The sequence below is a fragment of the Neophocaena asiaeorientalis genome, unplaced genomic scaffold (assembly GCF_003031525.2).
Source record: "Neophocaena asiaeorientalis asiaeorientalis breed wild unplaced genomic scaffold, Neophocaena_asiaeorientalis_V1.1 scaffold220, whole genome shotgun sequence".
Classification (NCBI taxonomy): Eukaryota; Metazoa; Chordata; class Mammalia; order Artiodactyla; family Phocoenidae; genus Neophocaena; species Neophocaena asiaeorientalis.
The window spans coordinates 561484-633572 of record NW_020174042.1 but is presented as its reverse complement, the minus strand read 5'-3'; positions in this window follow the sequence as shown (position 1 = coordinate 633572).

Here is a 72089-nt window from a genome sequence, read left to right as displayed (position 1 = left end):
AAACAGGATAGAAAGCCCCGAGATAAACCCATGCACATATGGTCACCTTTTCTTTGATAAAGGAGGCAAAAGTATACAGTGGATAAAAGACAGTCTCTTCAATATGTGGTGCTGGGAAAAGTGGACAGCTACATGTAAAAGAATGAAATGAGAACACTCCCTAACACCATACACAGATCTTTTTTGACTCACCTCCTAGAGAAATGGAAATAAAATGAAAAATAAACAAATGGGACCTAATGAAACTTAAAAGCTTTTGTGCAGTAAAGGAAGCCATAAATAAGACGAATAGACAATCTGCAGAATGGGAGAAAATATTTGCAAATAAAGCAACCAACAAAGGTTTACTCTCCAAAATTTACAAGCAGCTCATGCAGCTCAATATCAAAAAACAAACAACCCAATCAAGAAATGGGCAATAGACCTAAATAGACCTTTCTCCAAAGAAGACATACAGATGGCCAAGATGCACATGAAAAGCTGCTCAACATCACTAATAATTAGAGAAATGCAAGTCAAAAGTACAATGAAGTATCACCTCATACCAGTTAGAATGGGCATCATCAGAAAATCTACAAACAACAAATGCTGGAGAGGGTGTGCAGAAAAGGGAACCTTCTTGCACTGTTGGTGGGAATGTAAATTGGTACAGCCACTATGGAGAACAGTATGGAGGTTCCTTAAAAAACTAAAAATAGAACTACCATATGACCCAGAATCCCACTACTGTGCGTATACCCAGAGAAAACCAAAATTCAAAAAGACACCTGCACCCCAATGTTCATTGCAGCACTATTTACAATAGCCAGGTCATGGAAGCAATGTAAATGCCCATTGGCAGACAGATCGATAAAGAAGATGTGGTACATATATACAATGGAATGTTACTCAGTCATAAAAAGGAATGAAATTGGGTCGTTGGTAGAGACATGCATGGGTCTAGAGACTGTCATACAGAGTGAAGTAAGTCAGAAAGAGAAAAAAAAACCCAAATATCGTATATTAACGCATATATGTGGAACCTAGAATATGGTACAGATGACCTTTTTTCCAGGGCAGAAATAGAGACACACATGTAGAGATCAAACATATGGACACCAGGGGGGAAAGTGGCGGGGGGGGGGGGGGGTGATGAATTGGGAGATTGGGATTGACATATATACACTAATATGTATAAAATGGATAACTACTAAGAGCCTGCTGTATAAAAAAATAGATAAAATAAAATTCAAAAATTCAAAAAAAAATTGCAGGCATAATAGTGTGTTCATAATATGCCTTTTTTCTTAATAAAGGCTTTTTTAAAAGCAATTTTAGATTCAAAGCAAAATTGAGAGTAAAGTACAGAGATTTCGCATATACTTCCTGTACCCACACATACATAGCCTACACCAATGTCTTTTTCTTGAGTTTAATAGTTCTTTATGGGACTTCCCTGGTGGTGCAGTGGTTAAGAAACCACCTGCCAGTGCAGAGGACATGGGTTCAGGCCCTGGTCTGGGAAGATCCCACATGCTGCGGAGCAACTAAGCCCATGTGCCACAACTACTCAGCCCGTGTGCCACAACTAATGAAACCCACACTTCTAGAGCCCGTGGTCCACAACAAGATAAGCCACTGCAGTGAGAAGTCCGCCTACTGCAACGAACAGTAGCTCCCGCTTGCCGCAGCTAGATAAAGCCCACATGCAGCAACGAAGACCCAGTGCAGACACAAATAAATTTTTTAAAAAGAGGAAAGAGTTCTTTGTACATTTTGGATAACAGTCCTTTATCGGGATGTGTCTTTGCAAACCTTTTTTTGCAGTCTGTGGCTTGTCTTCTCATTCTCTTGACATTGTCTTTCATAGAGCAGAAGTTTTTAATTTTAATTGAGTTCAGCTTATTCATTCTGTGTTTCATGTATTGTGTCTTTGGTGTTTTATTTAAATAGTCATCACCATATGCATGGTCATCTCTGTTTTCTGCTATGTTTCTATATTGTTTTCCTGTTTTCAGTTTCATTGCTTCTTTGTATAATTTTTAGTTCCTTCTGCTTCTTTTAGGCTTAAACTTCTTTTTCTTTTTCTTCTTTTTCTAGCTGAGTAAGATGAAATCTTAGATTATTGCTTTTAGATCACCCTTCTTTTCTTATATAGTCATTAAAAGATATAAACTTCTGTCATTGCACTGCTTCTACAGCATCTCACAAATTATAAGTTGTATTTTCATTTTAATTTGTTTTAAAATAATGTAAATTTATCTTGAATTTATTTATTAACCCAAATGTTATTTCGAAATCCTTTGTTTAATATCAAAATATTTAGGGATTTTCTGGCTATATTTCTGTTATTGAGTTTTAATTTAATTTCATTATGGTCTTAGAATAAACTTCATATGATTTCTTTGCTTTTCATTTTGTTAAGGTGTACTTATGGCCTAGAATATGGTCTATATTGGTAAATGTTCTTTGTGATCTGAAAATAGTGTATATTTTTACTGTTGTTGGATGAAGTATTCTATAAATGTTAATTAGATCAACTTGATTGATGGTGATGTTCAGGTAAAATCTGATATAATTGAAATAAGAAATAGATAATTCCACTTTTATAGTTGGAGGCTTTAACATGCCTTTTTGATAAATTGATGGTTGATCAAGCAGGCGGAAAATCAGTAAGGTATTTATGAAAATCAAGGAGGCTACTGTGGCTGGAGGAGAGTGAACATGTGGAGGCAATGTGCTCAGTATCAGCAGGGAGGGCAGACTGTGTGGGCTGTAAGTAAGATGTGAAGAAAGGGACCAATTTGGAGGAAAGATGATGAGTTCATTTATATAGAATGACAAGTGCAAACTGAATATTAGAGACTCAAGAGAAGATGTCAGATAGACATCTGGAATATTAACAACTACATTATACAGCCTCTAAGAAATACTGTGCCTCTATGAAATACTATTAAATAGTCATCCACGACTGAAATGATCATATCCTCCCACTAGTGGGAAATGCATTATGAATGGCTTGCAGAATTAAGGCCCACTTGGGTTTTTTTGGTCATCAGTTGAAAAGAGGTCCAATCAACATGATTTCGTCTTATTTCTACTTATCTTCAGCTGTTAAGGTAGTTGCAGAAGACGCTGGCAGCTGTTCTTAACAAGGTTGAATATGAAAAAGGAATAGTAGGACATGAAGGCTGAGCATTTATGAAAGAGTAATTTTAGTTTTGAACACTGGATTTTTTAAAACAGTTTCAGGAGGGAAGTAAAGGCAAGCAATGGAACTAGATATAGACTGTAAGTCTGAATGTAGATAAACTATTTCTGCTATAGCACTAGAGGAAGTAAGCTAGGAAGATAGGAGGTATTAGTAAAAGGATATGATGCATGAGTGAGTATATTGGCAAATTATTGGTTTTGCTAGTGATGAAAATGTGGGCTGTGACCACAGATGAGATTGGCTAATAAAGAAAGGGTGGAAGACAGAGTCATTGGAAGAAAAGAATTCAAAAAATTAGATTTTAGTATACTGGAAGAATCATCAAAGTGGATATTAAAATCATCAAAGATGAAGATAACAGTAGTGCTGGAGAGACTGACAGTGACTGAGGTGCTAAAATCTTCAAGGAATAAAATCAGGTGCTCTTGGAGTATGTAGAAGGCCAGAGCAGAGCGAAATAGCATCTGGTATAATCTGATGAAGTGCAAATCAAAGCTCAAGAATTTTAGGAAAGAGAAAGGCAAATGTTCTAGAAGTGTGAATGAAGGATAATCTGGAAATGTGAATGAGGGATAAGAAGGTCATTTGTCCTATCTTTAGGTCAAATGATACAAGAGGTATTAAAAAAACAGAAAAGAGTGAACAATCAACCAAATTCACAAGTGTCAGAACTGAACTCCCACTCAGATCTTCTCTCTTGAAATCATGTATTTTTTATAATTTTCCTTGGCGATGCAAAAGAAAATACTTGACTCATGGTCCAAACCTACCGTGTGCAAGGCTGAGAAATGTAATGTTCAAGTGGGACCAGGAAAAGGAAATGGAGCTGTGAGTGTCTCACGAGTCTGCCACAGAGAGATATAGCCTATTTACATTCTTATGAGAAAAAAAAAAAGTAGTTCTGGGATAGGAGGGTATAAAAAGGAAATTATGAAAATGCATACAAATATGTTGAGAAAGAAATAGGGAGAAATGTCTAAATATACCAATGAGCCAGACAGCAAGCTGTCGGATGAGTTCAAAAATAAAAACAGAACTCATGTCAAGAAAACCTTAGTGACTTTAGTTGCTTGAAAGAGCATTAGAGTTACATTATTAATGCAAAAGTAAGAAAACGCCATAGAAAACTTTAAAAGCAATAGAATATGCCATCATAGAAAACTTTCAAACGGATATATATAGTATCTAGAACAAAGATTGAAGAGTCTCCCACATGTGAGGTCACCCTAGAATGGTATTATTCAGACATTGAAAACACTTGGAAGGTTGTCATATTTCATGAGATACTGAGAAATCCTGAAACGTATTGAAATAAGGAAACTGAAAGGGAAAGCATTGTGTAGCAAATTACCTGCTTTGTCAAGACTTGGCAGTGGACTGGGGGCTGAATAGCCTTTTGGTGTGGAATGGGAAAAACAACTAGGAAAAGTGACAAATATAGTTGCAACGTTAGCTTTAGTTTCAATGTTTCGGGGGTCTCTTGAAAGTTAGGCAGTAAGGTACAAATGGTTACATCAAATAGGATTTGTCTTCAATAAGATTTATACAGGGAGATTGAACTTTGAGAATTCAGCCTAAATAAGTCATATCCTGATTATTTATTGCCTACTCAATTAATACTGGTCATATTTGGGATATTCTTGGGTAGATTTTAAATACATAAGACTCAAGATAATTTAGTCTAAGGTAATAATAGAAAGGTCCAGAAGACATTTCTAAGCAATACAACCACTAAAAGTGATTTTATTTTTAATTAAAAAAAATTTTTTTTAAGGTGTTGGGGGTAGGAGTTTATTAATTAATTTATTTATATTTGCTGTGTTGGGCCTTCATTTCTGTGTGAGGGCTTTCTCTAGCTGTGGCAAGCGGGGCCACTCTTCATCGCGGTGCGTGGGCCTCTCACTAATGCAGCCCCCCTTGCCACGGAGCACAGGCTCCAGACGCGCAGCCTCAGCAGCTGTGGCTCACGGGCCCAGCTGCTCCGCGGCATGTGGGATTCTCCCAGACCAGGGCTCGAACCCGTGTCCCCTGCATTAGCAGGCAGATTCTCAACCACTGTGCCACCAGGGAAGCCCCTAAAAGTGATTTTTTTTTGATATGTCTTTTCTAATCTGGAAAGATGTTGATACATTCTTAAGTAAAGTGACATTTACAAAAACATAGTATTCATTACAGTACAGAGTACTAGGCACTTGGTAAACAAAACAGAATCTCTCTGCTGTTATACTGTTTTTTTAAAATAGCTATACATTTTCATATGAAAGTTTCTAAAAGGGACTAGAAATAATCTCTACAGGGCAATAAGTTTAAAAATATTTTGAAGTTTCCATTTCCTTTTACCTCTCTGGATATTTTAATGTTTGTAAAATTAACATTTCTTTTAGAATGAAAATAATATGTAGAAAGGGCTTATAAAAGAAATGAAGAAAAGTCAAAGGGGAGGCTGTTCCAAAAGTGATAAATATGTTTATTTAGAACTTGTTTTTTGCCAACTGTTTTTACCACACACAAAGAGGGCAGGGAAGATAACACCATCTTCTTCCAGCCCATGGCCCAGAGTGACAAGGTAACGTGCCAAATTCTCACTACCCAGATCCCCAGAGTAGGTCCCAGTTGCTCTGATGCCTTGTTCAGAGAAATCCTTCAAATCTACAAAGAATATCAAATTAAATCATTCAGTGTTGCACGTTCAACTAGGACACTCAGGACAACAGATACCTGGCCTCACTCAGAGAGGGGAAGCATAGCAACTGAAGTGGAGGTATAATAATATAACCATGCTACTTAAATAATGTAACTATGGAGTCTTAACCTTTATTTTGACATTAACACATCATATGATTTAGTTTAAAACAATGCTGAAGGATCCTAAGCTTTTCAGTACCCATCTGTTTGATCTAAAAAAAAAAATTTTTTTGTAATCCATATAAAATCTACAAGAATAGTACAGCAAACACCCACTTATCTTTCACTCAGATTTAGCAGTTGTTTACATTTTACTATATATGTGTAAATGAATATATTTTTGAACAATTTTAAAAATATTTTCAAACCATTTGTAAGTAAGTTGGAGGCATCATGTTACTTTTGCCCTAAATACTGCAATGTGCGTCTTGTAATAAGGATATTTCTCTTTATAAGCACATAACTATAAGTCTTCCACATAGCCATCATCTCACCTTAGGAAAAATGATACTTTAAAAATATCATTTGCTATACAAACAATATTTAAATTTCACCTTTGTAAATGAAAAACTGGGTTTTAGAGGCTTCGTTTCAATTCATGATTCAATCAAATTTCACTTATTGTATTTGGATGCTTCATCTGTTCAGACTCTTTAATTTAGACCAGTCTCCGTGGCTTCTTTTTTAAATAAAATTTTTATTTTAAATCAATTTTAGATCTATAAAAAAAGTGAAGATAGAGAGTCCTTATATATGCTGCACCCTCTTTTCCCTATTATGGACTTCTATATAAGTGTGGTACATTTGTTACAGATGGTGAACTAATATTGATACATTATTATTAACTAAAGCCCATATTTATTCAGCTTTCCATAGATTGTTTTTTAATCTAAGGTCTTTTTTATGTTCCAGAATCCCATCCAGAATAAATTGTTATGTTTCCTTAGGCTTCTCTTGGCTGTGAAAGTTTCACAGGCTTCCCTTTTTTTTGCGGTATGCGGGCCTCTCACTGTTGTGGCCTCTCCCGTTGCGGAGCTCAGGCTCCAGATGCGCAGGCTCAGCGTCCATGGCTCATGGGCCCAGCCGCTCCGCAGCATGTGGGATCTTCCTGGACCGGGGCATGAACCTGTGTCCCCTGCATCGGCAGGCGGACTCTCAACCACTGCGCCACCAGGGAAGCCCCAAATTTCTTCTTCTAATAAGGTCCATGGTCAGATTGGACTAGGGCTCACCCTAACAGCATCATTTTAACTTAAATCACTTTTATTCAGAGACTTCATTTCTTTAAACCAGGTTTAGGTTCTTAGAGGACAGATGGTGCAGAGATTTCCCATATACCCCCAGCCACCACACACGAATAGTTTCCCTCGTTATGAACATCTCCCACTAGGGTGGTACATTTGTTACAACTGATGAACCTGCATTTACATATTAGAGTCACCCAAAGTCCATAGTTTACATTACAATTCACTCTTGATGGTCTAATTCTAAAGTTTATATAGAGAGGCAAAAGGCCCAGAATAGCCAACACAGAATTGAAGGTACAGAACAGAGTTGGAGGACTGAAACTACCCAACTTCAAAATTTACTATAAAGCTACTGTAATGAAGACACAGTGATATATAATATATTAAACATATACAATTAAATACATTGTTGCTGTTATTATTTTGCTGTTATCTGTTAGACCAATTATGAATAAGAAAATCAAAGTTTTTATTTTACCTTTTATTTTACCTTTACCTTTACTTATTCCTTATTTGACACATTTCCATACTTCATATAGATCTGAGTCTGAGCTATCTTCCTTCTCTCTAAAAGATTGTCTTTTAACCTTTTTTGCAAGGCAGGCTTACTAGCAGCAAACTCCTTCAATTTGGAGGTTTCTATTGCTATGTCTTCAACCTCAAGAGTTCTTTCCTCAGCTGTGTCTCGTCTACTAATAGGCCCATCACAATGTTTCTTCCAAATTCCTCTTTTCTGTAACAGTGCTTTTGATCTCTAGCGTTTCTTTCTGTTTCTTTTTTAGAATTTATAGCTCATCTGTTCTTGCATGCTATTTACTTTACCTACTAGAGCCCTTAGCATATTAATCACAGTTGTTTTAAATTCTGGTCTGATTATCCCAGTATCTGTTGTATCTGACTCTGGTACTGATGCTTGATCTGTGTATTCAAATTGTGTTTTTTGCCTTTTATTACGCTCTGTAACTTCTTCATGATAGCCAGACATGATCTATGAGTAAAAAGAACTGCTGTAAATAGGACTTTAGTAATGTGGTGTTGATGTTGGAGGGATGGGACACATTCTATGATTTGGTTTTAGTAAGCCTATGCCTCTGGATGGTGAATTTCACAAGTGTTCTTAGCTTTTTATTTCTCCCTCTTTAGTTAAAATGGGATGGCTATCATGGAGTTGAGTTGAGTCTTTCCCTTCTCTGAAGGGAGTTGAGTCTTTCCCTTCTCTGAAGTAGAAGGCTACAGCTGACTGGAGGTTGGGTATTTCCCTTACCCCAGATCATTTAGGTTCTGATAATATCCCAGAAGGTTAGGATCTTATTAACTAGTTTCTCCTGAAGGAATTCTTGTTAATAACTGAGTGTTCTGGTGTATTTCAAGGTTGTTAACATTTCCCCTCCTCTTGCCAGATGCATTAGGGGATTTTTCTCTGATTTTCACTGAGAGGACCTGGTTGAGCTCTTGGAGGCACCTCTCAGGAAATTGTGGGGGGCTTAATGACTGGGTTCCCCTGGACTACATAACTCTCAGAGGTGTCTACACTTAGCCTCCAGCAATTTGTCAACTACGGGTCAGGTTTTCCTAGCTGGCACTGGTTCCTGTGGCAGTTTCTACTCATGATTCTCGGCTCCGGTAAGCTATAACTCCTTGTTTTTACTCTCTGTCCTATTTTGGGGACAGCGATTTGCCCTGAATCTTCCTCTCTCTTACTGATCCAAGAAAAGGTGTTCAGCTTTTTACTTGTTATTAGGATGGAATGGAGACTTCCAAAGCTCCTTACTTGTGGACCTGGAAACACCTTAATTAATTTTTAGGGAATTCCTCATGAGCTTGTTTTCCTATGGGAACAGGCAGATTAGAAAGCATCATGGTTCTTATGTCTACCCATCCCATTTTTCTCATCCTGGCTCACAAGTAGCCCAGCCTGAGCTTCCCTCTGCTACTTTGACAGTGGATGACAATCCTCTCAACATTTTCTTTTTTTCATATCTTTCTATCCTTCTTACCTGAGATCAAGTGCCCTGTATTCAAATATATGGTGATCCCTTTCTCTATTTATAGAAGCAGACTTTAAAAAAAATTTTTTTTTTACACGGTGTATATCTAGAGCTTTTGTACTTTAAAATACTCAAAAACTATTTGGGGATTTTGTTATTTATTTTAATAAATAACAAAATATTCCTGAGTAAATATTCCTGAATAAAGAGGCTGGGTAGTGTAAAAAAGAAGTTCTTTTAAAATTTTAGTTGTCTTAGGATTTTGGATGATCAGGAATTTTGTGACAAATTTGAGCATTTGAGCATGTGACAGATTCTAAAACGGACTGAGGAGGTACTGAGTACACTTTCTGTGGAGGTATTCAAGCAGATATTTGACGTACAGCTAATGGACACATTGTAGAAGAAACTGGAACAGATGAGAATTAGAGTGTTTGTGTTCTAAGGTCTCTTCCTGCTCTATGTGTAAATTTATACATTGTTTTTTAGAACAGTAATAGTCATGAATTTCACTTGAGTTGACCTTCATATTTTCCAAATCCTCTTGTGACCCAAATAACTAGAGATCTGGTCAGGCAACATATTAGCACTTGCTACTGACTGACCAATAATACCAAATAAACCAAATCCTTGAGGTCACATCCCACAAACTCATTCTGAATATTTTAACTCATATTTACATGCAAGTATGATTTCTTGCTTTAAATTTGTAGGATTCTTTGTTGATACAGTTATAGAAGCTGTGGAGTAGGAAAATTGGTGGAAACTTTTGGGCACCTACCTTACTACAGAAGAGAGCAGAACTGAAAGATGAAGGAAAGGGCAAGCTGATTTATAAAGGGTTGAATTTGATTTGTGAGGGTGAGAATGAAATATTATTGTGGCATATGGGACATAAGAGTGATACAAATAGGAACAGTGTGTAAAAGGTTTGTGATTGGTGTGAGGTAATAGATTATTTTTGTGATATAAAATTGATGTGGGGGGGACCTTCAAGGTGGCAGAGGAGTAAGACGTGGCGGTCACCTTCCTCCCCACAAATACATCAAAAATGCATGTACATGTGGAACAACTTCTACAGAACACCTGCTAAATGCTGGGAGAAGACCTCAGACTTCCCAAAAGGCAAGAAAATCCCCATGTACCTGGATAGGCCAAAAGAAAAAAGAAAAAACAGCAACAAAAGAATAGGGATGGGACCTGCCCCTCTGGGAGGGAGCTGTGAAGGAGGAAAGGTTTCCACACACTAGGAAGCCCCTTCCCTGGTGGAGACAGGGGATGGGCAGGGGCAATGCTTCGGAGCCACGGAGGAGAGCACAGCAACAGGGGTGCAGAGGGCAAAGCGGAGAGCCTCCTGCACAGAGGATTGGTGCCGACCAGCACTCACCAGCCTGAGAGGCTTGTCTCCTCACCTGCTGGGGCGGGTGGGGGCTGGGAGCTGAGGCTCAGGCTTTGGTGGGATCCCAGGGAGAGGACTGGGGTTGGTTGTGTGAACACAGCCTGAAGGGGGCTAGTGCATCACAGCTAGCTGGGAGGGAGTCTGGGAAAACGTCTGGACCTGCCTAAGAGGCAGAGACCATTGTTTCAGGGTGAGCAAGGAGAGGGGATTTCTTCTCTGTCTGCCCACGGAAGGCAGAGCACTGCCTAAACGAGCTCCAGAGATGGGCATGAGCTGTGGCTATCAGCTCGGACACCTGAGATGGTCATGAACCACTAACACTGCTGCTGAAGCCACCAAGAATCCTGTGTGAAAGCACAGGTCGCTATCCACATACCCACAGGAGCCTGTGCAGCCCTCCACTGCCAGGGACCTGTGATCCAGGGACAACTTCCACTAACAGTGCTGCTGAAGCCACCAAGAATCCAGTGTGAAAGCACAGGTCGCTTTCCACATACCCACAGGAGCCTGTGCAGCCCTCCACTGCCAGGGACCTGTGATCCAGGGACAACTTCCCCAGGAGAACACACGGTGCTCCTCAGGCTGTTGCAACGTCATGCTGGCTTCTGCCACCTCAGGCTCATCCTGCATTCCAATTATAACTAGTGTACACCTCCCTCCCCTTGGCCTGAGTGAGCCAGAGCCCCCCTAATGAGCCACTGCTTTAACCCTGTCCTGTCTGGGTGTTATCAGGGAACAGATGCCTGAGGGCAACCTACATCCAGAGGTGGGGCCAAAATCAAAGCTGAACCCCAGGAGCTGTGCGAAGAAAGAAAAGAATGGGAAATTTATCCATGCATCCTCAGGAGCAGTGGATTAAATCCCCACAAGCAAGTTGATGGGCCCTGCATCTATGGAATACCTGAATAGACAACGAATCATCCCAAAATTGAAGTGGTGGACTTTGGGAGCAACTGTAGACTTGGGGTTTGCTGTCTGTGACTGACTTCTTTCTGACTTTTATGTTTACCTTAGTATAGTTTTTAGCACTTCTTGTCATTGGTAGATTTGTTTATTGGTTTGGTTGCTCTCTTTTTTTTAATTAATTTTTTATTTTATTACTTAAATAATTTTAAAAAATATTTATTTATTATTATTTTTCTTTCTTTTTTTCTCCCTTTTCTTCTGAGCTGTGTGGCTGACAGCATCTTGGTGCTCTGGCCTGGTGTCAGGCCTGAGCCTCTGAGGTGCGAGAGCTGAGTTCAGGACATTGGGCAACCAGCCCCGCATAATATCAGTCAGCAAGAGCTCTCCCAGAGATCTCTGTCTTAAAACTAATACCCAGCTCCACCCAATGGCCAGTAAGCTCCAGTGCTGGATGCCCCATGCCAAACAACTAGCAAGACAGGAACACAACCCCACCCATTAGCAGAGAGGCTGATGAAAATCATACTAAGTACACAGACACCCCAAAACACACCACTGGACATGGCCCTGCGCACCAGAAAGAAAAGATCCAGTCCCACCCTCCAGAATACAAGCACCAGACCCCTCCACCAGGAAGCCTATACAACCCACTGAACCAACCTTACCCACTGGGGGCAGACACCAAAAACAACGGGAACTAGAAACCTGCAGCATGTGAAACGAGACCCCAAACACAGTAAGTTGAGCAAAATGAGAAGACAGAGAAATATGCAGCAGCTGAAGGAGCAAGGTAAAAACCCACCAGAGCAAACAAATGTAGAGGAAATAGGCAGTCTTTTGGAAAAAGAACTCAGAATAATGATAGTAAAGATGATCCAAAATCTTGGACACAGAAGGGGGAAGATACAAGAAACGTTTAATAAGGACCTACAAGAAATAAAGAGCAAACAAACAATGATGAACAACAAAATAAATGAAATTAAAAATTCTCTAGAAGGAATCAATAGCAGAATAACTGAGGCAGAAGAACAGATAAGTGAGCTGGAAGATAAACTAGTGGAAATAACTACTGCAGAGCAGAATAAGGAAAAAAGAATGAAAATAATTGAAGACAGTCTCACAGATCTCTGGGACAACATTAAATGCACCAGCATTCGATTTATAGGGGGTCCCAGAAGAAGAAGAGAAAAAGAAAGGGTCTGAGAAAATCTTTGAAGAGATTATAGTTGAAAACTTCCCTAATGTGAGAAAGGAAATAATAAAGTCCAGGAAGCACAGAGAGTCCCATACAGGATAACTCCAAGGAGAAACAAGCCAAGACATACTAATCAAACTATCAAAAATTCAATACAAAGAAAAAATATTAAAAGCAGCAAGGGAAAGGCAGCAAATAACATACAAGGGAATCCCCATAAGGTTAACAACTGATCTTTCAGCAGAAACTCTGCAGGCCAGAACGGAGTGGCAGGAGGTATTTAAAGTGATGAAAGGGAAAAACCGACAACCAAAATTACCCAGCAAGGATCTCATTCAAATTCAATGGAGAAATTGAAACCTTTACAGACAAGCAAAAGCTAAGAGAATTCAGCACCACCAAACCAGCTTTACAACAAATGCTAACGGGACTTCTCTAGGCAGGAAACAAAAGAGAAGGAAAAGACCTACAATAACAAACCTAAAACAATTAAGAAAACGGTAATAGGAGCATACATATTGATAATTACCTTAACCGTGAATGGATTAAATGCTCCAACCAAAAGACATAGACTGGCTGAATGGATACAAAAACAAGACCTGTATATATGCTGTCTACAGGAGACCCACTTCAGACCTAGGGACACATCCAGACTGAAAGTGAGGGGATGGAAAAAGATATTCCATGCAAATGGATATCAAAAGAAAGCTGGAGTAGCAATTCTCTTACCAGAAAAAATAGACTTTAAAATAAAGACTATTACAAGAGACAAAGAAGAACACTACATACTGATCAAGGGATAAATCCAAGAAGAAGATACAGCAATTATAAATATTTATGCACACAACATAGGAGCACATAAGGCAAATGCTAACAGCCATAAAAGAGGAAATTGACAGTAAAATAATATAAGGGGACTTTAACACCCACTTTCATTAATGGACAGATCATCCAAAATGAAAATAATTAACGAAACACAAGCTTTAAATGATACATTAAACAAGATGGACGTAATTGATATTTATAGGACGTTCCATCCAAAAACAACAGAATACACTTTCTTCTCAAGTGCTCATGGAACATTCTCCAGGGTAGATCATATCCTGGGTCACACATCTAGCCTTGGTAAATTTAAGAAAATTGAAGTCGTATCAAGTACCTTTTCTGACCACAAGGCCATGAGACTAGATATCAATTAGAGGAAAATATCTGTAAGAAATACAAACACATGGAAGTGAAATAACACACTACTTAATAACCAAGAGATCACTGAAGAAATCAAAGAGGAGATCAAAAAATACCTAGAAACAAGTGACAATGAAAACACGATGACCCAAAGCATATGGGATGCAGCAAAAGCAGTTCTAAGAGGGAAGTTTATAGCAATACAATCCTACCTCAAGAAACAAGAAAAAATCTCAAATAAACAACCTAACCTTACACCTAAAGTAATTAGAGGAAGAAGAACAAAAAAACCCCCAAAGGTAGCAGAAGGAAAGTAATCATAAAGTCAGATCAGAAATGAATGGAAAAGAAATGAAGGAAACGATAGCAAAGATCGAATAAAACTAAAAGCTAGTCCTTTGAGAAGATAAACAAAATTGATAAACCATTAGCCAGACTCATCAAGAAAAAACGGGAGAGGACTCAACTCAGTAGAATTAGAAATGAAAAAGGAGAAGTAACAATTGACACTGCAGAAATACAGACGATCATGAGAGATTACTACAAGCAACTATATGCCAATAAAATGGACAACCTGGAAGAAATGAACAAATACTTAGAAAAGCACAACCTTCCGAGATTGAAACAGGAAGAAATAGTAAATATAAACAGACTAATCACAAGCACTGAAATTCAGACTGTGATTAAAAATGTTCCAACAAACAAAAACCCAGGACCAGATGGCTTCACAGACGAATTCTCTCAAATATTTAGAGAAGAGCTAACACCTATCCTTCTCAAACTCTTCCAAAATATAGCAGAGGGAGGAACACCTCCAAACTCATTCAACAAGGCCACCATCATCCTGATGTCAAAACAGACAAAGATGTCACAAAGAAAGAAAACTACAGGCCAGTATCACTGATGAACATAGATGCAAAAATCCTCAACAAAATACTAGCAAACAGAATTCAACAGCACATTAATAGGATCATACACCATGATCAAGTGGGATTTATCTCAGGTATGCAAGGATTCTAAAGTATATGCAAATCAATCTTAATACACCATATTAATAAATTAAAGATAAAAATCATATGATTATCTCAATAGATGAAGAAAAAACTTTTGCCAAAATTCAACACCCATTCATGATAAAAATTCTCCAGAAAGTAGGAATAGAGGGAACTTACCTCAACATAATATAGGCCATATATGACAAACCCACAGCCAACATCATTCTCAGTGGTGAAAAACTGAAACTATTTCCTCTAAGATCAGGAACAAGAGAAGGTTGCCCACTCTCACCACTATCATTCAACATAGTTTTGGAAGTTTTAGCCACAGCAATCAGAGAAGAAAGAGAAATAAAAGGAATCCAAATCAGAAAAGGAGAAGTAAAACTTTCACTGTTTGCAGAGGATTTCATCCTATACATAGAAAATCCTAAAGATGCTACCAGAAAGCTACTTGGGCTAATCAGTGAACTTGGTAAAGTATCAGGATACAAAGTTAATGCATATTTCTGTACACTAATGAGGAAAAATCTGAAAGAGAAATTAAGGAAATACTGCCATCTACCATTACAACAAAAAGGATAAAATACCTTGGAATAAACCTGTGTAAGAAGACAAAAGACCTGTATGCAGAAAAGTATAAGACACTGATGAAGAAATTAAAGATGATACAGATGGAGAGATGTACCATGTTCTCAACATTATGAAAATGACTATACTACCCAAAGAAATCTGCAGGTTCAATGCAATCCGTATCAAACTACCAATGGCATTTTTCACAGAACTAGAACAAAAAATTTCACAATTTGTATGGAAACACAAAAGACCCCGAAAAGCCAAAGCAATCTTGAGAAAGAAAAACGGAGCTGGAGGAATCAGGCTCCCTGACTGCAGAGTATAATACAAAGCTACAGTAATCAAGACAGTATGGTACTGGCACAAAAATAGAAATATAGATCAGTGGAACCAGATAGAAAGCCCAGAGATAAACCCACGCACATATGGTCACCTTATCTTTGATAAGGGAGGCAGGAGTATACAATGGAGAATAGACAGCCTCTTCAATAAGTGGTGCTGGGAAAACTGGACAGCTACATGTAAAAGAATGCAGTTAGAACACTCCCTAACACCATACACAAAAATAAACTCACAGTGGATCAAAGACCTAAATGTTAGGCCCGACACTATAAAACTCTTAGGGGAAACATAGGAAGAACTCTCTTTGACATAAATCACAGCAAGATCCTTTTTGACCCACCTCCTAGAGAAATGAAAGTAAAAACGCAAGTAAACAAATGGGACCTAATGAAACTTAAAAGATTTTGCACAGCAAAGGAAACAAGAAAAAAGATGAGAATACAACTCTCAGATTGGGAGAAAATATTTGCCAACAAAGCAGCTGACAAAGGACCAATCTCCAAAATATGCAAGCAGCTCATGCAGCTTAATATCAAAAAAACAAATTCAGAAATGGGCAGAAGATCTAAATAGACATTTCTCCAAAGAAGATATACAGATTTCCAACAAACACATGAAAGGATGCTCAACATCACTAATCATTAGAGAAATGCAAATCAAATGTCCAGTGAGGTATTATACCTCACACCAGTCAGAATGGCCATCATCAAAAAATCTACAAGCAGTAAATGCTGGAGAGGATGTGGAGAAGATGGAACCCTCTTGCACTGTTGATGGGAAGGTAAAGTGACACAGCCACTATGTAGAACAGTATGGAAGTTCCTTAAATAAGTGAAAATAGAACTACCTTACAACCCAGCAATTCCACTACTGGGCATATACCCTGAGAAAACCGTAATTGAAAACGTGTCATGTACCACAATGTTCATTGCAGCACTATTTACAATATGCAGGACATGGAAGCAACTTAAATGTCCATCGACAGATGAATGGATAAAGAAGATGTGGCACATATATACAATGGAATATTACTCAGCCCTAAAAAGAAATGGAATTGAGTTATTTGTAGTGAGGTGGATGGACCTTGAGTCTGTCATACAGAGTGAAGTAAGTCAGAACAAGAAAAACAAATACCATATGCTAACACACATATATGGAATCTCAAAAAAAAAAAAAAAGGTTCTAAAGAACCTAGGGGCAGGACAGGAATAAAGGCACAGACCTAGAGAATGGACTTGAGGACACGGGGAGGGGGAAGGGTAAGCTGGGATGAAGTGAGAGAGTAGCATTGACATATATGCACTACCAAATGTTAAATAGCTCTTTGGAAACAGCTGCATAGCACAGGGAGATCAGCTCGGTGCTTTGTGACCACCTAGAGGGGTGGGAGGGAGACACAAGAGGGAGGGGATATGAGGATATATGTATACATATAGCTGATTCACTTTGTTATACAGCAGAAACTAACACACCATTGTAAAGCAATTATACTCCAATAAAGATGTTAAAAAAATAAAATTGCTGTAAAAGCGGTCAGCTATTAGAAGGCACTGAAGCTCCAAAGTATCAGAATTGGAAAGAACTTCAAGGAGTCAGAGAGAAGAGCTTTAAAAATAAGTGTTTTGAACTATGTGCACTTTGCAAAATGATGCAATTCAATTCCAAATTTTCTGGCATTTATTCATGTGATTTTAGGGGCAGCCAGAAATGGGATCAATATGGATGGTAAATTGAATTTTCAAAAAACATTCATGAAGCATTCATTACACTAGATAAAACAGATTGTTTTTTTATGAAATAAAAGCACTTTAAAAAGTTATCATATTAGCTTTAATAAATCAAAGTTGGTGGCTGTTCATACTAGTTCATTTTATGCCACTGTCTTCTTTTTCTATAGGTTATTTTCAGTTTGTTTTGTTTGAAATGAGGTTTGTAAAATATGGTGATGCTTTTTAAGTCTCTTCCAGTTCATGATTGGAACATGCATCTGTAAATAAATATGTCCGGTGAAACTTATCTATCACTGCTCCTTTGGAAATAAAAAAGACATTACTAATCTTTGTGGTTACTAGGAGCATGGTTAAGGTGATTGTCTGTTGATACCATGAACTTTTCTAATTTAATACATTAAATGGTTAGAAAAATAGACTTGACTTTCCTTGATGAAAGATGGATTAGTAGCCCCGGGGTATCATGACATTTATTTTTAAAGTACAAAATAACATTTTGGCCAGGAGAATATTCAGTGGTGTTCTTTTCTCCTCTCTATTCTAGTCTAAAGTACAGAAAATCATGTGAAAACAGGTGAAGTGGTTAACGTGAGGTAGCAATCACACAGGTAAACTAATTACCAATGTCAATAGATTTCACATGATTGAACAGAGCTGTTGGAATCTTCACACAGGAGAGGAAGTTTTTTTAAAAGTAGACACATGGGTTAATGGCCACGTGCTATCCATGTAAATGTATAATTCTATTTCAACTAGACCTATCATGCAGGATTGAAAATTGTAAGGCTGAATATGGGTTTTTAGCAGCATAACTGGGATTTGAGTCAACAAAAATTGGATGTGAACTAAACCAGAGGTCCTAAGCAGGATTTCAGAAATAGCTTCTTAAGTAAAATTTTTCAAAGTGTAAGATTGTAAAGATATTTCTTTAAAAGTAATGTTTTCTAGTCAAATTTAAATCCACAACATCCTTTGTAACTCTATGAAAACATACTTCAATTAAAAAACATCTATTGATAATGTTATTTCAAGTGCAGTAATTTAAACAAAGGAAAGTTTTCAGCTAATAAACATTGCAAATAGGCACTTGGTTTATTTCAAGTAAAAATACAATCAGTTGTAAAAACAAATTTGGAATTTTGCTTGGTTATTTTCAAGATGGGTGCTTTAGAAAATATGCATCATTAAATTTTACATTTTATGCTATAAAGTTTAAAAGAAAATTGATAGAAAGTATGTAAAATATAATTGCTGATCCTTCTTTAATAGATTACTGGCATTTTAGATTTCCTTTAGTGTATATTTGAAACTGGAAAGTAAAGTAGATTTTCCTTCTTAATAAACCACCCACTTGTTCTCATACCTAATTTTCAGCTCATGTAGGTATGTAATTTTTAACTTAAACAGTTCTTCCAGGACAATATAAGCAAAGAAAATGAGATGCATCATTAGCTGAGAGACAGACTTAAAACACAAGTTTTTTATTTGTTTCTTTGGAAGCAGTCCTAAAACTACCCAAGTTAAAACTGGATTTTAATAAATGTAGATATGTGTCAAAGATGGAACATTATATTAAAGACATCATATTCATGCATAAATGTTATAATATGGGAAGGAGAGGTGTGTGTGTGTGTATAAGAATGCATTAGAACATATGGTAGAATGTATTATGTACATATTATACATACTATATATATGAACTACAAGTCTAATTTGAAAATTTTAGTGGGCATATTAAAAAGTAGAAAAAAACAAGTGCAATTCATTGCAATAATGCACTTAATTTAAGCAATTTACTCAAAATATTTTAATTGCAAGTGATATAAAAAATTAATGAAATTTTTTTCTATACTAAGCCTTCAGAATTTGGGATGTATTTTGTAGTTACCATACATTTCAATTTAATCAATTAATTATTAAAGTGCAGTTGATTTACAATATTATACTATTTTCACGTGTACAACATAGTGATTCAAATTTTTTAATAGATTGTACTCATTTAAAGTTACTATAAAATATTGGCTCTATTCCCTATGCTGTATAATATATCCGTGTATCTATTTGTCTTATACATAGTAGTTTGTACCTCTTAATCCCCTACCTCAATCTTGCCCCTCCCCCCATCACTCTCCCTACTGGTAACCACTAATTCTCTATATCTGTGAGTCTGTTTTGTTATAGTCATTCGTTTGTTGTATTTTTTAGAGTCCACATATGAGTGAAAACACGGTATTTGTTTTTCTCTGACTTATTTCACCACACATTTCTATTTAGACAAAACACATTTTAAGTGTTCAATAGTCATGCATGGCTAGTGGTTCTTATTGGGCAAAGAAGGAAAGGGTGTTTGTCAACACCCTTTATACAAAGAAGGAAAGGGTGTTTGTCAACATTAACTGTACAAGTGGGAGGAACAGACATTTTCCCTCTGGGTAAATATTTAACCATCCTACTTAGTTGGAAACACTAAGTACTTAGTTGGAAACAGACACTTTGAATTTATAATAAACAAAACTCTTGTAAATATGTAATCTCTTCCTAAATGTCCATTTACAAAATTACTTTAAATTGTTATTTAAAGGTATTAAAAACTTAAAACTATGCTGACTACAATAATATTCCACTTAATATACATTGAAATATCTAAAATATTTTGGTGACATGCATGAGAAAAATAATGGAGTATTGAACAAAAAAAATAGAAAACTATGCCAGAAGTTTGATGTCTTTAAGTTCTAAACAAGAATATTTTGCCTTAAAGATTAATTTATATGTTAACAACTATCCATGTAGGAGGAATAAATTACAAAAAATATCAGTTGGTAGAATCATTTGCATGGTGGTAAAATTATTCTGTAGAAAGAGCTTGTACTAGTAAGTTACATAGAAATAGATTCTAATATTACCTTCCCTACTTACTTGCTGAGTGGCCTGGAGAAAGTTATGTAATCTCTCTGAACCTGAGTTTTCTCATCTCTAAAATGATTGTACCTTCCTGTCAGAACTGTAAGAACTAAAGAAGTATAATCAAAGATACCATTCCAATTTCTGTGAAACAGTAGTTCTTGATCACATATCACGTTTATGTATCAAACAATAGGTTCTAATACATTGCATTGTTGCTCTTTTCTGAAAATACCTCATTCAGTTGCTCTGCCTCACTTTGACATTTTATTATCTCAAAAACAGTCTGAAACATGTCAAACACTGATTTATTATGATTAAGCAACATTGTTTGCTTCTAGCAACTTAAATGTATAAATTTCTTCGTAAAACATTTTTCAATTAAAAAATAATTTATAGCAATAGCAAGTGCCTTATAATTAATATAAATAAGGACATTTATAAACCACTACTTTCTATTGGAAAAAACTCTGATTTTAATTTATTTAGTCAGTAGTAGCCACTAGTAAATCAGATAGTAAACATTGGAGCAACAAAGTCAATTCAGTTGGTTTTTTTAACACTGTTATATCTTAAACTTCTATTAAAAATATTTTAAAACCTTATTATCTGCAGTTAAATCTTACTATTTTTTTTAATATTCTTTGGTGTTCCTCCTACTTCTACAATAGTTCTCCTTGTGTGAATTTTGGCACTTTGTGCTTTCAAGGAATTGGTTTATTACTTCTAAATTACCAAATTTGTGGGCATAGAGTTGTTCATGGTATGCCTTTATCCTTTTTAGAATGTTCATGGTACCAGTAGCAATGATCCCGCTTTCATTTCTGAAATTGGTAATTTGTGGTTTTCTCTTTTTGTCTTGGTTATCCTATCTTTAGGTTTATTAATTTATGTCTTCAAAGAACTACTAACTTTTGGTTTTGTTGATTCTCTTTGTTGTTTTCCATCTCATTGGTTTGTTGTTTTTTATTATTTTTTGTGATTTTTTATGCTTAATGTACTCTTCTATTTTCATAAAGTGCAAGCTTGTATTATTAGCTTTTGATCTTCTTTAACACATATTATTAGCTTTTGATCTTCTTTAACACATATAATTTATGTGTTTAATGCTATAAATTTTGTTCTTTTCATTGCTTTCATTGCATCCCACAGGTTTTAAGTTGTATTTTAATTTAGTTCACAATATTTATTAATGTTAGTGTGGTATAGCGCTTTATTACTTTACTTTTATCCTATCTGTATCTATTTAAAGTGGGTTTCTTGTAGGTAATATATGGTTGGATCTTGTTTTTTCATCCACTCTGAAAATTTGTTTTTAGTTGTTTTATTTAGACCAATCACATTTAATATGGTATTGATGTAGAAAAGCTGCATGTTCACAATGGTTTCCTATTCATTGTACTTGTTCTTTGTTTCTTTTTCTTTTTTCCCCTCTTTTTCTGCCTTCCCTAGTTTAATTGGGCATTTTATATGATTCAATTTTCTCTCCTCTCTTAGCTCATTAATTATACTTCTTTTTAAAGACTTTGTTACTTTTTAGAGCAATTTGTGGTTGAAAACAAAATTGAAAGGCAGGTACAGAGATTTCCCATATGCCTGTTGCTCCCACATATGTACAGCCTCCCCTGTTAACCTACATCACTCACTAGAATGGTACATGCTTTACCAAGGATGAACCTAGACTGACACATCATAATCACTCAAAGTCTGTACTTTACAGTATGGTTCCCCCTTGATGTTATACATTCTGTGTCTTTGGACAAAGGTATAATGATGTATTTCTACCATTATAGTACCATAAACAGTATTTTATCTGCCCTAAATATCCTCTGTGCTCCACTTATTCATACATTCCCCCCACAACCCCCAGCAACCACTGATATTTCTCATTGTCTTCATAGGTTCGTTTTTTCCACAGTGTCTTGTAGTTGGAATCATATAGTATGTGGCCTTTTCAGATTGGCTTTTTTCACTTAGTAATATGCATTTAAGGTTTCTACATGTCTTTTCATGGCTTGATAGCTCAGTTCTTTTTAATACTAAATAATATTCCATTGTCAGAATGTACCACAATTTAATTATCCCTTCTCCTACTGAAGGGCATCTTGGTGGCTTCCAAGTTTGGCAATTATGAATAAAGCTGCTTGGCTCTTGGCTATTGTAAATAATGCTTCTATGAACATTGAGGTGCATGCATCTTTTCGAATTACTGTTTTTATTTTTTTTCAGATACATACCTAGGAATAAAATTGATGGATCATATGGTAGTTCTAGTTTTCATTTTTTGAGAAATTTCCATTCTGTTTTCCACAGTGGCTGCACCAATTGACCTTCCCACCAACAGTGTACAGGGGTTCCCTTTTCTCCACATCCTCACCAACATTTGTTATTTTCAGGCTTTTTGATAATAACCATTCCGACAGGTGTGAGGTGATACCTCATTGTGGTTTTGATTAGCATTTCCTTGATGATTAGAAATGTTGAGAGCATCTTTTCATATGCCTCTGGCTATCTGCGTGCCCTCTTATATAAACAGCTCATACAACTCAACAACAAAAAACACAACAACCTGATTAAAATATGGGCAGAAGACCTGAATAGACATTTTTATTGTCTGTTTATTTTAAGAGTTCTTTGTAAATTTCAGATAACAGTCCTTTATCAGATTTGTCTTTGCAAATATTTTCTTCCAGTCTGTGGTTTGTCTTCTCATTCACTATACATTTTACGAGTAAAAGATTTATTACATGAATTAGAGCACACAGTGGTAGGAGAATTTTGGGAAGTGAAGGTCCAGAAGGATTTACTGGAGGATCAGAAAAGAAGTCACCAGCTGATCAATCTGAGAAGACAGGCAAGGCTGGTCTGAGATGTCTGAGAAGACATCTGGCTGATGGAATCATGAATGGCGAGTTCCTGGGTAATTTGTGAGAAGATATTTCCTCTCTGTAGGTATATAGGTGAGTGAGTGAGTGGCAGTAGGCAGGGGAAACACTGGAGGTCAGAGCAGTGACAGCATTTGGGAAGAATTTGGATACAGAGTGGAAGAAAGCAAAGTTGGAAGCCACTGGTTACTTCTGTCTGCCACCACTTCTGACTCCATGAGAAGGAGAGAAGGTGGGCTTCAGGGTGTTGGGCAATGTGTAACTTCTGACAAAAAATGTCATGCAAATTCCTCTGTTGGCTAATACATCCATACAAAGAAAGGAATTCTGTGAAACATAGTTCCTGGATTAAACAAAGTGACACTGCATAAACCAATACAAAGTCTTAGTATTTCTAGACAAGAATTAAGACTAACTATGGGCATACCTCGGAAATACTGTGGATTCTGTTCCAGACGACTGCAGTGAAGCCAATATCACAATAAAGTGAGCCACACAATTTTTTTGGTTTCCCAGTGCATATAAATGTTATCTTTACACTATAATGTAGTCTTTTAAGTGCAATAGAATGATGTCTAAAAAACAATGTACGCACCTTAATTAAAAAATACTTGATTGCTGAAAAATGCCAATGATCATCTGAGTCTTCAGGAAATCACTGCGCAAATAACAGATCACCATAACAAATATAATTAACAAGGCTGAAATATTGCAAGAATTGCCAAAATGTGACATGAGTGACATGAAGTGAGCAAATGCTGCTGGAAAAATGCTGCCATTGACTTTCTTGATGAAAGGTTGCCACAGACCTTCAATTTGTGTAATATCTGCAAGGAGTAATAAGGCAAAGTGCAATAAACTGAGGTGTGACTATACATAACACTGTCTGAATTAAATGATTAAGCATCCAGAAGATAATGCTCAAAGAATAGAAGTAAAACTCATCACCACGATCATCATTGAAAATAACATCCACAAAATTTCCTCCAGGAATTCGAAGAGAAGTTAAACCTATACCAGCTCAGAAACTTCAAAAATGTTAACTAAAGCAAAACTGTTATAAATCATACATGATAAGGCTTTACAATGAGAAAAAATAAGAAAATGGCAAGGACCTAAACTGAAAATATAAGCCATGATGTTAGCAAAGTTTAAAACAAGAAGAAAAGAAAGCAGAACCTTTTGAAAATGAAATTAGTATCATGGAAGATAAATCTAAGAAAAGCTTCATACCACGGAAAGGCAAAAGATAAAAAGATGAATAAGAGAAAGATGGTGGTAATGGCAAAGAGGAGATTCCAAATTATATATTATATAGAGAATGTAGGATAAATGCAACTAAATGTATATTTTCTCAGCAATTAAATGATGACAGTGAAATTCCCACATACAAATTTAGAATCTGATACAACTCCTTTGATATATGAAAGAAAGTGGATTTTTAAAAATTTTCAAAAGTACATGAAGTATCCAATTGTATGACCTTGTGAAAATTCAACATGAATAATGAGTTCCATTAGCACAGAATAGTTATCTTAAGAAAAACTATTAAACATATCTAACAAATAACCTGGAAATTATCAAAGAAAATCTACAAGTACAAAAATAATATCTTAGCTTTATTAGACAGAACTGAAACCTCCTCTGATATAAAACAAAAATAAAAACAGAATTAAGTGTTTTGAATATTTAAATTGTTTCTAAATATTCTAATCCTTTATATGTGGGTTAATTAATCATTCTTACACTTATTCAAATGAAATATTTTTATTATCAATATGGATCAGATATTATTTTTAATACTAGGCCTATGATACAGTGTTAGTAAGAAAGAAGTATTATGAAGAAAAATAAATCAGTTTAAGGATGTAGATAGTTACAAGGGTTGCAAGTCATTAGCCATGTTTTCCTTTCAAAGTTGATATATTAATAAATGTTTATTATTTGAACTTAAAGAATGGAACAATATTTGAATTCAGTATGAAACAACATGCCTTGAAAAGTTATCCTTCAATAGTGAAGGAGAAGTAAGACCTTTTCAGAAAAACTGAATTAAGGATTTTTTTGTGTTTGTTTTTGTTTTTTTGCCAGTAGACTTGCCTTGGAAGAAATTTCAAAAGAAAATCTTTAGAGTGGAGGAAAATAGTATAGAATAATATAGATCAAATTCTCAGATCTACATAGATGGAAGAGCACAGGAGAAAGAATGAATGAAAGTTTCAGATCCAGCTCAGCCATAAAGTCATCCAACAGAGGGCACTGTTCCAAGATGACCAGGAACTGACAAGGGTGATAGGTACCCCAGGATTAATTTCAGTTTCGTATCTTACTACCATCTAGATCTTCAAAGTCTGTTTAATACCAGAACACATTTCAGCATGGTTCCCTGACCTCATTTGTTCATTCTCTTATGGAAAATAAACCTAAATTTCATAAGATTCATATTTTGTTTTCAATATATGTGTGGCCTGATTTACGTTTGTTTTTGGAGAGCCTGAAGTGACACAGGATCCAAGTGCATATGACCTATTGAGGTGAGGTTTTTCAGGAAAAAATTAGTGAGGGAATCAAGATGGGGCAGGGAAATGAGCTAAGCAAGGGTATGGTCTCATCTGGAATCTAACTCAGCCTGAACCCATGGGGATCCCTGGAGCATAAATTGTTCCTCATGTCTGTCTTGCCTTGAGACAAAGGGATAGATCTTTTGTAACCCTATGTCAGGCACTCAGTAGATAGGGTATAGGCCCGGAAGATACATAACCTACCATGCAACATGGCTACTAATTTCAACAAGTTTCCAAAATTTTAGGAGCACAAATTAAAAAAAAAATTTATTGAAGTATAGTTGATTTACAATGTTGTGTTAGTTTCTGCTATACAGCAAAGTGATTCAGTTTTATATATATATATATATACTTATATAAATATATATATATATACTTTTTCATATTCTTTTCCACTGTGGTTTATCACAGGATATCGAATATAGTTCCCTGTGCTGTATAGTAGGATCTTATTGTTTATCCAACTTATATATGATAGTTTACATCTTTATGATAATCTCTAGGTCCATCCATGTTGCTGCAAATGGCATTATTTCATTCTTTGTTATGGCTGAGTAGCACATCTTCTTTATCCATTCATCAGTACGCATTTAGGTTGTTTCCGTGTCTTGGCTATTGTGAATAGTGCTGCTATGAACATGCATGTATTTTTGAATTATAGTTTTGTCTGGATGTATGCCCAGGAGTGGGATTGCTGGATCATATGGTAATTCTACTTGTAGAACTGTGATCAATCCCAAAGTTCACTCTCTGTGAACTAACATTCATAGTGCTGATGTCTTTGAGATAAAATGTTTCACTGTACATAAATCCCACCCAATTCTTAAATGTATTTGGTAGCATCTTCATGGTATGATATATTCTGATTGTATTAGAATAATCTCTAATTATGAATCTAATAGCCCTTCTTCTGTATCAGCCCACTAACTTGTAGCAATCTGGGGAGTACCCTTCCACTCTTCTCTTACTACCCTTGGACCAGGCGTTACCTTGCAGCTGCTTACTGAATTAATCCATTTCCTTTCTTTCCACCACTGTTTTCTTTAACTGGAAATACTCCATATCGAGTGTTCTTTGTTAATGTTACTTCTGCCATAACTTTTTACATACAGTCTTCTAAGATCAAGAATCTCCAAAATTCATTAAAAACAAAAAAAGAATCTCTAAGAGATGTGGTACCCACTAATTTAATATAAACTACATAGTCACTCCTCTCTCGAAAGTCCCTTGCTGTTGAAGATCTTTAAATGATCCTATTTTAATTTTTATTCCTTTTCTCCCAGTATCACAAATCCTTCTGGTGTAGCCCTTGTGAAAGCAAATTTCATTATGATACAAATAATAAAATACGGTTCGTTTTGTATAGTGCTTTTATGTTTATTGTCTTCTTTGCTCTTTGAAAGAAATTCATTCATTCAGTGGATATTTATCGACCACTTACTATGTTCTGGGCACTATGCTAGTCACTCTGGATACAGTAGTAAGCAAAACAGCTCATGGAACTTACATTTTAGGAGAAGTCAAATTTTAAAATAAAATAAGTCAAGTAAAGTAAAATAAAATAAAAGTAAAATAAAGTAAATGCTCCTAGACAGTATATCATGGATTTTCACTTACACCCCAAGGATAAACATCTTGCTTTTACCTATTCTTTCAATTTTGGCTTTGTCTACTTCATTTTCTTGACTAAATATGTCAATTAAACTCTTGTCAATACTTAATATATTGAGCATATCGTATACACACAAAAAAAGATAAGATATGAGTCTGGAAAAATATGGTGTGCTTTAAAAAGGAGCAGTGTCTAGAAATGTGATAATCATATCATTGTCATGTTTGTTTAATAAATAGATTATTTTCTCGTCATCACCTGTCTTTGAGAGTAGATGCACCATAAATATTTACATATGAAAGTTAATGCAGATTCCTTCTTTCCATATAAAGCTGACTTTGCATTGTTTAACCCAAACTGAAATTGCATTTCAGCAACTGTATGTAAAAGAATGTAACTTTGAGCGGACTATGAAACCTCCTATTGCTTTATGTAGGCTATTAGAAAGTAATCTGTTAACTTAGGAGATTTGAAGACCATCCCATAATTATTCAACTGTGTTTCTGTAGAAAGTAAATGGGAAATCATTTGTAATTTGGGAGTGAACAGTTCAGTTGTGGAGTTTCCTGCTGTAACCAGTTACTTAAGATGGAGTCACTGGGCTTCTGAAATAATGAATAGAATGTGAATCAGCTTTTTGCTTCACAGTGTGATTTAAAGTTTTGTTTCTTTTTTTTACTGACTAGTTATGTTTAAACTTGTTTTCTTTACTGAATAGGAATTCTAAGTTTAAAAAATTCTTGTTATCCAGGTAGGAAAATTGTGCATTTAATGTACTAAAGATTTTACTCATTTGTGGAGTTTGGAAGCTTTGTTTTCTCTTACCATGTGTTACAAAAATAGTATGTGAAAGACTATATCCTAATCAGATTTGTTCAAAGGAGTTTTGGAAGTCAGTATCTCCTACAAAGCAGCATATGACAGTTACAGGTAATCTGTCCTGCCACTTCTGAATTTCTGTTTGACTGAGTGAATGTGTAAATAAGCTTGCTTTTTCCCATGATGGGACAGTATATTTTAATGCCAGTAGAAGCTGCTGAGCAATTTAAGAGATGTTATAGTGTTCTGTTTTTTCACATGAGTTTATGTCAAGAGAGTGTATTGATTCAGAATTTCATGGTAATGTGGCTTTTATTTGTTTGGACTGCATCAGTAGCTTTGTCCACAGAATATCATGTGTCTACTTCTGCTCTTAATTTTAATAGTTCAATTTTTAATGATAATTGTGACAAATTATCTGTGTGATTGTAAGATTAATAGTTAGTATTACAATTTAATATTTTTAATATTAAATTATTTTTAATATTAAGTATCATAATTTCAAGTGTTAATTACTAGTGATATGATGATTGTTTTATCTAGATGATATGGAATCCAGTTGTACTAACAGATCCACGTTATAACATTTAATATGTATTAAGTACATAATACACACTTGTGCGTAAATACCTATGTCTTTTATTTCCTTTGAGATCAAGTGACTACCTGAATAGAATGTCTTTGCTTGGTTTGAAATGTCAGTTATGTGTATTAAATAAGCAGTCAGAGCTTTAAAGAAACAGAGATTCTCAAATCAGATTGAAATGAAAAAGGTAGAACCAAACATAAGGCTCTTAATAAAGTAGTAAATAAATTGGGAAATAATGAATATAAATTTATATTTATAAATATAAAGAGTAAATAGTTATATAAATTAAGTAATTTAAATATATTTATTGAAAATATAAATATATTAAAATATATACTAAAACCCAAAATATTTTAAGTGTAAAAATAAAATTTGTGATCAACAGATGATGCATGACGATTTTAGGACTCGTAGCAACAAAGATGGTTAAATAACAAGGATTGTGGATTTTATGTTCAAACAGACATGAAAAGAGACAATACTTCTATACCTTGTATTAATATTGCCAAATAATTATATGAAAGAATTTGTTCATTTCACCTAATTACAATATTTATAATCGTATCTTTGTTCATAATGGTTCCTTTAATTAGCCTTTTAAATATCTATAGGGTCTGTAAGGATATCCTTTCTCTCATTCTTTATGTTATAATATTAATATTCCTCATTTTTCATGATTAGTCTATCTAGATGTTTATCAATTAAACTTTTCAGAATATGAAATTATGGCTTTATTCATTTTCTCTACTGTTTTTCCATTTCGTAATTCATTATTTTTTGCATTAATTATTATTTCCTTTTTCTAATTGGTTGCTTTTGTTCTTCTTGTTTATTTTTGTTTGTTTGTTTTTTTGCGGTACATGGGCCTCTCACTGTTGTGGCCTCTCCCGTTGCGGAGCACAGGCTCCAGGCACGCAGGCTTAGCGGCCATGGCTCACGGGCCCAGCCGCTCCGCGGCATGTGGGATCTTCCCAGACCGGGGCACTAACCCGTGTCCCCTGCATTGGCAGGTGGACTCTCAACCACTGCGCCACCAAGGAAGCCCCTTCTTGATTTTTTAAAGTTGATATTTAGATAATGGATTTAATACTTTTTTTCTAATATGAGCATATGAAACTATATGTTTCCCTCTTAGAACCACAGATTATCATTTCACTTTTGACCTTGATTTATTTAGATGTTTGTTGCTTAATTTCCAAATGTTGGGGTTTCTTGGAAATTTTGTTGTTTATTTTAAATTTCATTACTTTTTTATGTCAGAGAACATATTTTATATTTCAATGTTTGAAATAATTTACTGAGAGTATTTTATAGATCATCTTGTATTAGTTGCACTTGAAAAGAATGTGGACTTTGCAAATACTTGATGTAAAGTTTTATATATCTCAATTTCTATTTTGTTATTTATATTATATGTATTTTATATTTTATCAGTTTGTCTCATTATGTCAAGTCACGTATAGCATTTATTGATGATTTGTCAACTTTCTATTTTACCAGTTTGTCTCAGTGTGTTTGTCAAGTCATGTATAATATTTATTGATGATTTGTCAACTTTCTATCAGTCATTGAGGTGAGAGGGGGAAGTTAAACATATCAAAATATGAGTATGGATTTCTCTATTACTCCATTTGGGCCTACCAATTTTGTTTCATGGATTTTGAAGTTCTGTTGTTAGGTGCATACAGTTGGGGAAACATAATTTAAAACAAAATCTCTTGACAATCTACAGACCTCCACAAACGTAGAGGAAAAAGAAAACTAATATTATTGAATAAGCTTTAATCTAGCATGTGATGTGCATCACAGGCAGTCCACCAAAGGGCTGCAAAGACAGAAAGTAATCTTATCGTTTTACATAATCAAGCAGATGTAACCCATTTGAAACATGTTTTCAAGATAAATGATAACTCCAAGAGAACTTGGTAGCATCATTTGTCACATATCGTTTATCCTGTGCATCTGATAATTGGATAACCACTTGCGTTTGCTAGTTGCCTTAATCTAAAGAAAAATGAATTTCTCCCATCTTTACGACAGGCCATAGGTTTATGACTTGGAGTCAGCTGCATTAAGGTTCCTATCCTCCCAAGGAGAATGGGAGGGAGGGGCACTGTCTTTCTAGATGATTATATTTCCAGATGGTTTCCAGGTCCTTGAGGAAAAGATTTCTGGATTGTAAAACTGATAAACTGCCCAAACTATTATTCAGCTCAGATATAATTAAATTCTGTATTAGACCATATTAGTTTACTCCAGAAAAATTTTATTCAAGGAGGTAAGTGTATATTGGAAGGAAACAGAGACAACAGAAAAATCAAATAGAAGAATCAGTGTGTTGCCCAGAAATTAACAAATTATTGACCCATGTGTCTGCATTTTCACGGGAGAAAGCAAAAGAATTACAGTCAATAAAATAAAACATTAGAGGGAAGTTTCTTAACTAACATGAAGATTGAAAAGGAGTAAAAAATGAAGGTCTTATGTGTGGACATGATATATAGTCCATATAGAGTTTTAGTAAAATTTTAACTTCATTTCAAAGAACTCTGTTTAATTTCTTCTGTCTATAATATTGCACCATATTGTTCTGTATATAGATCATACCATCCCATCCTCATCATGCTCACAGGAGGGAGAATGAAAGTAGTGTGGCAAGTATAATATTCCCAATTATTTAATAACCTCATCAATCCAACACTGGCTCATAATCCCTCTACAAATCCTGGTCCACACCATCTCATGAGCATCTAAGTTGAAAATATCAGTAGCACTTCATACTTGCTTTTTCCACTTCTATAGTAAGCTAAACATGTAATTATTGTCCTCTTTTTTTTTTTTTTTTTCCTGTTCCTAGTTTTCTAAAGGTCCATATCACATCCTGGTATGTTTTTGTTTTTACCCAGCTTTGGTTTATGTTAGCTTTGACTTCAGAGAGCCATGCTCTAGGTTCTTCTTTTCTCAGTGATTTCTGTTACCTAATAGTGAGCTGAGTGGGGTTTTTCTTCAAGACAGCTCCTAAAACACAGAGTCTGTTAATCGCCCTCTCTGTTACCCATAACAAGAGAGTAGGTAACAAAGGCCTGAATGTGCTTCTCTGTCATTTTTCCATAACTCCTAATTCAGCAAAAACAGAACAAAAAATATCTCATTTTTTTCTTTGTTATTTATTATATTAGTGAACTTTTTCTTCCTAGATTAAGAGAGACATACAAATCCTGATATGGCATCTTCACTACTTCGAGCTTTTCTAGATGTTTCAAGAATAGGGAAAATTAGGATCAGCATCATACATTTATAAAACTAGATTAGCTCTCTTAGCTTTGCCTAATTCAAGACAGAAGCCATCTCCTCATCCTTATAAATTTCAGGTATTATGTAACAACAAATTAATACACTAAAATACAATGTTTTTCTAACAGAAGGCACATTCTAGAATTGAGTGCACTATTGATTCTTTGCCAAAAGGAGAAGGATGTTGAACTGTCCTTATTTCAGAAGAATTTCACTTTAAAGACTAGCTGTCAGTTCACAGCATGACACAAGTGTTTGAAAAAACAAACTGCTCTTGAGCTACAAGAAGTATGAGGAAATAAATATTATACATTTCATATTTTTCATCTCTTCCATTTTTTCAACACACATTTATAAAGCAAATCCGTGTTTCTTAAGTTTTGACATGAGGGTCAAAGAAAATAGGCCGAGTTGTTGCAGCAGTTATAATCATGCCAAACTGACATATCTTGGTTTGATTCTTCATACTGACAAGAAACAAATATCAGGAACATACAAGATAAAGAGGCCACTAGAAGTTAACCACAAATTGTTAACTGTCAGACCCTAAATTGCACAACTCTTAAGTTTCTTCTTACTCTGTCATTCAAAGAAGGTCTATGATGTTGCCCAAATATGACTTTTCATCTTTTTCAAATAATTCAACCTAAAATATATTGCATTTCCACTAATTTTCTTTTATTTTCTTTATCAATTTGTTATTCTCCTACACATAAATGACTTACATTCTTTGTTCTCCTTTATCTCTTTAATATATGTTCCGCTCAATTCTGATATATCCAAAATCTACACATCCTTTGAGGCCTAACTCAAATTCATGCTACCCCTTAGGCAATTATCTCCGGAGAAATACATGATTGCCTCTGAACTAACAATAAATTCATCTGAAGCAATCTTTTGGCACTTAATACTATATTACATGATTTATGATAAAATTTAATCACCTCTTCCTTGATTATAAATATCAGAGCAAATTAATCCTTATATATCTTACATCTCAGTTGCAATACAATCTCAGTTGCAATACAATCATCTCAGTTGCATCTCAGTTGCAATACAATCAATGTCTATTTATTTATTGCTTACCTCTTTCCACCAGAAATGATGAGGCCTCACGAACAATAAAGTGCATTGCTGTATGACTTGAGGAGTCACTCCTGGCATCTGGGCTGGTCCAAAGAACTCGTGGGAAGGTAGGTTGTTTTATAAATTCAACAGTTTCCAACTTGCTTCAGGGGATCCTGGAGGGAATCATGAAACAATAGGGCCACCTGGGTTAACTCAGTATTACTTTTACAAATTGCTACAAACTGTATAATTTGGGGGCAATTAGAGACTGTATGTGGTGCCTTAAAGCTCTCTTAGATTCCAAATTCTAAATCTTTCCAGACTACCCTGCCAACTGGTATGCCAGAGCTTTATGAGAGAAGGAAAAAAATCCAATACATGTACAAATTCTGACAATTCCACACAAGTTCTATGTCTCATAAAAGGTAAAATAATGATCCTATCTGGTTATTTGGTACAATTTATAATCACTATTAACAATGATCTAACATGGTCACTAGAAATTTATAAGTGAACAATAAAGATGTGGTGTGATTGCAAGGATATTTGTATAGATTTCTTTTCTTTAAATGCAATTTTCAGTATACACGTAGGACTCATATTAGCATAAACTACCACCACAATCCAGGTTTGATGCAGTAAGGTTTAGTGATTTTTCTCTACGAGTCTTTCTGTGTTTGTTTTTCTTTTTTAATGCAACCAGTTGAACAGATTTTTATAACTTCTTGACTTAAGGTCAAGTATACAAATTTAGGCCTTCTAAAATAAACTGATGTGGGTTTTGTTCTGAAGTAAAAAGGTTTACACGTTTTAGTTCAAAGGGTTTGTGGTTTCTGAGAATCAATACTATTTTGTTTACAGTATAAAAGAGATCATAGATGTATTCTCTAATACATTTTATTCCTCTGATAAATGCTCATAATCATGAAGAATTTGAACATATATGGTCAGTTAGTTTGCATAAACTTATAGTGAGGTGTCCTGTACTTATCTCTGTAAGGAATCAGGTAAGGAATTAATTCTCCAATTCTCTAAAACTATTTCATGTAAGTACCAGTATTTATTTTAAAATTTTGATAAAAATTTTCATGAATTTATTTTCTTGTTTTGTAAACGTATTATATTGAAGATAAAACTTTGAGCAAGGCAGACCGTTCAGCAAATATTTATTCAAGCTTGTTGATTTTACAGCTAAAGAAAATAAAGCCTGTCAGTGGCGGAATAAACACTATTAATGAGACTCCTTATTCTTTTTGATATTTCATGTTGATTCCCAGCAGTTTAACCTGTACTTATCACAGGAAAACTTCTTTGATCCTCAATTATATTCTACTTTCTGTTTGATTTCAGTGTAATCCCCAGGGATGTTTGGGTGTAATATGCTTTGTTGTGCTTTAAAGTAAGTCATTTCTTTTGGAGTGGAGTTGGTATTTAGAAATACCAACTTTGAGAGGATGGGTTAATTTTAATTTCAAATTTATGACCAATTCTTAAATAAGTGGGTGATAATGAAGATAATTAACATTTTGCTTAGTAATTAGGTATCATGTTATTGTTAGGTCTCAAATGGAAATTATAAGGCTGAGATATGAGTTTCTGCATCTTTAGCTGGGTGCTGTAACTATAGGTTCTTTAGGAAGATAAAAGGCAAACTCTCTAAATATCATTATTTCTTAGTAATGGATTTAGTTTCAAAGCCTTATGTCAGTTTTCTCAATGTGTTGTATTGTTTGGTCGATATCAGTGGCAAGAGTTGGTTGCTTGTTAGAAATACAAATTCCTTGGTCCCACTCACAACTGACTATGTAAGATCTATAGGGATGGGGTCAGAGAATCTGCATTTTAAATAAGCAACAAAGGGATTCTTGTGCACATTAAGAATAAGAACAACTGTTAATGTGGTTGCCTAATCAGGCATTTATGAATAACAAGGAAATATTTTGTTCATTAAACTTGGTACAGAACTTAAAATAGGATAAATACCCTCTAAGATCCCGTTTGCTTTGGGTCTAGGCCTTATATTTGGAATTTGGCTCTTGATCGCATATCTATCTGAAGGTAGGAAAGACCAGAAAAGAGTCGTGTGAGAAGAACCTGAACTCCAACAAAGACCCTGGTGTTTCAATCTCTGTAGAATACTCATCCTCTAAAAATTTTTTTCCTCTATCTTGAACCATGTGTTTGCTCCAAGTCATCAGGGTTAAGTTTCAACTATGTCATCAACTATTATGAAGATCAGCTGCTGTTTTATATTGCTATAAAATCATGAAGCTCTCAGAGTCTACTAAGAGGCAGAGAAACATTGAACTCATTCATTTATTCAATGAATATTTATTGAGAACCCATTAGGCACTAGAAATAGAACAGTGGAAAGAATTGATAAAATTGATGTTCTTATGGAAATTGCATCTTTAGTGGTTGGTGTTCTTATGGAAATTGCATCTTTAGAGGTTGGAAATTCAATAAATGAATCTTCTGAGATAGTGAAATGTAAGCAAAGAGATGAGAAAATAAGTTATGTGGGTATCTGGAAGAAAAGTATTCCTGGCAAAGGAAACAGCATATGCTAGCACTCGGGGGGCGAAGTATTCTGGGTGTTTGAGAAACAGCAGTTGTGACTGAAGTAAAATAAGCTGAGGACACTAGTAATGTCAGAGAGGTAGTGGGGCGTGGTAGTGAGATATGGAAGGAGATTGTTGGAGAACTTCAGCTTTTAGTCTAAGTAAATAGGTAGCCTACAGAAAGTTTGAGCAGAGTAGTAACAGTGTTTTAGATTTTATGAAGTCACTCTGCATTTTATGTTGAATAAAATATAGAGGAAAATGGAAGGAGGCAAGATGATCCACTCCTATAACCAGCTGAGAAATGATTTTGAGTTAAGCCAGAGTAGTAGCAGTAGAGGTGGCAATGTGTGGTCAGACTCTGGAAATATTTTGAAGGTAGAGCGAATGCAACTTGTTGGTGGATTTTAAATGAAGTATGATAGTAAAAGAAAGTTTAAAACTAACTCTAAGTTTTTGGTTTGAACAACTGTAAGACTTTATTTAACAAAGATGGGAGATGACTGAGATAACAGCAGTTTTGGAGGGAAGGTCAAGAATTTAGATTTAGAAATCTTAATTTTGTTAAATTTAGATAACTTTGAGACCTCCAAGTAGGGAGAAGAAGCAGTTGAATATGAGCATCTTGTATTAAGGGGAGAGAGATTGTTTGGAGACATAGATGTGAAGTCATCTCTATCTAGATAGAACTTAACTTCAAGAACCAAGATTAAGTAACCAAGGGAGTGAGTGTTGATAGGGGAAAGTAAAAGGATTAAGGTTTATGTCATAGGGCACCCAGCCTTAAGAAGTCTGGGAAATGAAGAGAAAGTAGCAAATGATTCTGAAAAAAGTAGCCAGTAAAGTAAGGAGACATCTAGAAGTGTGTAGTGTTCTAGATGTTAAGAAAGTGTTTTGAGGATGAGAGTGGCCAAATTGTCAAGTGCTGCTGTGAAGTACAGTCATATGAGAATTGGTAATTGGGCACTAGATTTACTAATGTAAAAGTCATTGAGAATAACAGTCCTTATTTGGGATGGAGGGGTGAATTATTGCAGTTCAGCCTTTGAGTAAAGTCAGTTACACAAAAGAAACCCAGTTGGCCTAGACAATATTGTGGGCAGTTCACCAAAAATCTGAGTGATCATACATCACAGTTTCCTGAGGACAGTCCCAATTTACTTCAGACTGTCCTGATTTATGCCTATAGTATGTAACAATGACACTGATTTTTCACTTTCAGAAGTTTTCCAGTTTTGACAATAAAATATGTGGTCATATTATCTATAACAACATCATATTAAGGGCTGTGGTCTTGAACGCCAGTCAATATGATATTGCTTTTATCCAGCCATATTTTGCTATAGTGGTGCAGATATGGAAGAAGTAGAGACTTGGATATAAACAGAGATGCAGTTTTGTCAGTGCAATTAGATGAAGAAATGGAAGAGCAAGAGAGTTAAGGATATATGCAGAAGGTTTGTAATGTTTAACTATTGACTTCAGTAGTGTAAAGGAGAGAAAATGAGTAGGTGAGGGGGAGAAGAGGTTGGTGATATAGATTTTAAATTGCAATGGAGTTGAGTATTTCCTGGATATATGGAACTAGAAGGACTGAGATAGAAAGAGAGGAGGTGATGTTCATAGAATGGAATGTTGGAACTTGAAATTATAGAGTCATCAAAGACATTGGAAATGATGAGTTCTAATGTATGGTAAGTAAGGTCTGAAGTCAGCTAGAAATTAGATCACTGGAGGAGAAAAGTTCAGGGTTAGAGAGACCAGATGGGACAGATCATCTAGATATTTATAGCACAAGAAATAGGACTTGTGTTATATATGAGAGAGTGACAGTAATTCAGGAGTTAATATATATGAGAAATGAGGAGAGTGACTTAAGTTTGTTGATGACCAAAATTAGGAGTTCTCAATGGTATTAATTGCATGACATGAATTTCAAACCTAGGTACTTTTAGAGAGGAAGAAGAGAAAATGGTCTGAAAATAATATTAAAGAGAAAGAAGATACCTACCGACCTCAAAAACTAGTAATAAAATGTGGTGTGGTAATAAAAATATTTAATATTGAACATAGGAGAGGCAGTATCTTCATAGAAAAATGAAACAAAACAACCTTTAGGTAAAATAATAAGCTAAAAGAATCATTGAGAGAATAAGTTAAGAATATAGAGGATTATGTCAGTGATGGAACATAAGTTCCAAAGGACATGGAGGCAAGTTTTCAGTAGTTATGGGAGGATGGGGGATGAGTCAGAAAAGATAGTCTGATCTGAAAAAAAAAAAAAAAACAGTACCATTTACAATTGCTTCAAAAAGGATAAAATAACCAAGACTAATTTTTCTTTTTTAACCAACTGGTTGAAAGATCTGTACACTTGTAAATGTTAAGACATGGCTATACTAATCAAACAATACTAATCAAAACAGTATGATATTGGCATAAAACACACACACATACATCTATGGCACAGAATAGAGAGCCTAGAAATAAACCTCTGCATATATGGTCGATTAATTTACAATAAAAGGAGCCAAGAATATACAATGTGGAAAGAAAAGTCTCTTCAATAAATGTTGTTGGGAAAACTAGATAACCATATACAAAGAATGAAACTGGATCCCTATTTTACACCATACATAAAAAACTCTCAAATGGATTAAAGACCTGAAACTATAAAACTTGTAGAAGAAAAGTTTCTTCTTTTAGAAATGTAAGCTCCATAAGCTTAAGCTAAGCTTACCATAGCAGGTAAGCTCCTTAATACTGGTCTTGGCAATGATTTTTTGGATTTGACGTCAAAAGCAAAGGCAGTGTTCCAAAAAAGAAAACTTCAGGCCAAGATGACTTCACTAGCAAATTTTACCTAACATATTAAAAAAAAAGTACCTTTTTAAAATAATCTTTTCTAGACAACAGAAGAAGAGAGGATGATTCCCAACTCATTTTATAAGGTCAGTACTCCCCTAATGCCAAATCAGATAAAGGTATTATAAGAAAACTATAGATCAGTATCCCTCATAAACGTATACATAAAAAATCCTCAACAAAATATTTTTAGGTTCAGGAATGTATGAAAATAATGCACCATGACCAAGTGAGATCTATCTCAGGAACACAAGACTGATTCAAAATTGGAAAATAAATATTGTTTACTATATTGACATAATAAATAAGAGGTCAACCAAAAATTTAACAGTTGGTATGTAGATGTTTTGTTCCTTTCTGTGATTCCTTCCTTTCTGAAATTTACCCCCTCAATTTCCAGCTGGTCTGCAATTTCTGATCTTTGTCTTTTCATATTTTAAGCCAGTAAAACTGCTGGCTTTCTATTTGAGTTCTAGCCACCCAGCATTCTTGTGTTCTGTAGAATGCTTTCATGGAAAAAGCCACATAAATGAGCATTTGTCCAGGGTGGTCCTATGGTAGACAGAATTTTGAGATGGCCCCCCCAAGATTCCTTTCCTTGGTATACAGGCCTGTATAAATCTCCGTGAATGTGAGTATGATGGTGTATCACTTTTCTACTTAGGTTATATTATATAGCATAGTTAACTTTAAGAAAGTGAGGTTATCCATGGAGGGCCTGACCTAATTAGATGAGCTTTTATTTTATTTTTAAAAATTTTTTATTGAAATATAGTTGATTTATAATGTTATGTTAGTTTCAGGTATACAACAAAGTGATTGTTAAATATATATTCCTTTTTAGATTCTTTTCCATTATAGGTTATTACAAGATATTGAGTATAGTTCTTTGTACTATACAGTAGACCTTTGGTTATCTATTTTATATATAGTAGTGTGTATTTGCTAACCCCAAACTCAAGAACTGGAGAATCTCTCTTTCTTGAAGAAAGATACTGAAAGAATAGGAAAGGATTGTATGTACACACAATCCTTCCTCCCCTGTTAGCTTTGAAGATGGAGGGGGTTTTGTGGGAAGAACAGAGCTATCTGGCACCATGTTATCAGTCTTGTGAGAACCAGAACAGAGAGCTCAGCCATACTTTTCTCAGACCTCTGACCTACAGAACTGTGATACAATAAGTGAATGTTTTAAGTTATTAAGTTTGTGGTAATTTGTTACAACAGCCCTAGAAAACTATTACAGGATCCCTTCTTTTTAAGATCATTTTACCCCAATTTTCTTAGTTTTTTATAACTCTATAGTGCCTCAAATAATTGTTTTTTAGAGATTTTAGAGATTTTGTCCAATCTCTGTAATTCTTTGGGAAGGTTATTTCTATATAAGCTAGTCTGATATTACAAAACAAATGACTTTTGTTACTGACATAAGATCTACTGTGCAAATTAAGGCATGCTTACTACATTTTCCTGTATGTGCAGGTTTTTCATAACTAGCCTTTTTTTCAGATTATCTTTCAGTATTGTCAGAAATAGAACACTCATATAAATTTTAATGGCAACACTCTATAGACCTGAAATTCTAGAGGAAGCCAGAAGCAGACATCCAGATTCCTGGGAATGAAGTTTTGTTCCTTGTTGACTATATAAGTATAATTACTGCCCTGGATCTAAGATCATAGGGGAATTCCTTTTTTATTTTCTTTTTGGCTATGATTCATATAAGAATGAAAATAGGCGAAATCATGACCATGCCAGAAGAAGATCTATTTCAGACTATACAGCTTATACAATCATAGTCAATGATAGGCAAAGATATATAGGGTGGAAGGCAAGGCTTAGTATAGAAATAGATCGGAAAATTAAAAAAAAAAAACAAACAGACCTGTTTGGTAATATGGCTTGGCTGACACCATAACTTTGAAAACATTTTATTGAACCAGTGAAACTGCAGTGAGTAGTATTGAGTGTGTTTGTGTACTTACACCCGGTAGTCATATCTGCTTCCTTATGGAGCATGTAGTGTTGACTACTAGTGATGATCAGTCTCGCCTTTTCAAAAAGAAGGGATAGGCAAAGAGTGCTTACCCAGTGGAAGTCAATTACAACGTAAGGAGGGCAGGATACCTACTAGTGGACTCAAAAGCCAAAGAACAGCTGTTGTGTTCATCTCTCTTTTGTTGAGGGAGATGTTTTTCACTTCATGTCCTATTATACACAAGTTGTATATATCTTCAAACATTTTTGTTTTATAGAGGGAGGAGAGGTTTGCTGACATGTGCAATGATAGGATATTTGTCAATGGTGCTGATGGAGTTCGCATTTGAGGAAACTTCTTTTCCTGAGTCCCTTTCATTCTATTAACTGGTCATGAAGTTGGGAAATACTCCTTCGTTCCATTCAGATATTCTCCTTCTTACCTATTCTGTCTTTCTACTCTTGTGTGTTAACCCCTCGGACCTCTCTCCTCCTTTCGCCGAGTTCCTGCCACATCTTCTCTAGAGAATGAGAAACTGGTTTTGCAAAAACTCAGAATCTTTTGCACATATTTAAGTCAGATCATACCTGAACTTTTTTTTCTATTTCTCTGGGGAAATGATGCTCAGAGTGCCAGTGAAAAATAAAAATAAGAGGTCATTCTTAGTGAACAATCAGATTAACTACTTTATGTGAAACCACAACACATAAGGAAGAATAAAATCATGAAATGTAGAAAACTTTGTTTTGCATTAGTGTAATTATCTTGTTCCCAAACTTCTGTTACTTTATGTGCAGAGGGATGAAACACTGGGAATATCTCCCAGTGTCACTCAAGAAGGTAGCCTTGGGAGGAATTATGCATTTTCAATTTATTTTCTCTGTGGTTTATTGGCCAGAGTAGGGTACCTGAATGGGTTATAGTGGCACAACTCAGCAAGGAATACCTGTGTTGCACAGAGTTCAAGACAGTTACCTCAAAGCTGGCTAGGTTCCCTTGTGCTCACTTTCCACACGAGGTTATACTGAAACGTGTGCTGAATTCCTAAATCAAATTAATTGTCACTGAGAAAAATGTGGTTTTCACCTCATGAAATGAGAATGTTGCTCTTGCAGTGGTAAATTGAGATGAGCAAACACATAATGATCAGCTACCTCGAAAGTTGCTCTATACATATATTTAGGTATTACAAGCAATCGTATCTAGAACATGTATTTGGAGAAGTGGTACTAATAAAGAGTATGAAATGATGACCCTGGCAATAAAACTATTAATAGAGTAGTCAGCTTATCTATTTTTATCAGGATTACTTATCTAAATAAAAATCTAGGGTATTTTGGAATGCCTAGGTAATCCTTTCCTGTAAACTCTCCTTTTCCATGGAGGGATGTTCCCCTTTAATTTTAAGCATTTCTCACACACACACACACACACACACACACACACACACACACACACACACACACACACACACACCACCCCATAAATATAAACACATTTTAAAAACTCTACAGTAAAATGGTCTTGGAAGCCCCACAAAAGCAGGTAAATAGAAATTTCTGTTTGGAATATGAAATTCTGCATGTGAGTCCATGTATGATATTTTATTAAATCTATACTGCCTTTGATTTTAAATGTGGCATTAATATGTGAAAAAACTCATCTTCAAATTGATACCGTAGTGTTTCATTTAAAAATCCTCTTTAATAAAAGCAAGAAACACATTTCAGATTGTTTTATATTTATTCATTGAAATGAAAATATTATGATTGTCCTCATATGTGAGATTTTATATTAGCTTCTGTGAAGAAGTCCATGTTTAAGAAAGCACATTACCTTTTTAAAACAAATGGAAAATTTATAAGGAAATAAGATATTAAAATATTTTAAACAGAAGGTAAATTGATAAGAAATGTCAGTGATATTTTCCCTATATCATTTGGAAACTGGTGGGATACTGGGAATGCATAGACTGAGAAAAGAGAATGTAAAAGCAAAGAAATGGCATAAGTAGCTACAGGAAATTATTATTTTATTCATTTAGACTAAAATTTTTGCTAAATGACAGCATTATTTAACTGATGCAAAGGTTTTTCTGTTTACACACACACACACAAAACATTACATAGGGCTTCCCTGGTGGCGCAGTGGTTGAGAGTCCGCCTGCCGATGCAGCGGACACGGGTTCGTGCCCCGGTCCAGGAAGATCCCACATGCCGCGGAGCGGCTGGGCCTGTGAGCCATGGCCGCTGAGCCTGCGCGTCCGGAGCCTGTGCTCCGCAACGGGAGAGGCCACAACAATGAGAGGCCCGCGTACCGCAAAAAAAAAAAAAAAAAAAAAAAAAAAAACATTACATATTTGTAAGTAGAAGAATAAGAGAATACTCGTATACCCAGCATTATACTTAAGAAACAGACTATTAAATCAGTTCTCATGAAGTCCCAGCAAAATCTATAGCACTTCCCTCATATAGCTGAATGCTCTAGAGATAGTAGTGATTCTGAATTTTGTTTCCTATCTTCTTATTCTCCCTGTATCTTTCACATGCCTGAATATAATAATAGTTTCATTTTGCTTGTTTTTAAACTCTATACAGATGATATATGTACCGTATTTCTTTTTTTTTTTTTTTTTTTTTTGCGGTACGTGAGCCTCTCACTGTTGTGGCCTCTCCCGTGGAGCTCAGGCTCCAGATGCGCAAGGCTCAGCGGCCATGGCTCACGGGCCCAGCCGCTCCGCAGCATGTGGCATCTTCCCGGATCGGGGCACGAACCCATGTCCCCTGCCTGCATTGGCAGGCGGACTCTCAACCACTGTGCCACCAGGGAAGCCCTATGTACCGTATTTCTATTTTCCCTTTTAGCTCAATCATTCATTAGTATTGATACATGCAGCTGTAGCTTCCTTTTTTTAAAATTCATTTTTAAGGATACAGCATGTTCATTATATTACTCTTGTGTCAAACTACATAGGAATTTCAAATTGGTTACATTCAATAGCTTTAACTTGCCAAGTGTATGACTAATCTTTATCAAATTTAGCATATATTACTATACCTTACCTTAGGTTTTTGCTACATTTTTTTAAAGAAGTAGTCAAACATTGGAAACATGTAATGGATAATGTTCATTTGAGCAACAGCATCTTGTTGCTCTACCCAGCATGATAACTGTGAACATCTTCCTTTTCTTTCTCTTGGTGGTATCTGCTGTTTTATACAACTAAATTAATGATGTATTCATTAGTGAGACTTTTGAAATGGATGTGAATTCTGTAATAAAATATGGCTTGTTGACATATTAAGATCAAAATTATGAGCATTCCTGAACCATCAGAACAGTTGTAGTAATCGGTAAGAGCCATTAAGAACACTTTAGATATCAGTTACTAGTTCATGGTGATTATTTTTGACTACTTAATTCTCTGTTTTCTCACCAATTCCCACCCTGTTTCAATGGAAATTACCAAAGAATATCAGAAAAGAGAGAAAATGTGCTTTGCTAGTTGAAATAGGGAAGGGTACCTTTCATTCACCAGTGAAATTAAACCTTCTGAATTTTTCTCCCCCTGCAAGACTTGTTCAAATAAGTTTATATTTGGGAAGGAAATATTGAACTGTAATTTATCATCATAAAAAAATGGAATGGCTTGTAAAGAAACAGAAAGCACTCCATGCTCATCGGGTTTTGTGTGCTAGGAGCTACATTTTAGGTCAGTCTATGGGCATTATGTGATTCACATTTTGGCTACCTGAGGACTATGTATAACGTGACTGGAAAGTATACTTGCAGCTAGGACAGAGAATATAAAACGTTGACTCCTGGCAACTTGGGTTCTACATAAAGCAAGAGCATTTTCACAGTGTGCTCCTTCTGAGGATAATCATGTCAATTAGAGAAGTAGGGAAGTTCTCCAGCTATCTTCAAGGTACCCTTGAAGTAAGCAAAGAAAATCTATGCACATCAGTGAAGTTAGCTTCCTTATAACAGAGGCTTGTGTATAAATAAATTGTCAAAGTAAAGTTATGGCAAAGCTCAAGAAATGGATAAAGCTCAGGGATTAAAGCAAATTATTTCAGTGGAACAGACAACAGTCAATAGGATACTAATTAATGGTTGTAAGTCAAATGTTGAGTATTCATTTGTTGAGTTTTATTAGTTAGCAAATATTTATTGAATGACCAGTTGATCAGAAACCATTCTAGGCACAGAGTATACAGCAATGAACAGAGCAGCAGACCTTCTACTCTAAAGAGTGTAAGTAGACAATAGACAGATAAGTTTATAATATGTAAGTGGTTTTAAGTGCAACAAAGATTAAAACAGAGTAAGGAGGTAAGGAGTGAAAGTGTGGACTATATATGGGAAGACATAATTAAGGGAAACTTGATTTATTTTATATTTTAATGGAGATGTAGTTGATTTACAATGTTATAAAGTTTAAGGTGTACAGCACAGTGATTCAAAATTTTTATACATTATACTCCATTTTTAGTTATTATCAAATATTGGCTGTATTACCTGTGCTGTACAATATATCCTTGTAGGTTATTTATTTTATATATAGTAGCTTGATTTTTGATGAAAAACTAAATCGTTAAATTCACAATATAAAGGAGGATGTGAACTGCAGATAAGATAGTAAACACAGAAAAACTAGTTTAAAAAAAGTCTGAGATAATTTAATGTGTGGTGTGTGTGAGAGAGAGAGAGGGAGAGAGAGAGGATCCACATGAGCTAAATTCAAGGAAAAAATGTAATGGAAAAAATATCACTAAGTTGAAGATAACCTTGAGTATGTAGATGAAGTGAGCTCACTAACTATAATTAATGAAGAAACCTCACCTTAAGATATAGTGATAGTTCATATTTATTCTGTATGTGTATTGTGTACTATTTGCTGAGCAGAGTGTTAAGTTCTCTGTCTTCAGTATATCATTTCTCCCTCTCCCTCCCTCTCTTTCTCTCTCCCTTTCTCCCTCCCCCTTCTTTCCCCCCCTTTCCTCCCCTCCCTACTCTCCCTCCTCTCCTTGTCTCCCTTCCTCCATTTCTTTCCTTCTTTCTTTCATTCATCAGTCTTATGGCAGAGCTCAACTATCATCTTCCTTTACCTGAGAGGAAACTGAAGCTTAAAGAATTTGAGTCAGCTTCCCATAGTGACATAACTAGCAAGAGGCAGAGGCAAGCTTCAAACTCATGTGTATTTTATTCTAGAGCTTAGGCTATAAACATTTCCCTGTTTGTAGCCTTTTTGTTAACTCAGAAATCATGAAGGCAAAACAAAAAGTTATTCACAAAGAAAAAAATACATTAGTCCTCACTTCCTGAAATGTTGAAACAGAATGGAATATGTTCACAATGATTTCTAGAAGGGTGAGGTTGGGGGAGATTTCAATTTGAGAATTAATTATGTTTGTTAGTGATATGTAAAGTCAATAGAAGTATAGCTAAGACATAGAATGATCCTGAGAACATAACTCCACAGTGCCATTTATGAACATTGATGAGAAAATACACCAGGCAACTTAGAAATGAATACAATGTAGGAAGCAAGAAAGAGAAAGAGATGACATAAAATAAAAGCCAATAAAATGAAAACAGAAAACTGTCTTTTGGGCATAGTATGAACATGGAATTCAAAGTGAGTATCAAAAATAATGGATGAAAGACTACTCAAACTAAAATTAATTAAAACATGAATATAAAAGACACAATGCTAGTTGCATTGTGTTATTGTTACTGTGAACAAGGTCTTAGATGGCACAACAAATTATCAGATGGCAGGCAGCCTGAGTGATGGTTGTGATTATGAATATCTCACATGGATTGAGATATTCAGGATCTAAAATAACCTCAGAGGGATGGAAGAGTGGAGCCAATTTAACTAGATCAAACTTATTAAGATGAATATAAAGATTTGCATTTATATTTTAAAAAGTCTCCAGAGGTAAAGAATTGGCTAATTGGGAATGCGATTGACTACAAGTTTATAATCAGGCCAAGTGAAATGTGGCAGCCAGAGCATTATCTACCACATTCATAGGCTGCCTTAACATAATAAAACATAATAATTGTGATGATTTTAATAATAAAGTAACCAATAATAATTAAGCATGTTTTTGTACATTTCTTCACTTCCTATTTAGAGCATCACTGTTAGGAAATAAAATAATGCAAGATGACAAGATTTCTCCTTGTCATCCCTTGCTCATTCCACCTTTTAGGAGTAGTGAGTATGCTGGGCCTGTTCTCCTATGTCAAGAGAATGTAAGATGATTTGTGAACAATTCAGATGATGAAAGGGCGTTCTTAGTCTCAGTCAAGACTTCCATTCACAGTATTAAATAGAGTATATGTGATGCAATAGGAACGTAATAGTGGGTTTTCTGAAGGAAATGAGTCCTTATGGAAAGAAGACAGCGTTGGCTTTTACGTTATACTTGCCCCCTCCCAGTTACGTTGATCCATTTGACCAGTATCTAGAACGCCATTTGGAAACCATAAATTAAGAAGACCATTTATAAAACTGGAGTTACTGAAAATGTGGGGTCTCAAGAAACTTGAAAAACGTATTTCTTGGGAAAGAAAATGCTAGCTGATGTGGGAAAAAAACCCTCTTTTAATACACAAAGGTATTAATATCTCCCCTGATATCCTAGTTCACTCTGGAAATTAAGACATTTAGCTTAGAAAAGAAAATGCTAGCTGATATGACAAAATATTTCTAATACAAAATATCTAAAATGACCTGTAAAAACCTGTACAATCAGGCCCACTCTTCTTCTCCACCTTCTCTCCTGCTACTTTTCCTCGCTGTTACTCTGCTCTAGCCACTGGCCTACTTTTTGCACACGCTCACAGCTCTTCGGAGGAGCTCTTCTTTCAAAATGCCATCATGATTTTGTCCGTTTTCTTTAGGTCTGAACTCAAATATCTCCTCCTCTGGGGAGATCTCTCAAATTCTTTTTATCCCCCAATTCCAGAATCCTCTGCCAAACTCTAGTTTTCTAATTATTTCTCATGAGCATCTGGCACATTCTACATTGTTTATATTTCTTACGTGATTTTGGGTTTTTTTTGGTCAACACCCCCACCCTAGCTAGAGGATAAGTCTTATGAATACAGATTTTTTCATCTGTTTTGTTTACTGCCATGTTTCCAGTGCCTGTGATAGTTTTTTTCCCATGTAATGTGCCTAATATATATCTATTATTAAGTAACACTATTTTTTATATATTCAGTACAACCATTCCACTTTGGTAGTTCCATTTCAGAAAAGAGACTGTTTTTGCATTTTTTTTTTTTTTTTTTTTTTTGCGGTACGCGGGCCTCTCACTGTTGTGGCCTCTCCCATTGCGAAGCACAGGCTCCGGACGCGCAGGCTCAGCGGCCATGGCTCACGGGCCCAGCCGCATCCGCGGCATGTGGGATCCTCCCGGACCAGGGCACGAACCCGTGTCCCCTGCATCGGCAGGCGGACTCCCAACCACTGCGCCACCAGGGAAGCCCTGTTTTTGCATTTTTGAATATTAACATTAAAAGGTTAAGTTAAGCAGATGGTATATTATATAAGCATTTTATGAACAGCTGCTAAATTGAAATATATTGGCCTTTACAGTACTTTCAATACAATATAACTCATGCAAAGATGGCAAATTTTATATTAATAACCATAAATTACCAATCATTTTGAATACTTGGGTTTTACATTCTATTATTAAACAATAAAATGGTAACTATAAAAAAAACAGCAGGAGAGAATAAGTGGAGATATTTGCTTTGTAATAAACACTAAATTCTCAGCAATAAATGAGCACAGGAAGCACACAAACAGGGAGAGACTGCTAGAACAAAAAAGCCCATCATCGATTTCAGAAAGCAGCTGCGTTTCCCCTCAATATCCCAGCTCTTGTTTTTTTCTCCTTTATCTATAATACTGTGTTTCAGAGATGTTGCTGATGTGCTTGCATGAGCAGAGAATGAACTGAGGGAGTGGACCAGATACTGTATCATTTTTGTTGTTGTTAGAACTCTTCTTTTACTGTAATTTTATCTCTTCCCCTCTCAGCTTTCTGCCTCTAGTTCTGGATGTTTCACTTTCTCTCACATGCATTTCCCAGATTCTTGATGAACTCATCTCTGTGCACTCTCAGCAGGGCCTTTGAAGCACAAAAGTAAACTTGTTTAGGAGGATGGATGCATTAAGAGTAAGAGTTGGCAGGCAGCCAAAAAGTTGTCTGAGCAGTAGGTAGTTGAGGGGTGGCTGTGGACCTTTTACAGAAAAACACAGGAAGCTAGGTTTATCAAGTACACAAGTGGCAGGAAGGTGGTCTAGAATTTCTATGTAAATTACTACATTCTGTGTGGAAGGTCATGACTCTCAATATTCTGAGGGTTCATCAGTCATCAAACTCTACAGACCTGTTTCTGGTCGTCAGCTCTGTATTTCCCATTACCTGACTCAGAGCCCCAGGGCTCTCACCACTTAACAACTCTGCCTCTCCTACTTATATGTGACCTTTGGTTTGCTGTCACACGTAAAGCACCTGCTGGGACAATCTTACACTGGAAATATTTTTCTGTTTTTTTAGATCAGTCTTTTGAGCCCTTTTTTGCTCTGTAGGTCCCACAAACTAGTTTGATAGTATATCTCCCTCTTCTGGGAATGTACAATCTAGGAGGGCTGGCAAGTGTTTTTGTATGTTGTTTCCTCAACTCATCATAAAGTCAGAACAAGGCAGGGGTTCTAGGCTCAGGGTGAACGATCTTTTCACCTTAGTTTTAACCGAATAGCTCACATGCAATATCTGTAAATGCCTGTTTTCTGAGAAATCCAACCTTTAAATACATAAATTAATAAATGTAAAAACATGATATATGTCAGAAAATGATAATTGTCATGAAGAAAATAAAGGAGGATAAGATGTTAGAGGGTGTTGGCAATTTATGTATGTTTTTTAAAAAAATTTTAGTGGAGTAAAGTTGCTTTACAATGTTGTGTTAGTTTCTACTGTACAGCAAAGTGAATCAGCTATACGTATACATATGTCCCCTCTTTTTTGGATTTCCTTCCCATTTAGGTCACCACAGAGCACTGAGTGGAGTTTCCTGTGCTATACAGTAGGTTCTCATTAGTTATCTATTTTATATTATCAGTAGTGTTTATGTGTCAATCCCAATGTCCCAATTCATCTCACCCTCCCCTTTCCCCCTTGGTATCCATATGCTTGTTCTCTACATCTGTGTCTCTATTTCTGCTTTGTAAATAAGATCATCTATACCAATTTTTTCAGGTTCCACATATATGTGTTAATATACAAAATTTGTTTTTCTCATTCTGACTTACTTCACTCTGTATGACAGTCTCTAGGTCCATCCACGTCTCTACAAATGACCCAACTTTGTTCCTTTTTATGGCTGAGTAATATTCCATTGTATATATGTGGCACATCTTAATTATGTAAGTTGATAAACTTTCTCTGAAAGGTGACATTTGATGAGAGTTCTCAGTCCTCATACTAGGTCATGCCCCACTAGAATGTAAGTTCAGTAAGGGCAAGGATTATTACTTATCCCTACTTTAAACCCATTGCCCAAAATAGTGCTGACACATATTGATGAGCAAAAATATTTGTTGAACAAATTTGGTAAATTAAGCAATATTCTATTCAGCTTTCTCTTTTTTAAAAAGGCATGCAATTAAAATGAAACTATTCCTATTAAAATTGTTAATTATAAAAATCTGTGTCTAAGAGTCTAGTGCTCAGTTATCCAGATATGTTGGCTAATTGGAGCAATTTATCACCAAAAAGATTCTTTTTGTTAAAAACAAAAAGGAACCCACAAACATGACAGAGTGACTCAGTGGACGCAGTGGAAATGGGGAGAGCTTTTTGCCCTTTCAGTTCAATTCATTTGATCTGGATTTATTTATTCTGCCCTTTGGGAAAATGACTGTTTCTCCACTCATAATGCAACACAAAAACTTTCTCCAATGAATTTCCTTTTCTCCTGAAAGGAGAGAGGACCACGGGTATCAGATTCAAGCCAACCTTTTCAGAATCTGCCTGTCAGATGTGTGACTTACATATAGATTGATAATACAAAGAATAATGGCAAGCAGGCACTGGGGGACTTTGGAGATTAATAGGTTTTAGAATCTTTATCTCTAAGTCAGTACTTCAAATTGACCTAGTTAAAAGTGGTTAAGGTGACGTAGTTCTGTAGTATATATTTAAAATCCTATTTTGGTTTCAAGAAGTAGTGTTTAAAGGCATGCAGAACAAAAGATGAAGACTGGAAGAAAGTCTGGCAGATGAGAGTCAGGTAATAGAAATGGAATAAATTTCGAGACATAGGTAGTGCTTAATTATTTTGTGTTCCTAAGCGCATAAAATCAAATTAATCTAAATATATCTTTAGAGCTAAATTATATTCATATTTTAAGCATAATTTATGAGTGAATTTAGAAGAATTTATAACTGTATTACCTTATTTCTTTTTAAATCCTGAAGTTTATTTCAATTTGTTACACTTTTTATACATTTTTTTTTAACATGCTATCAAGTTTTTTTGAGCCTCAAAATATATGGGGAACTATGCTTTAAGTGTCTATTTTGATCTAGTCACTTTGCAAATATCTATTTTACTCCTCATTCACCATCTTGCAAGGTAGGAAGGTATGACTATATGTAAATAATTTTAAAACAAATTGGTGGAAATAATAAATTGGCTAAAATGATTAATCAGGTAAAAAATGAATATTTCCAGACATAGGTTTTTATGATATATGTTAGTCATTAAAGCTAGTTCCTTGCTACAGATAATAGGTTAAATAAGAAGATATTTTTGTTTTTTGAGTTTAGAACAGTAGAAATTTAAATAGAAACAATAATTAGATGACATTTCTACTTTGTATAGTAAGAATGAGTGCAGTTTTTCTGTGCAGCTTTTCATCATTCACCTTTGGGAGGATCTAGACTAGCTGATGCAATATCTATATTCTGGGGATGGGGCAAGGAGCTATTATCAGCATGAATATATAAATGCAACTTCAAGAGAGCCTTTGACTCCTTCTTTTATTGTTTTAGTGGACAGAAGCAGTAAAATATAGCCCAGAAAAGTGATTTAAAGTACTCTATAGAATTTAGGCGGAGAAAAATAGCACGTCAAGCACATAGTTATGTAAACATATAAGTGCATGCATACAGCTGGTCACTCACAGGTATTTCTGCTTTAAATATGGCATTAACCTCTGTCACTTTCTGAGGAGAAAACATATAATATCATGTATGTGGAGCAAATGGCAAATGATAGGAGATTTTAGCTTTCTTATAATATGTTTTAAGTCATATCTTTGCTGTTCTGTTTTCCATTGTTCATGGTGAGTTTGTAATGCATCACACTTAGCTACTTATTGCATGTTCCTATTTTATTTCTGACTTTTTAAAAACATGCAAATTTATAAATAAATAAGTATATACGTACATAATATATGTAACTGCATCTATATTATTTACATTTTACAGTATTTAGATGATTCTTTAGAGCAGTAGTTTTCAAATGTGTTATAAATAACTAATCTTAAAATGAAAGTGTACTTGGAATTTTAATTTTTAAAGTAGAAAAAATGGTACAGGCCCCTCAGAATTTTAGTGTATTGCTCCCTTTTACTAAGGACATGTTGATATGCATTAAATCAGAGAAATACAGACTTTAGGTCCTTTTTTTAAAAATGAGCTTGCTGAGGTGGGGATTATCTCTCCTAGTTCATTACACTAATACATACATTAATTAATATGTATTGAGCTCAGTATTTATTTTTGAGTACAGCCCCCACATAGAAAAGTGAAGTCATATGTATGGAAGCAAATTTTAGAAAAGAATATATGAAATTTACTGAATGAAAAATGATAAAGAAAAAAACATAATGAAAGGCTTTATAGCAGAAACCATCTCTATTCCCCCATACAAAGCAACATACATAAAATAGAGACATTCAGAAAGGTTAAAAATAAAAGGCACACGTAAAATAAATAGTGGCCATAAGTCTAATCAGGCATGATATAAATCAAGCCAAAAATGTATTACAGTAAATCCCCTACATGCGAACCTTCAAGTTGAGAACTTTCAAAGGTGTGAATGTGCCGCTGTATGCCAGCTGTTGTACTGTGCTACTGTACTATTCAAGGTACTGTACTATAAGATTAAAAATATTTTCTTTATTTTTTGTATTTGATGTATTATTTGTGTGAAAAGTATTATTAACCTATTACAGTACAGTACTAGATAGCCAATTGTGTTAGTTGGGTACCTAGGCTAACGTTGTTCAACTTACGAACAAATTGGACTTAAGAACGTCCTCTTGGAATGGAGGTCGTTCGTATGTAGAGGACTTACTGTATTTAATATAAAGAAAACCTCATAATGCTAAAGGCAAAAATTAACAATGAAGAAATTAGTTAATATCCAAGTACCCAGTAATACAGAAATAATTGCATAAAGGTGGAAGTAAGAAGATGCAAGAAGAACCAGAAGAAATCTCAACACTTATAGGAGAATTTAGCACATGTCTAAGACAGAATTAGTAGAAAAAAGAATGTTAGAAATGAAAGACAGTGACAACATAATCAGCAAGGTAGGTCTTAGAGATACATAGTGAACTCCAAGCCCCAGCAATAAAGAATGCACCTGCACATTGGACATTTACAAACACTGACAATATATTAAGCCATAAGGAAAATCTCCATAAATTTCAAAATACAAAAATGATATAAATATTCTCTAAACATAATGCAATAAAAATAAAATCTACTATCAACATCAAAGGACATACTTATGCAATAAGAATTTAAAAATAGACTAATTCCTGTCAAACACAAAGAGCTCAAGAGACTCAAAAAATTTGAATCAAAAAAGTAGATGGAGGAAACTTAACAATTACAAAAGCAGAATTTAGTATGTTATTGACAAAAAGAAGATGAGCTGAGCAATTTCTTAAAAAACATAAAAAAATAAAATAATAAACCATTTATACAGAACAAGGGGGAGAAACAGATATACACAGAGTAAGTCATGAAAAAGAAGAAATGGGCATCAAAAGAGCGAACATTAACCAAATATCACAAGAGACTTCTGTGTAAAATTATATGCAAATAAATTTGAAAATCTAGATTAAATGCTTAACTTTTTAGGAAAATAAGATATAACCAAGCTGAGATATACTCATAGAGACAGAAAGTTCAAACAGAAAAATTTCATAGTAGAAAAATGGGGAAAATAGCTCTCCTGCACAAAAGTGCTGGGCCCAGAAAGTTTCACATGGGGATTCTCAGATACTTAAAAAACAATTTTTTAAATTCAAATGCTACTTAAACTATATGAAGAACAAAGCAAAAATCTGAGCTGTCATTTAATCAAAAAGAATCCAAGAGTATATTAAAATTATAACAGATTGTGGCCAAGTGGGGTTTATTCTAGAAATGCTAGGGTAATTTAGTACTATTAAATCTTTTAATTTATCTTTTCTTCATTGATCTGATAGAAAAAAATATCATATGATCATCTTACTAGAAGCTGAAATTTATTTCCTTAAAAAATAATAAGACAGGAACAGATTTATTTTTACATGATAAAATACAAATGTTAGCTCAAAAGCTCATATCTTACTTTATAGAAATTATAAAATACTTGTCCAAAATTCCAAGAAAAGGCCAACCTATGTTTTGCTACTATTGAACATACTTTTGGAAGTATTAGCCAGTTAAATAGGCAAAGGGAAAGTATTAAAGGCATAAAAGTTGTAAAAAAAGAGAGCAAAAATGCACTTAATTAGGGAGAAAGAGATGACACAGACTACTGTAGTCATTTTTCTCTTTGCTAAAGTGGATATTAGTTTTGATAAACATTTGGATAAATAAGGTGCCTTGAGGGAGTTGAAGGGGAAAGAGGATAAAAGAACATCACATTTAGGGCACATGCTTCATTGTTCTAGCAACCTTGTTCCTCTACCCATTATTGGACCTAACTGCATAACTACATGGTTTCCTTGGCACCATCAAGTGGATTTTACTTACTTTTTATCATTAAATTGAAAAGCATGTCATTTACATCTTTTAGAATTACCAGATTAATCCTGGATATTAGGCGTGTTAGAAGACTAGTTAATATTCTTGGACTTCTGCACATATTTGTTTTCATTTTTCATGCATCCTGTGTTCCTAATTTCATCTGCCCAGAGATATAGGTGACTCCCTTATCATTCTCTGTAGAGACCTAATAAACAGAAACACTGTGGGCAAATACAGGCATCCTAGAGAAGTTTTAAGAGATGATTTTGAAAAGAAGTAGAGCCATAGCTCACCATGTGCCCTTTACTTTCTCTTTCCTAGGCGTGTGTGTCATTATCTGTGAAATTATTCTCAGTATCATACTGACTCTGTTTCTGTGGGTTGAATGAAAATAACATTGACATCATGAGATGGAGTGCTCTATATAAATAAGATGTATTATTTTTACAAAAATGAATTATTTTGGAAAATTGGGAACAAAACCACTTAAAGGGTGGAACATAGCAGCTGTTGAACAGTACACTTACAGAACTACAGTACAATTTGCAAAAGGGTGCCAGGATCTGCTGTCTAATTTTATTTTTCAAAATGAAATTACTGGAAGAATTTAGCTCTGCAGCACAGTGCAATTATCTAAATGGGACTTGTCCAGGGAACAAGTGTTAATAACCTCATCTCTTTCAAGGTCTTCGTTTTAATTTGATACCACAAAATGAGCTGATTTACACATTACCAAAATGGAAGATGGATTAATAATACTTAATTAAGTTTTCCAGTGACCAAATCCTCTGCTTTATTCTTGGAACCCACAGTTTTGTTTTGGCTTCTGTTTTCCTATAGGTAGAGCCTAAAACATTTTTGCTATCTGGACCCAGACTGATCAGATTATTGAAACTCATATCCTTAAGAAAATAGTTGTTAAAATATTATGAACTTAGCTTATCAACAGCGACTATTATATAAGAGAATGGTTGTCATTATCTTTAAAAAAAAACCTCTATATGATTTATGTGACTTTAGGCAGAAATTTTCTGTCTTCATTCAGCTACCCTAACATTCATTTCATAAAGCTTAAAACAGAAAAGTATAACTCACTTATGAGAAGGAAACTAGATAAATTCTACTAGAAAAGACTGCATTATTAAGCAAGTTTGATTAACTTTTATTTATAAGACATCTTTAATTGTAATACATATGTAATAATTGTTAACATTGTTCAATTATGAAGTCTTCAACTTGATATCACCATACCCCTTTTTATTACCAATAGATCATTTTTCCACATAATCTAATTGTGCAAATAATTTTTGAAATATATTTTATACAGCAATACAATTATTCATGTGATTTATTGAATGGAAAAGCAAAAACTGATGTAGTTTGGTAGAATATGTTTCTTTACTTTGGAACAATGGTGTGAATGAAAGTCCTACCTTCTAAGTTTGAGAAAAATTGGCCAAGAGCATAATTAGCTGGCTCTGTGATTTTGCCCTTAATTAAATTTTTATATTTGATTTTCACCTCCATATAATAGAGATAATCATGCACAAGAGGTTCAAATCCAGTAGTTTAACTGGGACTAATTCACAGGAAGGGGATAAGAGGAAAGATAATGACTCACAACCTTGGGAATAAAATCCTGGGGTGAATCACTATCGTTCACCAATTTGCCTGGTTTGCCATTCCTTTCTGGCACATGAGAGAACTGAACTTCCCACTCTCATAGATGTGCCAGGTAAGCATTAGACGATTTTCTTTGTTCCTTTCCCCATGGCAGACCTTGAAGCTAGGCTGATACATATGGTGTATCATGGAATGGTAAGGCCTCCATCAGCCTAGGTCTCTGAGAAGCCCCAAGAAACAATCCTCTGAAACCAGTGTGAATACGTTGTATGAAAGAGAAATTCTCCATTCTTAGTTAAGTCCATCGAGAGCTGCAGTTGTTAACCACAGCATTAATTAACCCACATTTACTGTTACACTCCTGGGGTCGTTATAAATATGAGGTTCAAAGGTAAGAGAAGACATACTCAGAACACGTTTAAAATAAATAGAATGAGGACAACAAAAATGGCTCGTTTAATGTCGAATATAATTGATTGTCAATCTGTTTTAGCAGGAAAGTAATAATAAATATGTGAATAACCTTTCTGATAAACCCCCAAAATCTTCTGAGACTCAAATTAAATAATTTTTCATCTACTTTGAAAAACTTAAGAGAATTTTATGAGTACTTTTAGTGCCCATTTTACTAAACACATATACACTGAGAAAAGGCAAGGATGATAAGGAACGTTAAAGTTTTCAACACACTAATAAATTCAACACAATTCTAGTTGTTAACAGAATGGAGTGAGAGTTGAAATATTGGGCACTTTTATGTTCTTTGTTTCATATTTCTGAAATACATTTATTAAGAAGTATCTACTTTATTATGCACAAGGAAAAATAAAGATTAAAACAAAGGATTCCCTAAGAAAGACTGTCCAATTTCTTTTTACATAATCAAATTTTAGGTACCACATTTTGATACCCATTGCAAAATGTTGAAAGAAAAAGATTAGGTGCTGCTAAATCAAAGATGTGGAGATAAAAACAACCTTCAAATCACTGATACTCTAATCAATAAGGGCTCAGCTTTGTATTCTCCTTTACTGATGCAAATCAAGCTAATGATTTTGGCATTTTCAGGAAGTGTTTTCTATATTTTGAATACTCTTCTTACCTCGAGTGATGTACACAGTTGAGATTAGGGAGGCAATCAGTAAAAGGCATACATTGGGATTTTTTTTTATTGGGCACAGTTGCCTTTTTACATAAATGTCATACACAATTTGTACACTGTTAAGGTCCAATAAGCTGTTTCTCTCAGTGGCCCTGGCAGGTCTTCAATAGTATCACAGCACAACTCAACCCTGAAATGGAGTTCATCCTTAAATAAGTGAAATTTATAAAAGTCTCAGAAGTCTGGAAGAAGATGAAAAGCAGGACTAATGGAACAGCAAAACAAACCTCTTCATTTTACTTGGTATTCTGCAGCCCTTCTGAAACATGAACAACAATAGCTTCCATCATGAACCTGACAATTCTACATATACCCAGGAATTTTGTTCCTTTCACCCATGGAGAACACCAGAAAAGCAATTGCTACAACACTACCTTATTTTAATAGTATTTTCTTAAACCTTCTCTTTAGATAAATTATATCATAAAATGAAGAGGGAGTCAGATTTACTGTGAAACTAATGAATTAAAGCTTAGGTTATGCACATGGGCCTCAGTGAGAGTTGGAGTTTGTAAAGTTTTCTAGGTGGAGAGGGAAAACCAGAGTGCAATTAAGAAGGATTTCTATGCAACCATTCCTGGTAGGATTGCTAAACAATTCTTAGAAGAAAATTAGTTATATTTCTAAGGCTTTGGCTAATTATTTTCTCATTCTAAAAGTATATTCACTTTCATACCTAGTTTTATACTTGTAATTTACCATAAAAATAGTAATTTATTATTTTTTTTCTTAAATGAGGCTGTCCCTTTTTCATAAAATTTTGATCTCTCCAAACCTGGATCTTCTCCCCAGGGAAAATGAGTTTGGGGGTATGTGCTACCCCCATCACTGATTTATAAAATAGAGCCGTATCACTTACTGCCATCATAATGTTACCCAACCTCAAATCTTAGTGATTTAAAACAAGCACTTATTTTAGCTCATGGTCTGTAGAAGAGTGATTTCAGCTAGGTTTAGCTGGACTCACAAGTCTGGGGCCAGCTGGCTGGCAGCTGAGCAAGGATGGTTTTAGCCTGGATGGCTGGGGTGACTTGTCTTTGTTCAACATGTCTCACATCCTCTAGTAAGCTACTCTGGGCATGTTCCCACAGCAGTTCTCACAGAGGGAAAGCATAGTCAGAGGAAACATACAAAAGCTTGTGCATCCCATACACGAACACCTCACTGACTAAATCAAATCACAGGGATGGCCTAACTCAGAATCAAGGGGTGCAAAAACAACTTGTAACCTTGGAAAATGTTCACTAAAGTATTCAGAATCCTTACCTTTTAAAGATACAAACAGATATTTGCAGTTGGAATTATATGAGGTTTTAATTTACTTCAAAATAATATGAAAAGGGAGACATGGTAGTAATGAGATGAAGCAAGATTGATCAAGTTGATCATTGTTGAGGCTGGGAGATGAGTATACAGTGTGTATTGCATTATTCTCTTTATTTTTGCAAATGCTTGGAGGAGGGGCAAACCTGTATTAGCCTTTCATTGCACTAAAAGGGGCTACTTACAGCATAAATTTACTCCCTTTAGTACAGTAATTATATTATTTTCATCTAATGTATGATGGCTAGAGAAAAATGGAGAATAGAAATTACCTAATAAAATATTAGTTAACTGTATTAAAAAAAGAACAAATGTTTTATCAGTTGTATACATTTAAGGATGAGTTTATTTCTGGTTAATCTCTACATACATTTACGTATTTAACAACTATTCATTGAACACCATCTAGGTACCAGGCACACTTCCAGGCTCTGGCCATCGGGTAAAACACATGGATGAGGTTTCTGATCTTAAGGGTTTTATAGTTGTATTAGTTTTCTACTGCAGCTATAACAAATTTCCACAACTTTGGTGTTTTAAACAACACAAATAGAAAATCTTAAAATTCTGTAGGTCAGACATGCAACATGACTCTCACTGGATTTAAATCAAGGTGTCGGCAGGAATGCATGTTTTACTGACAGCCGTAGGGGATAATACGTTTGCTTGCACTTTTCATCTTCTCGAGGCCCGTGTACATTTCTTGGTGCATGACTCCTTTTCTCCACCTTGAGAGCCAGCAATGTCGCATTCTTCTGTGCCTTTCTTCTCTAGTAGTCACATCTCCCTGTGACTGACTACACCCAGGAAAGGTTCTCCATTTTTAAGGATTCAGATGATGAAGTTGAGCCTAGCTGGACCATCCAGGATCGTTTCCTCAAGATCTTTAACTTTAATTATATCTGGGAAGTTTCTTTTGCCATGTTAGGTGACTTATTCTCAGGTTCCAAGGTTTAGGATGTGGACATCTTTGGAGGGCCTTTATTCTGCCTATAATAGCCAAATGGTGGGAGAAAAAAAATAAAAGCATAACAAGTAAATAAGCGGAATAGATACTTTCAGACACTCAGATGTACCATAAAAATCCATAAAGTAATGATACAATAGACAGTTACTTGCAACGTGTGTTTCAGAGAAGACCTCACTAAGGAAGTGACATTTAAATTGAAATTTTTGGACAAATGGAGATTAACTTGCAAAGTTCCATAGGCAGATCATGTCTGGTAAAGGCAAAGTTAATGTAAATGCCCAAAGTGGGGGAAAAGAAAGATGGTAAAAGGGCTGGATCCTAATGAGCTAAAGGGAAAGTGGTAGCCCATGAACTAGGGAGTTAGGGTCCAGGTTTACTGGCTTGTATAGAGTCTGATTTACTCTGTTTTACTCATTTTGTATCAATCGTGAAAAAAGCCAACAGAGGGCTTTAAGGAGAAAAAAGTCATAATCTGATTTATGTTTAAAAATAACATTTGGCTGCTTTGTGGATAATAAAGTGTAGTTGTCTATCCTCCACAGAACCTAATACAGGCCTTGGCTATTATATCCTAAATTAGTAAAATCCTAAATTAGTAAACTAACAAACTTCCAATATTATTAACAAAACACTCCTTCAGTAATTAATATTAGGTTTGGAAAAGGATCCAAAGGACCATTATGAGATTTGGAATGGATAAGTAAAATTGGATAAACATTTATTTATTTTACTTAAGTATTCTTCCTTCAATAGAAGTAATTCTGTTATTTGGCATTCACCTCACAGGTTTAAGTAGGAATAAGACAAAGTGTTCACATATATTTTTAATAAATCCCAGTGTACAGTGTCTGGGGTACCCCATCATATTTTTAAAGCTAAATGAGAAGAAAATCAATTAATCATATTATATGGGAATGTTCCAAACCAGTGCTATTGTTTAAATTTATGAATAGACATTAACCATTTCACAAGGCTTATTTCCTAAATATATAGGCAAAAATTCATAGAATTGGCAGGAGATGGGTGAAAAATAATATCAGAAATGTATACTATTTTGATGAATGGGAGAGAATGATCCATGTTTATAATCTGCACTGTGCTGAATAGATGATCTGTATCATTTTCTCTTGTGATATAATCTGCTTAAAAGATGATTCTGTGAACAAGAAAATAATTGGGGGTAGTTTAGGTGGTAACATTTGCACATATTAGAAGTTGGTGGTTAGAAGGGAAACCAAAAAACCAAACTAATAAAATAAATAAAGTAACTATAGGAGGTATACATGAAGCTCTATCTCCTCCCTGCCTCTCCTATCAGAACAAAGGTACCAATTTCTTATTTTGGCAAGGAAAGTTTCTAAAATACCCTCACTTATGTGTGGTTTTAATGTGTATCCTTCTGTCTGATCTCCATAATACACATATAACCAGGCCTATCCCTCTGGTGAAGACTTCGGGAAGCTTGATAACATTGATACAAATTGAATTACAATGTCAAATTGACTTTCCGAGAAATGAAATTACAACAGAAAAAAAATTATTTGCTCTTTCAGTACAGATAATTTTGATTAATTGTACCATTACATAAAGATTAAGTCTGAAACATTCATGATGATATTGAAATTATATGCTTTAACATAATATAAAACTTATGTAAAACATAATGTATAATGTAATATATACATATAATGAAAACTTTTACATATAATGTAAAATTTTACAAACTTTACATTATGGATAATGTATCCATAATGTAAAACTTATGTAAAACATAATGTAAAACTTATGTAAAACTTTAACATAATGTAAAACATAATGTAAAACAGTGTAATTTTTCTTTCCCTCTATTAAAGCCATCAAGGTGTGTGTGGGTGTATATGTGTGTGTAATAAAGCTAGAGTACGCCTTTATAATAACACATACACATGGCAAATATCAATACAATATTATCAGTAATGGAAAACAAAATCAACACATATTTTAACTGCAAAATCTCATCTTATTTGATGCTATGACTGTTTTCTGATGCAGTTCATGGTCACTGTAGTAACAGTTTTGGCATTACAACATCCTGTCAGTAACCCATTCAAAATGACGGCTATTCATTGAAAAATGACGTTCTTTATGAATAGCCTTGTAACAGTCATATAATGAATTTATAATTATGGAACAACAATGCTGCTCTATAAAACTTCAACAGAATTAGTTCTTGCATCTGCCTTTGGTAAGTAAAGATATAACAGAAACTAAGGCATTTGCGCTTACTCTACTCCTATGAATGAATAAGAAGAAGCCACATTCAACAAACTGCTTTATTTTCTACTCCTTTTTAAATTTCCTCTTGCCTTTCTGTAGACCAAGAGGAAATAAATGAGCAATTAATCGTATGATATTCCTATCCTGACAGCACCAGCCTCTTCTGACTACATTTATTGCTGTACTGCAAAGCCTCTTTCTGCCACATCCTCTGGCTTGTCATAGGTTTCCCAGTAAATCTCCACACTATCCATTATTTAGCACAAGCAGCATTATACATTAATTCAAGAATGATTACTTAGGTTGAGAAATCAATAAGCAGAAGGTCCATTAAAACCCAGGTAATACTGGAAGATACCAGAAAGATTATAATCTGCTCTGTGCCTTGCACAAAAGGCACTATCATAAGCCAGCAAGAAGAATTCACTTGCACTGGTAACATCATTTAGACACTTTTTAACAGTAAAACATAATCACCTCGATGTTCTGACTTGCTAATAGATTTTTAGGGGGGTTCCAAGTTGATCCTCTAAGAGAAACTTTTGAAGTTTCAAATTTTGACAGACCAGAGAGTAATAGATCCGCACTTTATTAGTCACCTTCCTGGGTATGAGATGCAGTGATTGAAACATGCTAAGGGGTCTTTGGAGATGGCTTGGCCACTTATAATTAGGGAGATTCCAGAAGGCACTGCAATCTGGATAAAAATTGAAATTTACCAAGCAATCTCATAATCATTTTTTTTTCTCATGGTCATTTGAATGTCTTAATCTCCAGCTATTTCTCAATGTATGGGAAAGGCATGATAAGACAGAAGCAAGCAATTTTCTTCCAGAGATCGAAGGGGAATGCCTCAAATACAATTTAAGCGCCCGTATTCAGAACTTTCTTTCAAGGAGCAGCCTCTACAATGTTATTATTGCTTCTTTCCACTATTGAATGTCAGGTGTCCATCCTGCTGAGTGCATTGATTGTGGAATTTATAGCATGACACTTAGGGAGCAATTCAGACTGCCCTCAATAATCCCACCAGGCAGTGGAGTGGAAGGGAAGTACCAAATCACATCCAGACACTGCAGAGGGCATATTTCATAACAGAGACTCAGCATTCTTGAGATTCACATGGCTACTTATGTTATTCATCCTTCATTTTATGTAAACTTGGAGAGAGGTTGGGATGGCTGGCTTCATTCAGCAGTATCTTCCTTAAAGAATAAAGACTAGGCTTTAGAGTGAGGAATGTCTTAGTGTCCATTATAAAATAACATGAAAAATTATGCTTATATTCTAAGTAAGAAGGATCTGGCTGACTTTGAAATTACTCTTAAAGAGATGTGATTATAATGCCAGTATACAGTATGTGTGAGTACAGCGAATGATTTTAGAATTTACCATCTAGATGAGATAGTCAATATTTCTAGCTTGTTTATTTTTACGTTTATTCTAATGGCAACTGACAATGCTTAGAGTTCCACGTGCTGCCTAAATAGAATTAAACACAGAAGTTCAAGTCCTTGCAACATATGAAGGAAAAAGAGAATGAGTAGTTTATGTTCTCAGAGTTCTATATATAAGGATATCATTCATGCCTTTTTAAAAATTAAGTGTTGCTTATCTCCATGTTGATATGCTTAGTAAACATGTAGAACTATGAATTCGTTTTTTTGGATATTACATCAAATGGTGTAGTTTCAGTGCAATGTTTTTGTTTCTTTTATTTTTTCTATAACTTCACTTAGTTTTATTTTCTCTGTATTAAGTACTAAGTCATGTTTAAATGTAATAATGGCAAGGAAAAAGATGAAGTCGCTTGCTCCCAGGTCAGTCCCTACAATGAAACCATAGTTTTTTCTTCTCTAGAGATCTCAGGCATTAAAGACAATGGATCTAAGAAATTAGGTCAGATAACAAAAATAAAAATAAAAAACAACAGCAGGATGAAAACTAAGTAAGCACATTAAACACTAAAGCCATTTCTGACTTTGTAGTGTCAGCTAATATTCACTCTGCCTTGGTGACATCCTCACTTATATATGTTTTTGAATGATATACTGTTTTTTTTTTAAGAGGATCTTATTACAACCTAATGATTCAACCATAATGTAGGAGAAAAAAATAAAATCTGTGTGTTCTGGAGAGGCAGAGCTTGGAGACAGTTTCAGGGGAGACATGAATGAGACAAGTGAGTCCAGGTCTGAGGCACTACAACTCCACCACATACATTTCTAAATATTAGTTTTATATTCCCCTCAGCAAAGCAAGATGATTTTTTTTCTCAGAAGACATCAGTGCTGAACATGTCTGGGTTCTCATAAGGAAAGTTGTCAATAGAAACATGAAATTTGTAAAGAATGACCACTGATCATATTAGTTCTGACAATAAAAGTTCACATAATCTTTGCATCCAAATGAATGCTATTATCTAATTCTTCAAACGAAATCAAGAATAGGGTGATTTTTGCTCACAGGGGGAGTGTTTAGTCAGTTTAGTCTTAGGGAAGAAGAAAAGCCTTATGCTGCCTACTGCTTGAACAATAAAACCTGAAAAGAATTCTATTAGATTTATTCCACCCTAATAGAAAGCAGAGTAAACATTCACTTCTGAATTACTTATTAAGAAAAGAAAAATAGAAATATTGATGAGTAGTTCTCATATGAAATGTGAAATTGTGGGACTCTCTTCAACTTATTAAATAAAATAACAGTGTCAATTTCATATTTTTCTGAAAAAGAAACATGATTGATTTTATGGTGTATATTAAGAAGCTTAGATTTAAAGGCGAGACTTGATTAAGAGACTTTTAAAAGATTTCTCTGTTCTTCTCTACACTGTCTCCTGTAGTGTTCTCATATGTTATTTTGCTGATGAAACCATTCGTGTGCAAAGGGCTCCCGAATGTATTTTCTGACTCATCCCTGAGCCCCAAATTTATATATGCAGTAGCCTACTTAAAAAATTCCATTTTGTATTCAGAGTGAGCAAGACAGAACTCATAATTTCTCCCCTCTAGAGACCCCTAATGTATTCTCCTCTTCGTCTTCCCCCTTGCAACAAATAAACCATCTAGAGGCTCTATTCAAAATCTGCAGAATCCTCCCTTTCACCAAATCCCATACAAAAGACTTCATCAACCATGTATATATCGAGGTACTTCACTTTTCTTCATTTTTACAGACACTGTCCTGGCCCAAACTACTTCTACTTCTTTCCTTTACTGGTTGCACTCTTCTGTCTTTAGCTCTCTCTACAGCCCATTTTCTGCACAGCTTCCAGAATGATCTCTAAAATGTCAACATGTCTAGATCACTTCCCTTAGTAAAAATCCTCTGCCTCTTAATCACAGCACCTGAAATAAAGTCTATTCTCCTTATCATGGCCTACAAGTACCTAAAGATATGGCCATCTAACCATGAATTTGTTCACCAGCACTCTTCCCATGAACTACTAGGCTCTGACCCTTGCTTTCTTTCTGTTCTTTGAACACTGAGCTCACTTCCACTGTGGAACATCTGCATTTTGTTTGTCTAGATGACTTTCCTTCATCTATGTCAGGCTGTTTCATGTCTTTTAAATCTCAGGTTAGATGGCACCTTGTCAGTAAGGCCCCACTTCACTGTCCACTCTGAATGCCCCCGCCCCCGGGGTCCCATCCTCACCCCACGATTCCCTATCACATTTTCCGATTTCTATTTTCATTACTTTTATTACTGTTTGAATTTATGCTGTACCTTTGAACAAGGATGTGTTTGTTCACCATGACATCCTTGGTGACTAGAACATCTGTGTCACAGTTAAAGGATAAATACTAAAGGATGAATAAATACTTGTTAAAATGAATAAATTTACTTGCTTTTAAATGTATTTCTACTCCATCTATAAGTTGAGTGCCTTGTATTCCATATGAATTCCTCTTAATTTTTTTTTGAATCTCCTAATGTGGACTTTATAGCTGCTTCCATTTATTTCCATTATAATTAGAAATTTCTGGAAAATATTTGCTGTATTTTGACATAAATTGAGGGAAAATTTGTTCCACTCTTCATTCCCAAAAGCTATCTTTAAATAGTGAATTTCTTCACACCATGTCAACTCTGTTTCCTGTAATTCTTTTCAGTGTTTGCCAGTAACAGTAAAATATGCTGTTTTAATTTGTATTTATTTTATATCTCGTGAGTTGAACATTGTTCATAGGTTTGAGGTTATTCACGTCTCTTCTCTCAAATGTTTTTGTCTCTGTGACAATTTTTCTACAAAATTTATTCATGATTTTATTCAAAATACTGGAAATTAAGAATATATATTTTAAAAATAAAACATGTCCCCATTACAGAAATTCAAGTGGTCTAAATATAAATGATCTTTACATCATTCTACATTAGAAAACTTTCCAAGAAATCACATGGAACTATCTTTCTTACTCTCTAGCACTATAAATATCTCATCGGCTCTGCTACATCTCTTGTCTAGAAGTTGGCCCAGTGTAACCCCAAGAATTTTAGCAAAATGACAACTGCTTTCATATAGCTTTATGTCTGTTTTGGATTCAGAAGTTTATTGGTATTGATGTTCTTATAATAAAAGTTTATTTTCTAGGTTATGGCAGGATAGAGAAGTAAAAGTAGGAATGTTATTTTGACTGTACAAATTTAAATGATTAAAAATAAAATAAAGGCAAATAATTAGGTAAGACACACTATAAGTGAGTAAGATTGATACATACCCCAGACATAGCTTAACACAGATTAGTGAAAAAGTATCTGGCACATGGTATGTAGAAAGTAGTAACATTAAAGTACTATACATATTTGTTAGCTAGGATATATGGTGATAGCACACAATCCCACAATCTCAGTGGCTTAACACAATAAAAGTTTATCTCTGTATTCCAGGGGTTCTTTGCTCCACACTCACTCAGGGATCTAGTCTGATAAAAGCTCCAGCATCTAATAACTTTACCATCTGGGATATGAACTCTGCTAATTGCTGCGTCAAGGGAAGACACTCGGAGGCATGATGCTGACTCTTTAATACTTTGACATAGAGCAGACACATGACATGTCTGCCCACAGCCCTTTTGGCAGAATGAGTCATCAGCCATACCTTGAAATTGGACAGACCATTAAAAAGCTTAGTGTACCCATACTACTTCAGCCACAAGGTATAAGTAATGCCCTAGTGATTTGATTTCCAGCAGGATTAATACACAAAAAGATACATTTCTATATTTTATCAAAGTACTCTCTAAGTCTGTTATATTTGGGTGAGAGTCTGAAAACAATGAAGTATATAATATAGATATACACAATTTTAAAAAGTTTTGCTTGGACTATATTATCTGGAAAAAAATGGATAGATGATCAATTCTTGTCAAATGGAAGGAGGAATTTTTCCTTGGACTCATCCTCTCCAATTTTAATCAATGATTTAGAAAAGATATGAACTGTTATATATTGTCTACTGATAAAAATTACTGTTTAAAAATTGAGAATTTATGGCTATTACTTCAGTGACTTCTGGAAGAAAAATTAGTACTTTATGCATCAAGTTATAGTTGATCACAAGTATATTTTACCTCCCAAATAGAAAGTAACAATTTTACATGTGAAAACATTACTTTCTTGTTCTGGCTTTCTGCTAATTAGAGAAATGAATCTTAATTTAATTTATTTTTAACCTTTCTGATTGCTTATTACATTGCAATTTTTATATTTATACATAGATATTTTTATTGGGCCTATAAAAGTCATTGTGACTTTCTATTTTATATTTCCAAATATGTGATAATTTTCTATTATTAATGATTTTTTCAGAGTAAAAATATATAACCAATAGTGTATTTTAAAATGAATAAGAAAGAAGTAAATGGAAAATTTAACAAATATGAATATATGTTCTGGATCATAATGCTGTATTCACATGTTCCACTCATTTTTAAAAGATTTGAATATTTCTTTGAGTACATTTCATTGATAGAGTATTCATTGCCTTCTTGCTTCTTCTTGTCATCTGATTTTTATTAAGTTTAAAATTATACATCATCATTTGAATGCCTGTACCTTCCATAAACGTACTTATACCTCTACCATTACTCTGCTATAAAGAAGGCACTGCAGTCATTCTTAAATAGATCTTTGTCTGAGAAAGGAGAAAAGAAGCAGATCAGTTATAGAAGTTGTAAGATAAACCATGAAAAATATAACAAAGCCAGAAAAAGGAGAGACCCATCATAAGAAATTTTGTTAAGAGACAGCATCATGCATTGTCAAGGGCTGACTTACATGTAGGTTAGCCTGAACAGAGGGCAAGACCTCAAGAAGCCAGAATAAGAGTATTTGATTTCCCCAGGGATGAAGGTAGATAAAAGAAAATAGATAATATTATGTGTTGGGTGTTCAGGGGAGCGAGGATGAATTGAGAATTGATGAAGAAGAAAATAAAGGGGTAAAGCCTGAGCATACTGGCAATTTGAATTTAATGTTATATTGTGTAAATTACTTAACTATAACATGTCAACCCAATATATTACTCATGGTGTAGTGTATTTACTTTCTACCAAACTCCTGGCAGTAGCATGTATGTATAAGAGAGGGGGGAGGAAGGAGAAAGGGAATGAGGGAGAAGAAAGGAGAGGAGGGGGAGGAATAAGGGGAGAGGGAGTAGGAGGGAGGAGGGAGGGGGAGAGAGGGTTGGGGGGAAGGATGGGAATAAGAGAGAGAGAGAGAGATTTATATCTTTTGAAAACCCCAATTTGGTCTTTGGTTTGCATTTTGGAATGAAAGTCCCAATGACATGATAATTGCCATTTCATTTAATCTTTTTTTTTTCTAGGAAGATTGCTAATTCCAAGAAACAAACATATTAAATATTGGCAAATGCATTCCTTGAAGCCCAAGTTTCTTTCTGATGATGTGCATGGGTCAAGATTTTCTGGAAATTAAACTTTTTTTAAAAAAGGAATCTCTTTTCAGGAACAGTGCAAAATCAAATTATGTTGCTCCCACATATATCTCTGAAGAGTTAACTTAAATTGACATTATTACTTCCTTAAAAGAACTAACCTGTAGATTAGTTTCTGATAAATATGTCATTGCTTTCCGCAATTTAGCTTTGAATAATGCCTGGTTGCATCAAAGTCTTCTAGTTTGGAAATCTAGCATTGATGGCTTTTCTTCAGTTTACAGTTCTTGTATTCACTAAATTTTGTCACAACTTCAGTTGAAAATTCTTGAGACTCACACTTTCCTCTCATTTCCAAATAATACATTCAATTTTTATGTTTACACATTCCTTTGGAAGTGCTTTTTGATGTTTCTAGTTCATTTTTACTTCCATTCAATCCTGCTAATATTTCCTCTATACAATCCTGAAATATTTAGAGATTACTGTTCCCAAAATAATCATTACAAGATCTCATTGTTTCTGTTCATGGGAATATGATTTGACTTAGATATTTACACCATCATTATGATCAAGCCACTTAAACCTTTAATAGCACCAGTTTTCTCCTTAAAAATTCCACAAAATTGGAGTGAATGACCGAAATTCCATTCAGCGTTAACACACTATGATACTGTGATATTATTGTCTACCAAATTAAGCTTGAGATATGTTTTTCAAGTTTCTCTTCAAATTAACCCATCTTAAATTTCCAACCTTATTTCCACTGTTGCCCAATGTGTATTTTCCACTGTTGTTAATCACCTTCTATAAATGGACTCCATGTTTATCTATGTTGACTTGACTTTGGCAGTATTATGACCTCTGTCAGAATGTTTCATTTTATCTCTGAATTTTGCTCTCCATCCAAGTCCAGAAAAGGACCTACATTGGCTATTTTCTACTGTATTAAAATATAACTCATTTTCCTCTCACAGAACATTCCTTGCTTTCCATTCCATATGGGTATCTCTAATCCATTTTGGAATTCTGGCCTAAAACATATATATTAGAAATTACATTTATGTAGTGTGATTCTTCTCTAATTCATTTCTTTTGTGTAAATTGAAATAGCACTCTGGTTTCTTGCACTTATATCTTCTCCTCCTCATGGTTTAATTGTTAATTGTTGCTATTTTTCTTTGGGGGGATCTCTGTATGCATTTCTACTTTAAAATGTAGTTCACGCTGAGCTGTATGGATTCCTTCAGTTTAGTTCCTATGTTTTAAGACAACATCAAATTGTCTATCATTTTTTGCATTTTTTTTTCTGTTCAGTTACCATTTAGTTGCTCTTTAATGGCAGAATTTTCTACTCTATTGCTAAATAAGCAAAACCATACTTTTTATTGTGATCATCAAAATGGGGTGGACTCATTTAGGAAATAATATTCCTAAATTGAATATTGAACAGAATTGAACAGAAAAAAAGTTGCAAATCACTTGAAATAGCATCTCTAAAGGTAACTACTCATACTGTTATTTGAGGATTCTTCCAAACATGTTTATTTTGATATATGCCTCCATACATTTGTGTGTGTGTGTGTGTGTGTGTGTGTGTGTGTGTGTGTGTGTGTGAAAAAGACAGGAGAGGGGAGAGAAGGGAAAGAGGGTGAAGACAGAGAGAAGAGATCACATGTGGATACTTGGTTGTGTATCTGGTTATTTTAAATCAATAAGATGAATTTTTTCTGACGCATTTTTAATGACTACAATATGAAATGGATAGATGTACCATAACTTATTTAACAAGTTCCTATGGAATTGTTTGGTTAGTTCTTAATTTTTAATGTTATAAACAAGGCTGCAGTGAACAATTATGAGCACGTATCTTTGTGTACCTTTCATTTTTGCCTTATAAAAGTACTCAAGGTGGATTTGATGGGTCAAAAATACTTCTAGTTAAAATAAGACTAAATAACTAGAACTGCTTTATTCTGCTTCCTCACATAATAACGGCATTTTGGTTTTCTGCTGTCTTTCTATATGGAGACATATTATAATAAAAAGATGTATAAAATTCCTTAGTGAATTCATAATGTACCTTTAAAGAAGACACAGTGTATTATGATCTCAATGAGTAGTACTTGGTATGATATTTATGAATTTTCATGCTTATGTGTGTGTATGTATGTGTGAAGGGAATCTATTTCATACAGTGATGATTGTCATTGCTTACCTGCATAAGACAAAACTTGTTACATACCAGGCAATGTTATAAAAGTTTCTTTCTGTATTATTGTACAAAGATGGAAATGGAGAAATAATAACTTACCAAAGGTTGTCGTTATTAAATTATATTACTAGGTTTCTACCAGTTCCTGAGGTCTCACAACTAAAAATTGTGTAGGGAGGAAATCAGCTATCAAAATAAAAATAACTTTTAATCAGTCTTCCACAAAAGAAGCAGATTTTGCTGCAGTCCTGCATCATGGAAAGCCATAATCTGTGGCTTTTCTGAAGATGCAAATTGCTGTTATTTTTAGAAAAATAGTAAAGAATGGCAGATACATCAGGTACAGAAACAAGCCTGAGATTTTTTTTTTTTCCTGTGGAAAACAGCAAAATTGGTTTGGAAAGTAAAATTGTGATGTAAACCAAGTAGATAACAGCATGGTTCTAACTTCAGACCCAAGCTTTGCTTTAAAGAATATTAGCCATGAGTCATCATTTCTCCTGTGTAGAATTTTTTTAAATGCATATTCTAACTTAGAAAGAAAACTGAAATATATTGAGTTTAATAACTGCTACTTCATTTAACTTAATTTCAACACAAGGATGACAGTGTATACTATCCAAGCCATTGTGGTGATGAAAAAACAAAGCCTATGATGGTGCATCCAGTGTCGGACCGACACTCAAACACAGATTATATGCACTAAATGTGTTTGAGTGTTAGTCCATAATACAGAGATATTATTCCCTGATAGGTTAGAAGAAGATGAGTAAAGCTTGTCTCCTATAAGTGAAATTGATCGAATATAAACCTTTCAGCCATTATTAATGGTCTGGGAATACCTTGCTGTTATAATAGGTAGTAATTAACTGAAAAAAAAGCATAATTAATTAGGGTAGCAAATTGTATTGGGTGAAAGAAAACAATGATCTTGACAAGTCCTTTATAATAAACCCTTGATGTCATGTTAACTTCCTGTGTTCCAAATGAAGT